The sequence below is a fragment of the Lathyrus oleraceus genome, chromosome 2 (assembly GCF_024323335.1).
Source record: "Lathyrus oleraceus cultivar Zhongwan6 chromosome 2, CAAS_Psat_ZW6_1.0, whole genome shotgun sequence".
NCBI classification, from domain to species: Eukaryota; Viridiplantae; Streptophyta; class Magnoliopsida; order Fabales; family Fabaceae; genus Lathyrus; species Lathyrus oleraceus.
Window position 1 is genome coordinate 7,974,686 of NC_066580.1, and position 72,089 is coordinate 8,046,774.

General features: G+C 36.9%; 1 protein-coding gene across 2 annotated transcripts; it reads right to left on the minus strand.

The window, feature by feature from the left end:
• Positions 1 to 12,977: 12,977 nt before the first annotated feature.
• On the minus strand, positions 12,978 to 56,339 carry LOC127117577 (uncharacterized). Of its 2 annotated transcripts, XM_051047640.1 has the most exons (3): positions 56,217 to 56,339; positions 55,949 to 56,038; positions 12,978 to 13,327 (listed from the first exon to the last, which is right to left on the minus strand). In XM_051047640.1, exons 1-3 carry the CDS (start codon positions 56,259 to 56,261, stop codon positions 13,121 to 13,123), a joined length of 342 nt encoding a protein of 113 aa, XP_050903597.1. In that variant the 5' UTR covers positions 56,262 to 56,339; the 3' UTR covers positions 12,978 to 13,120. The 2 variants fall into 2 exon arrangements, with proteins under 2 accessions (XP_050903597.1, XP_050903596.1); XM_051047639.1 differs by lacking the exons at positions 55,949 to 56,038; positions 56,217 to 56,339 and adding an exon at positions 13,520 to 13,678 and having other exon boundaries at positions 12,978 to 13,417.
• Between the last annotated feature and the right edge of the window lie 15,750 nt (positions 56,340 to 72,089).

The following is a 72,089-nucleotide window of genomic DNA, read 5'->3' on the forward strand; positions in this document are numbered from 1 at the left end:
ATGGACTCTAGAATCAAGCAATATCAATACACAAATAGCAAGATGAAGAGCAAGGCATCAAATAAAGATAGCCATATCCAAGTTTAGAAACTCCATGATTTTCTTCATAATTTCCCATGTATCAGATGACATATTCCTTGAATGACTTAGAATAAGGCATTAGACACCGGTTCAAAGTAACAACTTCAATAAGATCATGTAGCAGATGAACTCAAATGGATCTTTAATATTTGCATCAGATGAAAGTCCACTTCACAAGCACTTGGTTTCATTAAAATTGGCATTGGCCAAGTCCTTTTGCATAGGGAGTGTTGCCTAATTCTAAGTCCAATGTCTCAGATCCAATCCAACAGTCCACACAAATGTCTTTTAGGGTTTTTGTTGTTATTATGTACATTAAGGTCAAAAGACCACAAACGCAAACAAGTATATACAATCACAAAATAATCATAAGATATGGCTCAAGTGAGCAAAGTGAAAATGACATTAAAGTAAACAAGTTAAATGGTATGAATAATGGCAAATGAATAAAGACTCAAAATTAAAGTGCATAAAAGTAAATGACTTGAAATTAAATGTTAGTTGTTGGTTGATTAGAAGTTAGTATTGCTTTTGCTTTTGTTTTGTTTAAGTTATTCTTAGGAGAACACTCAACCCACTATTCACAAGCATGGATCCTTGAATCAAAACATCTTCCAAAGGAAGGAAAAAGGCCAAGTTTCCACACGATACCATGAAAGAGGGGAGACTTACAATCTCACTTACTAGAATGTTATACTTTTTGTGTCACAATTTAGCACTATGTTAAGCAATCTTAATTGGACTTATGTAGAAGTCACAACTATTTGAGGTCGGGCAATAGAAATTTTAGTGTTAATGCATGAACCATACTCCTGAAATATACCACACTTAAAAGAAAATGCAAAAGAGGTGGACCTAATCTCATCCACACTTAGGTTGACTTTGCAACCAACTAGTCTTAGGATATAGAGATATCGTAGGTCCATGAAATGAATGAGAAGAGAATGGGATCAAGATGGAGAGGGAGGGGGAATGGAATCAACATAAATTGGTCAAAGGAGGACTTTTATCAAATTAATATCATTCATTCATTTTGGGAGATGAAATGTACATTTCTTCAATCCCCTAAATCCAATGATTTTAACTCAACAAAGTCAAATCAACCTTGACCAAGGCCCAACAACACAAGTCAAACTCAATAAGTCAATAACAAAAGCTCAACACAATTTATTTTGCAATTAAACAATTAAAATCAACTAAAATATGCATTAAACTAAATTATGGTTGGTCAAAATCCTAAAAACCTCATCAAAACACCAAATAAATGGCCATTATATTTATCATAGGCCAAACAAGGTCAAAGGACCTTGGAGAAAAAATTTCATTAATTATGGAAACTTAAAACTATTTTTAAATAATTAAAAATATGCATAAAAATAATTAAATCATGAAAAATATTAATAATGATCCAAAAAATAATTTTAATTCAGAAAATGAAAGAGAAATTTATTTAAATTTTTTTGGTGAAAGTCTCATATTTTTTGGATCAATATTAAAATTAATATGAATTAATGAAAATAAGCTAAATAAAATGAAAATAAAAAAATAGAAAAAAAAACGTGGACCACTTGATCTCCCTCATTAATTGAGGTGGCAGATCAAGTGGTCCTTAGCGTGCGTTCCACAATGGACACTATTCAATGTGCTGCAGGGATGGTATTTAAAACCAACACATGAGATTAAAACGTTTTGCAAGGATCCTATGGTCTGAGACATGCCAGCGCACCGCCGGAGCTACAACTCCGGTCTTCTTCTCCAGTGGACCTCACCGGACTGGTCCACCTTTAACCATCACCAAAATAAAAAAAGGAGGACATGAATTTAAAGAAAAAATTCTCAAGAGCTCGAATCTGACATCAATTTCTCCTAACTCCAAGTATTTTGAAAGATACAAGTAGTTGAAATTTGAGGATCATGATCTGAGTTGCTTCGATTTGACCTCAAAGTAACTCAATTTTGTTGCCTACATTGGTAGGACTTCAGACAATCAAAACTCAAGAAGAATTATGGAGAATTGAGTGAGAATCAAAGAGATGAAAAATTCTAAAAATCACCTTCAATGCATGTCCGGATGAACACGATCTTGCTTCCAATTGCACTTGGCCTTGCTCTTGACACTTGATGGAATGGAATTGAATCAATAAAAGGCACAAGACTCTTGGTGATTTGAATCTTAAAATAGTGGAGATTCAAACTCGATTTCCAATGGAAATCCTCAAGGTTATCCTTTGAATGAGAGGGTTTGGAGCTGGGGATTCAAAGCTGATGCACAAGGTCTCTAATTCTGAGCATGAATGACTCTATTTATAGGCCAAATGATTGTTATTTGCACACTTGAATCAAAGTTTCAAAAATAGAAATATCCATTGCATGGATGCATGGGCGTGTGATAGGCCCGTGTAATCATCCCTTCAGGTCCAAAAATGAGTAGACATTGCTGAAGTAACATTGGTAAGCCATGCAATTGTGTATGAGGAATGCAAGTTCAACTGTGCCAAATGGTGATCCAAGTTCAAGCCATGTGCAAGTCACTCATACTTAGTCCAAATGGGATGAATTTTGACTTTTTGGAAATGTTAGATAAATAGGAACAACTTTCATGTTGAACACTTTTTCATTTGAAGCTTGTATCATGATAAATTTTGAGGTGGAAGTTTGGAAAATCAAACATATCAAAAAAAAATCTACGTGTCAAGCCATATGTTCACTTCTTCCATCTTGGCTAACTTTTTCTATGAGCTTCAAATGAGAAACGTTCCTTCATCAAAGTTGTATCTCTATCAACGTACTTCAAAATGGTCACAAATTTGACCTTATTTGGATTTAGCATGGAGGAGTTATGCATTTTTGAAGTTGAGATCACTTGTTCAATGGCATTGGTCCAAAATGACCTATAATGTCTCCCCATATCACATGCATTTAAAAGTTGAATTTGCTCTTCTTCCAAACATCAAAGTTGAATTAAATATATTTAATTTGATCATGCAACTTGAATGGCTTTCATTTCATAACAATTGAGCAAGTTATGGTCTTGGGAAGTTGACCTCCAAATTAGGGTTTAGAAAAAATGACTTATAATCTTTCACCATAAAAAATGACTTTATAATTGAGCAAGTTATGGTCTTGGAAAGTTGTTTGTAATGTCATTTAGAGTAACATTTCTCTTGGAATAATTTTCATATGATGAAAATTGTAGGAGATAGGGTCTAGGGAACCCCAGTTTTGATCAGTTGACTTCCTCTGGTCAACCACCATGAACCAACTTGCTAGCTTGCTATTCTATGGGCTTTTGGGACTCATGGAGGTTCATATATGCATAAGATAATGAAATGTGAAGTATCCATTGAAATATTTGATCAATTGGTGAAGAAGCTTGCTGAAGAAGTCACATAAGATACCCAGATGAATCAAGGTTTCCAAGGCAAACCAATTCCAAACTCTTAATGAACTCTTGATCAAAATAACATGTGAAGATCATGGGGGTCCATATATGATATCTAGAGCCATAGTAGACCAATTCTTGATTGAGCTCCTTGCAATGAGGATCTTAAACCCTAGATATGAGCTTGATAGATCAAAGGTGAGCATGTGCACTACCTACAAAAGAGTTATACAATACAAAGACATATTTTGGTATTTTGGTTAGTAAATGAAAGAATACAAAATATGATACAATCAAATGGTGCTTGGTGATCTCTCTCAATGCAAACTTGTCACACCCCGGTTTTGACCCTGAATCACCAATTAACACATTCGCCATAGTCGTTGCATCATTGTATATCATAACATGCGTTCCATACCGCATAATGCCTAGAATGTCAGTCGAAATAAAATTTCAAATTTACAGACAAACCGGTTGAATCAATTATCAAATGTGTGTCAAAACAGCGGGCAAAAAAGTTTTAAAATCAAATTTGAAGACATCAGCTTTATTAATCTACGTTTCACGTAGTTTAACCTGGTGTGCTCGATTTATTTTTTGGCTAATTTTTCGGTCACATTTTGGTCCATCTGGGCATTTAACCAGTCATTTTTTCATTTCAAAATTGGCTCAAACGCTGTATATTTCTAAGAGGTTTATTTCGCGTTGATCATTTTGGTGCATCCATTTAATTTTTTTATAGTATTTTCGTACCCGATTTTTATTCATTTTGAGTCATTTTATTTTTTCATTTTTGTCAAAATGTTAAGAATAATTAAATAGGTTTAGTCATAGTCACATTTTAATTTTATTCAATTTATTTTGATTTTGTTTGTTTTAATTATTTTTAATTATTTTATCTCTAAAATCACTCCAAGGGCAATTTTGGCATGTTTGAAAAGCAAAATCCTACAAAATCATGTATATAAGGGACAAGTGGATAACATTGAAGAGGGGGGTGACGGACCAAGAGGGAGTCGCCCCAATAATTCTTTTTTCTTCACTCTGTTTTCAAAACCAAGAAAAAGAGAGATCCAAACCAATGAAAATGAATGGAAGATGGTGACTTTTCTCTCAAAAAATACAATCCAAAAAATGTTTTCATGGAGTTTTGTTTCTCACACTTATCATTACCCTTCAACTTCCCTTCTCACAAAAATATACAAGCAGTAACACCATGATTTCATTCTTCAAACCACTCGTTATATCCCACCTTGAAATTTCACATAACCAAAATACACTTAGCTCATTTCGTTTCCTCATTTTCTTCGAACTAAACCAACATCACTTTTCTTTTAACCTCTCAATTAAACCTATGAACCTTTAAAATCGCCACCCTCGCCTTCAAACCTTCGAGATACCATCCAACTTTAACCTCATCAGAATCTGCTACTGCTATGCAAGAAGATGAACCTTAAAACCTTCTTCATCTTTTATATTCAAAACAAATAGAAATTATGTGAATAACATATTGCAGAACGTAACCAACAAGCCATAATCTAAGAGGCATTTCTAGCGCTTCATTACCGCTTAGAAACAAAGTGGTTGTAGCAAAAACCATATTCCATTAAGCATAATAATTCATTCATACATCATTTCTCCATTTTTTAAAAACTCAACTCAACCATTCACCATCGAATCACAACTCCATACCAAATCCGGCCAGCCACAACCGCCATTGTACAAACCACTCGTAACCACACCTTTTTCCATTCAAGTTCATAAACTAAACCAAAACATAACCACACGACCTCTATTTTTTTTCCGTCCACCCTGTAACTTTCTACACTCTCCATGAACACAATCGAAACCGCACTTATCACCCTCATGGTAACAACAACATCATACTTATCAGCATCATCAGATTCAATTTCCAACCCGTCACACAATAAATCTAAAACGAAAAGAAGAAAGAAATTTGTTAAAACTTTCACCGAACATATTCCATGCAAGGTGAAACTTCATGTTTTCGAAGGATTTGGTAACATAGACAACTCTCACAACAATAATATTACAATATCAAAGCAAAACAGGGAAATATAAGGAAACACATCAGAAGCCAAACTCAACGGAAACCGCCTCCAGACAAGCACCGTAAAGCCTTTAGCAAACCGTTTATCTCTTTTCAAATCTCTTCCGGCCTCCACCAGATCGCCACCACAGAACCCGCAAAGATTGATGAACCACCACAACTGCATCTGGCGAGACACTCTACCGCCACTACCGTTGACACGCCGATCGAGTATCTTTTAATATGTTTGTTTCATTGATTTTTGGTTGGTTTGTTTGTGAAGTGAGAGTAGAGTATTGAGAGAGAGTATGGTACGAGAGTTTGAGTTGCAACAAGGATACTAGATCGAAAAAGAAAGAGACATTGAAATAGGTGAGATTCTTGAATCTCACGAAGAAGCAGAAGAAAGCATTTTGTTTTTTTTCTTCTGTTTTTTCTGTTTGTGCATCATACCTTGTGGCAGAGAATATGCTATTTGTTTTATTCTTTTGTGTTTTTTTTCCTTTTATGCATACTGTATGTCGTTGTTAGCTTGTTTTGAAAGAATAAAAAACAACATGTGACAGTGGAGGGAGGCGCTGCCTCTTTTATTCTTAAAAGCTTGTTTTCTTTTATTTATTTATTTCTATATTGTATTGACATTTTGGTTTTTATATTAATTAAGGTTTGTAATGGGCTTTAGGTCAATACGTTTTACACCTCATGTTTAAATTGGTTTAATTAACTAATAAATTGATAAGGTTTTATTGATTAATTAGTGATTTGCTAGTTATTAAGTGTAGCTATTTGATCATTTATTTGGTTTTTTTATGCTTTGTTGATTTAATTGAGTTATTTCTATCAATTTTCATTTGACAATGTAATTATTTTGGTTGTCGCATCAATTCTATTGCATTGCGATTTCGGAGTTAAAACTCAATTTGCCTTTCGAGAACCGTTCAGATGCATATATTTGTTTGTACGGCTCTTTATAGAGTGATTCATGCATAAATCCACCCTAAATTAGCTTAGAGCTAAATTCTGTTTGCTCTTGATTTCGATTGGCTTTCAGTCTCGTGGCTTACTCTTGGGCCTTCTTACAATGAGTTCTTGATCAATATCAAGTTAGTTTTCAAAATCTCACCAACTCAAATTATTTTCAAACCATTTTTCGCAATAAAATATGAAGAAAAATATTATCCTGGATGGAATATCCAGTTGTAATCCCGAATATTAGGCCCAAGTTGTAAGAGCTTGCAAGCCACAAATATTCGTCTCCTTCAAAATATTTGTAAATATTCAAACGTATTTTTCTCAATAAAATCTGAAGAAAAAGATTACCCTGGATGGAACATCTAGTCGTAATCCCGAATATTAGGCCCAAGTTGTAAGAGCTTGTAAGCCCTATGTATTCGTCTTCTCTTCAAAACACTTGTAATTATTCAAACTTCTTTTCTCAATAAAATTGGAAGAAAAAGATTACCTGGATGGAATATCCAATCGCAATCCCGAATATTAGGCCCAAGTTATAATAACTTGTAAGCCCTATGTATTCGTCTTCTCTTCAAAATATTTGTAAATATTCAAACGTCTTTTCTCAATAAAATTGAAAGAAAAAGATTACTTGGGTGAAAGGTCCAGACGTAGTCCCGAGTATTAGACTCAAGTTGTAAGAGCTTGCAAGTCATAAATATTCGTCTTTCAAGCCAAAAAAATACATTCAACCAATCAAACTCTTTTTCGCCGCCGTGCGATTGATCTTTAAAAACCTTTTCATAAACGAAAGACACCTTGTCTTAAGGTGATGTAAAACAATGTTTCAGCCATAATTGTTGAGTTGAGATAAGTGACGTTTTTCCGAATGTTGATTTGTAAATCCATTTGATGCGTGGTATACGTCCGCTCCTCATCTGTTTTGGGTAAAACAATATTTTCGTCGATTAATACAATATAGCTTTCGCTAAAATCGACCAACAAACAGATATTTTTCTACCCAGCACTACGTAAGCCTTGAGTTCTATATTGCACCCGGAGATACGTAGGAGCAGGATTTGTAAATCTTGCCAGGCCCATTAATAAAAAACTTAGGTTTAGTCCCCTTCGTTTCAAAATCCAAAAACATCTTCTCTTTTCTTTTGATCCTATTATTCTTTCCCTCATAATAACTTGAGAAGCCTAACATTTTAAACTAATACTAACGCGCACAATTAACCTAATGGTTCCCGTTGAGTACAACGGACATGAGGGGTGCTAATACCTTCCCCTTGCGTAACTGACTCCCGAACCCTGATTTGGTTGCGACGACCATAATCATTGTCGTTCTTTCTTGGGTTTTATCGATATTTCCCCTTTCCTTTTTAGGAATAAATAAAGTTCGGTGGCGACTCTGTTCAGTCCATCATGCGAGCGTGCGATTGCGCTTCGCTAAGTCGCATTCCCATTTTTCGAGGTACGAAAAAACCCAATGAATAAAGGGTAAGAAGGATGCCAAGGTATAATCCCAATGCTAATGCATGTGATGAGAATAACATGAGGGGTCTTAGGGTCAAAATTGGGGTCTTACATTGATGATCGTCAATCTCAGGTTGAACTCTCCCATTGACTGGGATATTGAATGTCTGAGCAGCATCCTGATATACTGGACCTCTTTTTGGAGGTGGTTGAGCTACAACAAGTGTACTAGCTCCTCCTAGCGGATTCACTGGTATTGTCACAATAGCAAGGTTGGTGGCGGCGATTCTCAGATTAGCCTGACGCATTTCCTATTGTCCCCTAGCCAAAGCTTGTAGGGCTTCAACAAGTAGACCCATCTGAGCCTTCATAATGGTCATATCCTCCCTCATAACAGCTTGGTTCTGTTCCAATTGATCCATGAGCAATCTTTGGCTTCTTCGAGTGTTGTGGGAATGTCGGAAAGTCAGCTTGACTGTGGATGATTCTGGACAGAAGGGCCAAATGGTAAGTTTTTTGGCTTTTGTCTGATGGTATGCTGAATGATGCATGAATATTATATTTGGACATTTTTTTTATGATGCATGAATGAATGATTGAGTGGATGAATGATACACAAGCATGGTTCTCACAAGTCGAACACATAAGTCGGCATAATCTCACAGGCTCGAGATACAGATGGAGGATAACATTGATTTCTCTCCATAATGGGGATCTCACTGGTTGTAGTCTAGGGTTATGGATAGGAACCTCAGAGTCATCGATTCATTTGGTTGTTTGGCGCTTACAGCAAAAGCTTGTCGGTCGTCAACTCCCTCAAATGAGCCTCTTATGGGTGAGATCTTTGTACCGACCCGCGCGAGAAAAGCTTCTCGGGGACCCGCACTACGCGACCATCGACATCGGGTTCTAGACAAGGGTCTCAAAGTCATGGATCTCCTTGACTGTTTGCCGCTTACGGCAAAAGCTTGTCGGTCGACAACTCCATTAAGAAAATCTACTTTGAGTGAGATCTTCGTACTGACCCACACGAGAAAAGCTTCTCGGGGACGCATACTACGTGACCATCAATATTAATTGGTCAAAGGTTCAATGTTCTACAAAGGTCCTTAGAGTCATTGATCCTAATGAAGACATTGATCACTTACGCCAAAAGCTTGATGGTCGTCAGCGTCTCCAAAAGAATCTACTCTAAGTGAGGTTCTCGTTTCAACCCTTACGAGAAAAGCTTCTCGGTGGCCCATACTACTCAACCTCTCCTATCTCAAGTTTCCACTCTAGACTCGGGTAGATAGTCTTTCCCACAAGGCTTCTTGCAATCGAAGTGCCATCCATTAAGTATCATGGAACCACTTAATAGATATCCAAAGAAATTTAAAGCAAAAGGCAATAAATAAGGCAAACCTAGATTAGGCTTGACTTGCTTAAGGAGATCTCCCCAGCAGAGTCACCAGTCCCAGTCAGTCCCTTACTTACATAGGCCTTCAAGCATTTGAAATTAGGGTTTCCATATCATATATTTCAATCAAAGCCTTTTGAATGAATTATGACGCTTCTCAACCAAGTCTGCAACATACATAATCCCCAAATAGGGTTTAGAAGCCAAGATGAGACCTAGGGAACAAACATGCAGACTTACTACCCAATTATCTGCAAATTAGGGTTTGAATCCCTCTGAAGAGTGCCATGATTGAATTCAAGTCTCAAAGATCAGATCATTAGGGTTTTGCATCCCCTACAACCAGATGAATATCCAAGCCGAGCCTCTAGGGTTATCCACTCCAAAACCCTAGCTTTGCAAACCAAGAACTTTGAATCCATAAGGATCAATCAAAAGATATGAATGAATGATTGATGCATATGTATGAAACACGAGGGTATGTGAATGATTCTCAAGTTAAGGGTGAATGAAAGGATGAAAAAGGGAGGGAAAATTTTAGGGTACAACAGGAAACATCAACCCAAAAGAATTATGGGGAGAAGCAGTGTCGAATGCAACATATATTTTGAACAAATGTCTGAAGAAAAGGTTAGAAGGAATCACGCTAGAAGAATGTTAGTCTGGTATCAAGCCTAGCTTGACTCATCTGAAGGTATTTGAATATATATCACATAGACACGTCCCTGATCAGTTGAGAAGAAAACTTGATGACAAGTCAAGTCAAATGATTCTAATAGGATACAATTTGACTAGAGGATAAAAGTTGTTTGACCTAGTGAATAAGCAAGTAGTGATGAGCATGGACGTGATCATAAATGAGCTTAAGGAATGAGATTGGAATGAAAATATAAATAAGGACTCAATGAGAATCTTATGTGAAGAACTAGCAAATGAAGTCGAAAGAGAAGTTCGACAAGAAGAATTTAGAGGTCACGCAAGCACAAGCAAACCTCAAAGAACAATACACATGCCTCCAAGATTGCAAGAATGTGTTATTACATTAGATGATGTGGTATATGATGAAGGTGAGCTGGTATACTAAGCTTTCTATGCAGATGTTGAACTAGTCAATGCAGCTGAAGCATTGAAGGGTTCATAGTGGATGAAATCAATGAATGAGGAATTGAAGTCCATCAAAGTCAACAATACTTGGTCATTTGTCGAATTACCTCAAGGCAAGAAGGCAATTGATATGAAGTGGGTATACAAGGTGAAGCTAAATCCAAAAGGATAAGTTACTCGACACAAGGAAAAACTTGTGGCAAAATGATTTCTCTAGAAAGAGAGAATCGACTTCGACGAGGTTTTTGCATCTGTTGATAGGGTTGAAACGACCAGGTTGGTTGTTAGTCTAGTAAACAGGAACAATTGGCATATGTATTAGATGGATGTGAAATGTGCATTCCTGAATGGCCCCTTAGATGAAGAAGTTTATGTCGCATAAATAATTGGGTTTGTGAAACAAGGAGAAAAAAGATAATAAGGGAGAAGGAATTTGTGAAGTGCACAACTAAGCATGGAGTATATGTAAGAAGAATCAAGAGTGAATTTCTTATACTATATCTTTATGTCGATGACTTGTTAATAACAGGTAGCTGCAAGAAAGAGATCGAAGACTTCAAAGGTGATCTAAGCAAGGAATTCAAAATGTCTAATTTGGGAAAAATTTCATATTTCCTTGGCATCGAATTCTACAAGAGAAGTAGAGGTTTAATGATGCATCAAAGAAGATATGCAAGTATATACTCAAGATATTTGAGATGGAAGACTATAATTCGACTTTGACACTTGTTGAACCAAGACTGCAACTATCGAAAGACTCAGAGGAAGATGATGTTGACCTGACACAGTATATAATACTTATTGGGTTATTAAGATACCTTTACCATACAAGGCATGATCTATCATACAATGTAGGTATGGTGAGTAGATTCATGCAGAAGTCAAAAGTATCACATCTAGCAGCGACGAAGAGGATACTAAGGTATTTGAAAGGAACTCTCGACTTTCGTATTTTGTTTCCTACATATGATGAAGTAAAAAAATGCAAGGTAGTGGATTACACTAACTCAAGTTAGGGTAGTGATGCTGAGGATAGAAAATTCACAGTTGGTCATGTGTTTATGCTAGGTGGTGCACTAGTTACTTAAAACTCAATAAGATAACCAATAGTGGTATTATCATCATGTGAAGTAGAATACACGTATGCTTCTCTCTGTGTATGTCAAGCAATATGGATGGTGAATTTGGTCAAAGAAATTATAGCGAAGAATTATGGAGCAATTACCATGAAGATCGACAACATGTCTGCTAACAATCTGGCAAAGAATCCGATAACACATGGAAGTAGTAAGCACATCAAAATGAGGTTCCATTATCTTCGAGAGCAAGTAGAAAATGGAAAGTTAAGCTTGGAACACTGCAGAACTGAGAACTAGATTGCAGACATCATGACGAAATGAGTGCATGTCGAAGTGTTTACAAAATTAAGATCTATGATGAATGTAGATAGCTTAGACACAATAAATTAGATAGAGTTCCTATTGATTTGGATTTGTCTTGTTCTTTAAAGTTGATTTGGAATTCTCTTGGTCCAAGTAATATCAATTTTTTTCTTGGAGACTTCTTCTAAACAAGCTTTAAACTAGAGTAGAACTAGCAAATCATGGAGTTTTAAGCAGAGTTCACAACTTGGTTTGTCCTCTTTGTCTTAGCCCGGAAGAGACGCATATTCATATTTTCCTTCGTTTTCTCGTGGCTTATCAAGTATGAGCAAACATTTTGGACTGGCTAAGTGTTGATGGGCTTTCTTCAGCAATGGGATTCGTCGAGTATTTGACAACTTTCGCCAGAGCAATGAAAGGTAAATTTTGAATAAATTGCGTCTACTTTTCTGGTTTGCTGTCATTGTGGTTGGTTAGGAACAAGATTCTCTTTAAGGGTGGTCTTAAAGGAGTCATGGAAATGTTGACTTTGGCGAAATCTTTCTCGTGAGACTCGTTCAGAGCTTATTCAAAAAGTCAATTGTTAGTCGACAAAAGTAATTGATTTCAAAATCCTATGTTCTATTTTGATTTTGGTTGAGTTTATTTCATGCTTTTGTAATTTTTCAGTTGGCTCCTTTATATTACGGATTGATTACCCTTTTACTCTCTTTAATACTACATCTTTTCATATAAACAAATGTTATCATTTATATTTTTGGACACAACAGTTTGGATAAATAATTCTAATTGTTTATAGTATTTTGTTGATAATTTATCTAGTTTTATAAGTTTATTTAAGGAGACAAAAGTATTAGTTTATATAAAATATTTTTGTTATTTTATATATATTAACGAAAAAAATTAAATAAACAAGATATGTTTGTAAAAAATTCTATTTAAAAGATGGTCTTAAAAAAAGTGACAAAAAAGACTTAAAAACAAAAGAAAGTTGTAAAGTTAATATTTGTGAAAATTAAACCCTCTTTAAGATTATTAACTAAATTAAAAAGAACATCACTGTCTTTGAATTAACTTTGGGAAAATGAAGATTTGCAAAGACACATAGCAGTAGTAAAAAAAAGTAATATACAAAGACACAAATAAATATACAGCACAGAAGGGATACTTTCATTATTTGATGACATAGTTGATAATAATATATAATAATATAGTCATAACAATGCCTTCATAATAATTTATATTTATGAATCTACTAGTTTATTATTTATTTATTTCAAATAGGTATAATTTCAAAGTTGAACTTGCTTCTCATGTTTCTGATGATAAAATATGATATTAGGATGAACATCAAAGTCCCTAACAAAAGAATCATCTTGTTTTACTTCACTTGGAATTTGCTTCTCATGTTTCTGATGATAAAATATGATATTAGGATGAACATCAAAGTCCTTAATAAAAGAATGATCTTCTTTTTCTTGAACTGGAACTTTAATTAGGTTTTTAATTGCTTCTGGCATAACTTGCTCATTCATCTTATTCTTCCAATATTCTCCCAAATCCTTTCTTCCATAACTCATATTAGCAACCTATAAAATCAATTTTAATAAAATATCACAAACATTTATCACATTTATAATATAGCAAAAGGAATTAAACTTTTATAGAAATCCTTGAGCAACAAAGCTTACCATGAGAAGAGAGAAAACAATAAAGAAAGCTTGAATGGACTTCATTTTTTTTCTTGAATATTATATTTATTTTGGAATGATAGATATATGTGACACAGTATGGTGTCTATATATATAATCTGAATTAGGTGCATTGGTACTTGTGATTTAAATAAATTCAAAGACAATTTTCTTTAGTATTAATTTGTTTAGAGTTTTTTTATCAATATTATAAATGATAATTCTTTTTAAAAATGTATTAAATAATTGATGTATATGATATATAATAATGATCATATATATATATATATATATATATATATATATTTTAATTTTATAATAATTAAGAATGTACCAAATAAAATCATATTATCAAATGAATTTAATTTGTTTTTTAAATTTTATAACAACTAAGGATGTATAAAATAAAATCATATTTATTTAATGAATTTAATTTATTTATTTTTAATTTTATAACAACTAAGGATGTACCAAATAAAGTCATATTTATCTAATGAATTTATTTTTATTTTTAAATTTTATAACAAATAAGGATGTACCAAATGAAATCATATTTATCTAATGAATTTAATTTATTTATTTTATTTCATAACAACTAAGGATGTACCAAATAAAATCATATTTATCTAATGAATTTAATTTTTTATTTTATTTTATAACAACTAAGGATGTAACAAATAAAATCATATTTATCTAATGAATTTATTTATTTTTTAATTTTATAACAACTAAGGATGTACCAAATAAAATTATATTTAATTAATTGGAGAGTTATTATGAAATTTATTTTCACCACGTGGTCAAAACAACACCGACCAAATATGTATTTATTGTATTTCAATGTTTCATCTATTTTAATGAAAATCAAACTCAAAAAATAAATCTATTTTGAATTTATATATTGTGTCCTATATTATTATACATTACTTAGAGGCTTGTGTATATATTCAATTGTTATGCTTTATGATTTATGTGTAAGAACCACTTTTCTCTTTTAAAATTTGTTTGTGTATGAACACCATTTTCCACTTTTTTCTTATTAAAAATTGATCATGATAAGAGTACAAGTTAAAAATATTAAAAATACAAAAAATAGAGAATTTTGTGTTGGAAAAATAAAATTTTAAACATTTAAGAAGTCAATACACAATTTTACTAAATCAAATTTTTAAAAGAACAAGCTAGTGAGTCTTTTTTTTCAAAAATATCTTAAAAATTTAAAAAGAAAAATGATATTTTGACCAACAACATATTTATTAAAGTCTAGTTTGTTGTCAAATAATAACGGTAGAAAAATATCATTCATTGAATTTATTAGAATAATTTATATTTATTTATCAAATATATTAGATATACACCTAAGTCGTAACAATAGAGATTCACAATCCTATGAATTTCAAAATTCACATCATCTAAATGTTTGTAAAAAAAAAGTAAATTGAGTAAAAAAACTTAACAACTCGTTAAAATTTCATTTAATAAAAAATATTAAACTTTCACTTTTTCTATATTTCAAAATAATTGTCACTTAAAAATATTTATGTTATATTATTATTTTTTTCACTTAGAAGCTTTTATTTATTTGATTTTAATTTGTTTAACTATTTAACTACTACCATTAATAAATATCTTTTAGTAAATAATATTAAGTTCATCAATAAAATCAATTCAAATAATAATTTTTTTTTAATAAAAATCTTGTACAATTTAAATGTAATAAAAGATCTTAAAGACCCTTAATGTTAATGACACTTGTGTGATAACTCCTTACTAAATAAGGTTTCTACCCTTCCAACTCTGACTATGTTTAAAAATTTCCTTTCCATTTTTAAAAGAAATTTAGAGGCTGTTTTAAAAACTCCACAAAATAATCATTGAAAAATCTGTGATGGTTTTAAAACTCTGCAAAATAATCCTTTGAAAAATTTGTGGTGGTTTTAAAATCCCCATTAAATATTTGAAAATGAAAAAAATAAAAAAATAAAAAATTTCTGATCACTTAACGCCTCCATTTCTACCACAACCCTACTAAGAACACGCTATCATATGTTGTCCACTATTATTCTCTTTTATTCAAGTTAATGAATGATGGTGCAGTTTATAAGACAATGCACCCAGCTTTTTTTCATTACTAAAAATACTCTGGATTATTTGCCGGATTAAATCTGCGGATTTTTTTCTTGCGATTTTATTAAATAAAATATAATTTTCTGTATATTGAAGTTTGGTAGCAAATTTGGCAGATATAAGTTTGGATTTTCGGTTAATTATGCATTTGATTATTGTTTTTTTACGGAATTATGGTTGACATAAAATTTTGCAATATACTTGTGAGTTTTATTGTTAAATTCACATTTTCAAAATATATTAATTATTCTTTTATTTTTTTAAATATATTTTTAAATATGAAAGTAAATTAATTATTTTAATTTTAAAATAAAACAATTATTTTCTAAAAATAATAATAGACATTGTTTAAAGTTAACCAAAATTATTTTTTATTCATTTTTAGACTTATTTTCTTTAATATAAAATCAGGTAGTTGGTATCCAACCCACAATGTATTATTTACCATTAGGACAATAACTTTAGTTATTACATGAATGAGTATATTTTATTAATTTCTCTTTTAAAATTATTTTCACACAATTTTATTTTGATTAATTTAAAAACTAAAAGTAACAGAAAATCCTAACTTTGAAACACAATGCTCCTTCAATCGACTTTTTCACTTTCTCCGTCTCTCAATTGGAATGGACTTAGTGTTTTCAGTGTTTGGTGAAGTTACTCAAGGTAATATTGTTGGAAATCTGTTAGGGACCAAATTGTACTACTTTTTATACCTTTTTATTGGTCCCTTTTACCAAGTTTTGATGTAATTACACACTTTTATCTTCATTAATTTGTATAAATGCAATTAGGTTTAATTTATTTTGTTTTGAATAGTTATTTCACATTTTTGTTAGTTGTGTAGAATTATGGATAAGCAAGACCTTGGTTTCAACATGGCATTTTGGAGGAAGCTTGCCAAACAAGGAAGCTGGGAAAGCTACAGTTCGCGCCGCGAACTCCCTTCGCGCCGCGAAGGCTGCGAATCCAGCAAGCTGACCAAGGGTCAAATGTGCTGCTGTGCAGAAAAAGTAATTGCCATTTTGATGTCTGCCTGGAAAGTGCTTTTCTGCTGCTGATGACAATGTCCAAATAGGGAAATGTCAACCTTTTTGGTTGAGACAAAATAGTTTAACCTAGGGGATTGATGAAGAATTCCATTCATTCACACATTGGGCTGTAGAACTTTTGTAATAGAGAAAACCAGAGTTTTTCTTCTAAATCCTTCTGCTTTATACAAATGGTGATGAGGAGCTAAACTCCCTTTTGTCAAGATTGGAGGTAGTAGCTACTCTCATCTATTTATGTATTCACTTTGATATATATATGAGATAGAGATTGTTGATGTATTGATAACTGTTTTTGCTTTAAGTTGAAAATCAGATTTGAGTAGTTGTCGAGAGAGATTACTCGAGTTTAGACATAAAACAGATTTTCAAGTAGTGAATAAGTTGTAGAGATAGATTTATTCATTACTATTCTTTGATATTGAACATTCGAGGTTACTATATTGATAGTTAGGTGGAGAGATCGTCTAAGGATCAATATAGTAACTATCACGATATCATTTAGACATAAATGACTTTGAGAGGATATTTGAACATCATCAATAATCTTGAATCTAATTATTTATCATAGGGAATCATAGATATTTGAAATAGTGAACTCCAATCTTGCCAAGCTTTTATATTTGTCTAAAACCACTTAATAGTTTATGTTAACATCTATTAACACAATATTTTTCCAAACAAAACAACCCTGTTACTTTCTAAACTTATAACATTTGAATTATAGAACGGCGGTAATATTACCCAATCTCTGTGGATACGATACAAAAATATTTGCCAAAGATATACTCTTTCAACAAAATCCAACAAAATCCATGGAGAATTTTAATCAATCTTGATAAACATGATTGTTATCATTCACACAATAATAATGAAGAGAAGAACAGTGGAGAAAGAAAGAAAGTAAAGAACGATGAAGGAGAAGAAGAATTAAAATCTTATTCATTTTGCAACTGCAAAATACTGTGAATGCAATGTTATGAATACTCTATTCACTTCATTACAAGAATAAGGGTTACTCCCTCTATTTATAGATTTAGGTTAACTTGGACCTCAAGCCAAAGCCCAAAACTATAAAAGTCCAAAATAGCTAACACTACTAAAATAGGCCTAAGTCAAAATTCTGTGTGAAGCAACATGTTTCGACACTTCGACACACTAACACAACTCAACACACTAGGTGGTTCGACACTTCCTTGTTCCTATCGAGCAACCTACTTCGACACAAGGAATTACAATTCAACACACCACCTAATTCATTGTGTCTAAGCTATCTACATTCATCATAACTCTTAATCTTCTGAACACTTTGATCTGCACTCCCTTTGTCATGATGTTTGCAATCTGATTCTCAGTTCTGCAGTGTTCCACATTCATCTTTCCATCTGCTACCTGCTCTTGAAGATAATAGAATCTGATCTCGATGTGTTTCCTTCGACCATGTGCTATCAGATTCTTCAACAGATTGATAGCTGGCATGTTGTCGATCTTCATGGTAATTTCTCCATGACTCTGCTTTGTTATCTCTTCGACCATATTCACCATCTACATTGCTTGACATGCACAAAGGGAAGCAACTATGTATTTTGCTTCGCAGGACCATAATGTCACTACTGCCTCCTTTCTCGAATTTCAAGCAATCGGTGCACCACCTAGCATAAACATATAACTAGTTGTGGATTTTCGATCCTTAGTATCACTACACCAACTTGAGTCAGTGTATCTGATCGGTCACCATTTTCACTATGTTTCTGTTGCTTATCCGACAAGAAACCAAGGATATTGAGACATTGTGTATGCATTATGGTACCTCTAAAGTTAATTTTCATTCTCGTAAGTTATTTAAGGAATTTTATTAATTGTCAGTTTTATTTTGTGTTTTCGTGATTTTATTGTTTGGTTGTCGTGTTTATGCCGTCCAGGTCCACAGAGAAGATCCAATGGGTTCAAATGTGAGAAAGTGGAAAGTTCTGGCATGCGAAAAAAGAAGATTTCCTAGTTCAGGAGGCCTGACACGGCCACCCGTGTCCCCTGCCACGGGTTGTGTCAGGAGGAAGTCCAAGAAAGAACAAGTAATGCCCAAAATAGTGGCCTGACACGGCCACCCGTGTCAGCCTGGCACTGCCCGTGTCAGCCTGGCACTGCCCGTGTCAGCCTGACACTGCCCGTGTCAGCCTAAAACGCTAATTTTCCAATTTTTGGGATTTTTCACCGGGCTTAAGCTGCAGGGATGTTTTGGAGATTTCCACCTTTTACCAAGGGATTTTGACTATATTATGAGAGTTTTTACAATAGAAAAAGGGGATCTTGAAACTAGGCGAACACAGAATTGTCAGGCAATCAAGGATTACAGAGATCAAGGAATTCAGAGAGCGGAAGGTTTTCATGAGCGGAAGCGATTGATGATCCAAGTCATCCAATTACTTGTAATGTGTATTTTTTATCTTGAATTTATTTTGAATAATATGAGTAGATAAACCCTCAAATTCTAGGGGGTGTCCCTGATTTAGAATTGTAGTGACTTTGAGTTTATGATTGCATTTATAATGTTATTCTTACGGTAATCTTTTGATGTGTTTAATGCTTTCTCTTTCGGACCAATCAAGATTGTTTTATGGTTATCAATTAGGATGGACCGCCATTGGTAAGGTTTTCATAAGGTCACTCTGTCGTAGATATCACCTAGGACTAGGGATACCCTGTGTGAATCAGAGCATTCTTGATATAATAAAGCTTAACTTCACCCCAATTGCCTATGGACATAGAAATTAGGGTAGAATGATGAAAGGTTTTCTCACCAAGGACTTGGGAGAAAATACCCTTGAGAACTGGTAGTAATTGATATTTGTTGATGCAATAGTGACTCAGAGTTGTTACAGGGATAAATCATACACCTTCCCTGACATTGTTCCTAATACCTTGCAAACCCTTATTTTTATTATTATTTTCCTTTGACTTTATTTTTATAATTTTGAATTTAAAAACCCCAATTATAATTTTTGTTTAATTGAACGATGAATTGAACTCAATATTAACTTGCAGTCCTTGAGATCGACATTCGGGGAATTTTCCCTTTATTACTATAACAAGCAAAATAGTATACTGGCTATTTTTCCGATCAAGTTTTTGGCACCGTTGTCGGGGACTGCCAAAATACCGAGTTTAATTTTAAGTTCAATTAAAATTTTGTTGCTCTGCAATAAAATTATTTTTCTGTCATTTATATATTTTCATTCACTAATCTGTGTATGCAAGGAGAGCCCTCGACATAATTTCTTTTTGACGCAGAAATCGAGAGAACCCTTCACCGGAGACGCAAAAACACTATATTGGATTCCAAAGAAGAAGTTCCCTTTGATCACTCACATTCAGAAAAAGAAACTATGGCTGAAATCCCTCCATAACAAGGGAAAATGAACAGTCGAGCCATGCGACGTTAAACGGAGCGTTTCGTGGGAGGCAACCCACGCATTTTTATTTCTAATTATTGGTTGTGTTTGTTTGTTATTTTAGGTTTACACAGTGCCTTGTATAAAAGGGAGAAAGTAATCACATGGAAAAAGTTGAAAAAATGAGCAGAACAACAACCTGACACGGTCCCTGTCAGGCTTGCGGATTTGAAATTTGTTTGGAAAATTTGAATTTCATGTGGGCATGTCGCACTTCCCGTCCCAGCCCCCTCAGTGGGGCACTGTGAGTCACCCTCCTTCTATCTTGTTCGAAAACATTGAGGTCAATGTTTAGTTCTTGGTATTTTCTCAATTTTCTCAATTTTACTTTTATTTTTGTTGATTATTTCCCAATTTTTAATTTTTACCGGTTCACATTTGGTTTATTTTTACTATCAGGTATCATGTGCTGCATGTATTTCAGGGTCTTGGTGTACTGTTGGATTAGGTGATGACCATGAGTGGTAGTGGATAAAAGGATCACTCCATTTACGGTTGCTTGTTGTGAAGTATCTTCCCAGAAAGTCGATATTACTGAAGAAAAGATCGGACGCAACTTCTAAAGCTCAACTAACCTAGATTCCCTATGCATTCTGAGTTGAGTAAGAAGCCACACCATACTAGAAGTATTGTGGATGTTGTCAAGCTTTACCTAACATGGTGAGTGCATAAAAAGCCAAACACATTTGTCATCATGAGCGATATTCAGGTATATCTTTATCACTCTGACTTTGCGTAGGTTCTCTGGGAATTTCACTGCATATATACATATATTGAGGCACGTTGTTTGATTATAGCCCTAAGCCTTTCTAGTCATCCCGTTAATGTTATCCCTTGTTAACCCCATTTGAGCTTGTACCCTTTGTTTGTCTAACCACATAAATGTAATCCACGGCCCAAAACACTTCCCTACCTTGTTCGGAGTCAGTGTGATGTCATTAAGCTGTGTTAAATTCAAGTTTGGGGTAAATCTCATAAGTATCAAAAACCAATATGAGTACGAAAAGAAGAAGAAGAAGAAGAAGAAGAAAAACAACCATAAAAAAATTGAGAAAATGAAATGTAGTCGATGGTTCGAAAGAATCACTCACTGAAGGAAGAGCACTCAGTTGAAAAAAAAAAGAGAGAATATCAAAGAAAAACTGAGTAATTGAAAAAGAAAAGAATAAAACATAGTGAAAAGATTATTAACATTGGCTCTGAACCCAAATCTACTTGTTTTCCTTTTTGTTTGTATTTACCACACCATAACCCAAGCCCCGTTACAACCCGAAAGACCTCAAAAAGTGTGTGTTGTGTGTAGTTGATACGAAAGGAGAAACTATTCAAACTTATGAGTTGATATTGCATATTCTGAATTGAGAGTGAAAACACTTTAACCCCGAGAGACTTGGTGAGAGTGTGATGTAAGCTGACAATTGAAGTGGTACCTCGATGAGGAAGTGTGACAAAAAACTCATTAGGAAAAGTAGGAACTATACAAGGGAGAGTGAAAGCGTTGGCGAAAGATCTCAACAGTATCATGGTAAGAATATAAATTTTGGGAAGTGACACTTTGTCGTATAGGACATTACTTAAAGACAAGCAATAAGCTAAGTTTGGGGTTGTGATCGGTCCCCATTTTCACTATGTTTTCGTTTCTTGTCTGATAAGAAACCAAGGATATTGAGACACTGTGTATGCAATATGGTACCTTTAAAGTTAAGTTTCATTCTCGTAAGTTATTTAAACAATTTTATTCATTGTCAGTTTTATTTTGTGTTTTCGTGATTTTATGCTTTGGTTTTCGTGTTTATGCCCTCCAGGTCCACGAAGAAGATCCAATGGGTTCAATGTGAGAAAGTGAAAAGTTCCGGCATGCGAAAAAAGAAGATTTCCTAGTTCAGGAGGCCTGACACGGCCACCCGTGTCACCTGACATGGGTCGTGTCAGGAGGAAGTCCAAGAAAGAACAAGTAACGCCCAAAACAGTGGCCTGACACGGCCACCCGTGTCAGCTGACACTGCCCCGTGTTAGCCTGACACTGCCCCGTGTCAGCCCAAAACACTAATTTTCCAATTTTCGGGCTTTTTCACTGGGCTTAAGCTGCAGGGATGTTTTGGAGATTTCCACCTTCTACCAAGGGATTTTGACTATATTATGATATTTTCTATAATAGAAAAGGGGGGATCTTGGAACGAGGCGAACACAGAATTGTCAGGCAATCAAGGATTACAAAGATCAGGGAATTCAGAGAGCAAAAGGTTTTCATGAGCGGAAGCGATTGAAGATCCAAGTCATCCAGTTATTTGTAATGTGTATTTTTTATCTTGAATTTGTTTTGAACAATATGAGTAGATAAACCCCTCAATGCTAGGGGGTGTCCCTGATTTAGAATTGTAATGACTTTGAGTTTATGATTGCATTTATAATATTATTCTTACGGTAACCTTTTGATGTGTTTAATGCTTTCTCTTTCGGACCAATCGAGATTGTTTTATGGTTATCAATTAGGCTGGACCGCCATTGGTATGGTTTTCATAAGGTTACTCTGCAGTAGATATCACCTAGGACTAAGGATACCATGTGTGAATCAGAGCATTCTTGATATAATAAAGCTTAACTTCACCCCAATTGCTTATGGAAATAGAAATTAGAGTAGAATGATTAAAGGTTTTCTCACCAAGGACTTGGGAGAAAATACCCTTAAGAACTGGTAGTAATTGACATTTGTTGGTACAATAGATACTCAGAGTTGTTACAGGGATAAATCATTCACCTTCCTTGGCATTGTTCCTAATACCTTACAAACCCTTATTTTTATTTTTATTTTCCTTCCCCTTTATTACTATAGTAGGCAAAATAGTACACTTGTTATTTTTCCGATCAGTATCCCACTAGTTTGCATTCTTTTCCTTCATTAACTACATGAAACAAAATGCCATAGTCGAGAGTTGCTTTCAGATTCCTTAGTATCCTCTTCGCCGCTGCTAGATGTGATACCTTTGGCTTCTGCATGAATCTACTCACCATACCTACATTGTATGCTAAGTCATGCCTTGTATGACAAAGGTATCGAAGTTACCCAATAAGTTTTCTATATTGGGTTGGATCGATATCATCTGGATCTGGATCTTTCGACAGTTCTAATATGGGCTCAGCTGAAGTCGAAGTTGGGTTGCAATCTTGCATCTCAAATCTCTTGAGTATTTCGCCTGCATACCTTCTTTGGTGCATTATCAAACCTCTACCACTCTTGTAGAATTCGATGCCAAGGAAATATGAAATTTCACCCAAATCTAACATTTTGAATTCCTTGTTGAGATCACCTTTGAAATCTTCGATCTCCTTCTTGCAACTACCTGTTATCAATAAGTCATCGACATAGAGACATAGTATAAGCAATTCACTCTTGCTTCTTCTTACATATACTCCATGTTCAGATTTTCACTTCACAAATTCCTTCTCCCTTAAAAAACCATTTATCTTCTTGTTCTAAGCTCTTGGAGCTTGTTTAAGTTCGTACAAGGCTTTATGCAACTTGTACACCTTTCTTTCTTCGCCTTTTCATAAACCCAGCTGGTTGTGCAACATAAACTTCTTCTTCTAAGGAGCCATTCAGGAATGCATATTTCACATCCTTCTGGCACATCTTCCAGTTGTTTATATTTGCTAGACCAACAACCAACCTGATTGTTTTGGTCCTAGCAACAGGTGCAAAAACTTCATCGAAATCGATTCCTTCTTTCTGAATAAATCTTTTCGCGACAAGTCTCACCTTGTGTCGAGTCACTTCTCCTTTAGGATTCAAATTCACCTTCTATACCCACTTCAAGTCGATTTCCTTCTTGTCTTAGGGCAATTCAAGAAGTGACCAAGTGTTGTTGACTTCAATTGACTTCAGTTCTTCGTCCATTGCTTTCACCCACTTCGAATCTTTCAATGCCTATATTGCATTGACTGGTTCAACATCCGCGTAAAAAGCATAGTGTACCAGCTCACCTTCTTCATTAACCACATCATCTTATGTAATCACACATTCTTGCAACCTTACATGCATGTGTCTTGTTATCTGAGGTCTGCTTGTGCTTGCTTGACCTCTGACTTCTTCCTGTCAAACTTCTCTTTCGACTTCAATTATTGGTTCTTCATATAAGGTTCTCACTAAATCTTTCTTGACATTCTCAGTCCAATCCCAATCCTTAAGCTCATTTATGATCATGTCCCTACTGATCGCCACTTGCTTATTCACTGGGTCGAACAACTTGTATCCTCCAGTCGAAAGATATCCTATCAGGATCATCTGATTCGACTTGTCATCAAGTTTTCTTCTCAATTGATCTGGAACATATCTATGTGCTATATATCCAAACACCTTCAAATGACTCAAGCTACACTTGACACCATACCAAGATTCTTTTGGCGTGATTCCTTCTAACTTCTTCGCCAGACATCTATTCAGGATATACTTCGCAGTCGACACAACTTCTCCCCATAATTCTTTGGGTAAATGCTTCCCTTTCAACATACTTCTAACAATATTCATGATGGTTCTACTCTTCCTTTCTGCGACTCCATTCTGCAGTCGAGTGTAGGGCGGCACCACCTCATGCACAATCCCTTCTTTCACACATAATGCATCGAAGTCTTTCGACACATATTCTCCACCATCATCAGTCCTCAAAATCTTGATCTTTCGACCATAGATTTAAACTTAGCAAATACCTTGATCACTTCACTTTTCTTCTTGATCAGGTAAGACCATAATTTTCGACTAAAATCATCTATGAATGTAACAAAGTATTTTTTACCTCCAATCGAATCCACATGGAAAGGACCACATACATCAGAGTATATGGCTTCAAGAATTGCCTTCGACCTGCTTCCTGCATCCTTATTGAAGTTGTTCTTATGCTGCTTCGCCTGCACACATTCTTCACACACTTCATTTGGAATGTCGATTTCTGATAATCCTGAAACCATATTTCTTCTCTTCAAATCTCTGATGTCTTTGAAATTGATATGGTCAAGTCTATAATGCCACATCCTTTCATCTCTGCTAGTTGTTGTTGTAAGGCACTTATGCTCCATCACATTAAGCTCAACCTTGAAGGTTCTATTCTGAGACATTGGAGCCTTCAATATCAACCTTCCATTTTAGTCGAGAACTTTCATCATCTTGTCTTCGATCGACACCTTGTAGTTCTTTTCGACTAACTGCCATATGCTGAGCAAATTGCTCTTCAAGCCTGGTATGTACAACACATTTGAAATTACTAACCTTTTGCCATCTTTCCTCATAATCAAAACATCACCAACACCTTCATCTGCTAGAGTGTTGTCATTTGCAATTTTCACCATATTCTTCATTGAGGGCTTTATGTTGATAAACAAATCATTCCTTCCAGACATGTGTGATGAGCATCCTGAGTCCAAGTACCATTGGTCCTTGAATCTCTCTTCATCTCTTGTTGTAACCATCAGCAACGTCTCTTCTTCTTCATGTTTCGCCAGTTTTGCATAAGTTTCTTAATTCTTCTGCTTTTCTGGACAATCATTAGAATATTGACCATACTTTTGACAATTGTAACACTAAATTTGACTCTTGTCTGGCTTTTGACCACCACCTCTTCCTCTACCTTTAACACCACCTCTTTGGTTGCCTTGGTTCCAGGGGTTTCTCTTATTCGACCAGTTTCCTTCTTGCTGATTTCGACCATTCGAACTGTTGTAGCCTCCTCTGCTTTTGTTTCCATTCCAACTTCCTTTGCCTTTCCTTTCATTTGATGATTGCACCTGCAAAACCATATCACTCTTCGACTTTCCTGCAGCTCTTTCAGCCATTATTTGTTCATAAGATTCAAGCGTCCCTTGAAGCTCTTCCTTTGTCAGTTTTGACAAATCTTTCGACTCTTCTATTACTACTACCACATGGTCGAACTTTGGAGCAAATGACCTCAAGATCATTCCAACAACAGATCTTGATGTTAACAATTCTCCACATACCTTCATTTGATTCACCCGTTTCGTAACCTTGGTGAAGAAATCCGTTATGCTTTCATTGTCTTCTATTTGAAGAAATTCATACGTTCTTTTGTGAGTTTGTAATCTCACCCCTTTCACCTTTTTCGCACCTCCAAATGATTCCTCCAGAATTTATCATGCTTCTTTTGTTGACTCTGCATCACTAATCTTTTCAAAGTTATCTGCACCAACACATTAATGGATTGTAAACAGAGATTTATAACCTTTCTTCCTCAATTCTTTATGTCCAGTCTTTTCTTGATTTGTCGCGTCTTCTGCAAGCATTGCTACTCCTTCCTTCACAAGATCCCAAAGATCTTGATAACAGAACATAACTTTTATCTGCTTGCACCAATTCTCATAATTGTTGTTCTTGAGAATCAGAAGATTTGCTAGAAAATTCCTGTTTGGATGATGCGTTGTCATGATGATTTTTTTCCCACGAATCGATTAAACCAGACTCTAATACCATTTGTTGGGGGAGTTTTTTCACTAGGGAGCATTGAACATTGTGAGGCTTCTTCTTTTAGAGCAACACCTATGTGAGGAACATACCACATATTCATCCAAAACCTTAAGGTGATAGGTGGGTGAGTCCTCTCACTTATAAATGCTCAATTCTCCATATTTCCATACTACTCACACTTGATACATTCTCAACACTCCCCTTCAAGTGTGAGTCCATAATGCTCACGCTTAAGTGAACTTTGTTCTTACTTCCACAAACTGTTGTACCGCACGGAACATTTCTTATTCACCATACTGGCGCTGTTGACTTTCAATACAAGTAAGCCAATCCCTTTCTCGAACCAGGCTCGGATACCAGATGGAAATCCACCAAAACCTATGCTGAATTTCAATCAATCTTGATGAACAAGATTGTTATCACCCACATAATAACAATGAAGTGAAGAACAATGGAGAAAGAAAGAAAGTAAAGAACAATGAAAGAGAAGAAGAATTAAAATTTTGTAGAGTTTTTCTCTGTCCACAAACTATGGAAAACTTCTTATTCACTTTGCAAATGCAAAATACTATGAATACTCTATTCACTTCATTACAAGAATAATGGTTACTCTCTCTATTTATAGATTTATGTTAACTTGGACCTCAAGTCAAAGCCCAAAACTATAAAAGCCCAAAATAGCTAACACTACTAAAATAGGCCTAAGTCGAAATCCTGTATGTAGCAACATGTTTCGATACTTCGACACACTAACACAATTCAACACACTAGATGGTTCGATACTTCTTTATTCCTGTCGAGCAACCTGCTTCGACACAAGGAATTACAATTCAACAAATATAAATCATTTTTTAGTGTTGGTTTCTTTACATGCAAGCTAGATTTGGATTTTACCTTTATTTCAAACAAATGTGTTATCTAGGAAGCAAAACAGTAACACATACACACATTGACACGTCACACTTGTAATAATCCAATTAAATTGAACATAATGACTTGTCATGTCAGAAATTCACACATGTCAGACATCTTTGTTCGGTAGTGTCGATGCTACAACACTTGCTATGATATATGTATTTTGTGTTAATGGAACTTAAAAGTAGCTTTGGAAGTCTCGTCTCTAAGGATCTTCAGTTTTGTTTGATTCATCTCATGACAGACAAGCTTTTGATAGATAAAGAATTTGGACCATCTCTAGGATTCACATACATATGGTTTGTCGTTAGTCTTTTCTTACTTCCTTATGCATAGTTGAATTGTATACCTTACTATATGCAGCATAATCCATATCATAGTGCTCTAAATGGTGTTATGATTGTAGTTATCTATATGTTAGAATGATTTGTTATCTCCTTTTACATATAATGTCTAAACTTATTTATAGAAATTCCATATTTTGCTCATAAGTTACATAAATTTTATAGAATTTTCAGAATCCTAGAAGTGTTGCGTATGCCAAAAATTCAGGACCTGCACCTCTAAATCTCGACAGTTGATATACCTCATGATACACCAACGATATTTGTAATGGAAGATTTTGTTGAAATAAGACTGAATCGCATGGTGTGATTTCATTTAAGACATTATTGCATATAACTTTGTGATGTTGATTTATTCACATTCCAAAAAATTAGCTTTGGAATTGCACCATTATTTTATGTAAGATTACCTACCAGATCAATAGAATATAATAGAACAGTGAGATTTTCTACTAGTGAAATGAGGTTACTAGTGATACAGTAAATGGTCTTGAGGGTAGTATAAGTTTAATGAGTTTGTAAGTTGAACTATTCTGAAGAATATATAAGTTAAAGACATATATTTAAATCTCAACAATTAAAGTAAAACTTCAACATGTCATACCAAGAGAATTTTTTCAATAAATCCCAATTATAATTTATCATAAGCTTTTGCCATATCAAGATTCATTTCCACCACCCCTTTGTTATTATTTATATTCTTGTTTAGAGAGTGAAATAGTTCAAAAGCTAGAATAACATTGTTAGTTATGAGGCTTCCTGGAACGAAGGTACTTTCTGTTTAGGCTGTTGTTTGACCACCATTTGGAAACATATGATGATTGTTTATGATGTTATTGTTGAATTAGTCCTCTTGTGTTGTATGGAGAATATTGTTTTGCATATTGGTGATGATTGCATGGTGATCATTTTTGGTGAGATTGCATATTATGGTGAATCATGCCTCATAATGTACGGACTTTGGTCCAATTTTGTGTGTTGTGATCCGGTGGTATGGATCCAGGAGTGAGTAGCTAATTCCAAGGAGGGATTAGTGAAACATTGTTTATCGTGATAGCAACAAATTTTGGTGTGCTCTGATCCGATGGTGCAGATTCAGGAGCGACTAGCTAATTTCACTAGGGGATTAGTGAAGTGTTACTTATGGTGATAGAAAAAAAATTGTGTGCTCTAGTCCGATGGTGTGGATTCTGAAGCGAGTAGCCCGTTTCTTATAAGAATTGATGAAGTGTTACTTATGGTGATGGTAACGGTTAGTGTGCCCTGGTCCTATGGTGTGCATTTATGAGCGAGTAGCTAGTTCCATAAAGGAATCAGTAAAGAATTACCTATGATGATGATAATGATTTGATGTGCTATGGTCCTATGGTAGGGGTTCAGAAGCGAGATGGACCTATGTTGTCCATAATAGTACCACATGCATTGTTGGGTCGTGGTGTTGAGTATATTTGCATTCATTATTTTCATATGTATTGAATTATTATGTTGTTATCTGCTAATGAGAATGTTTTGGTGATGTATGTGACTGAATTGTCTTGGATAATTGTTGTTTTTTATTTAGGCTACCCTTGCATACTTTTGCATCATTTTATATTATAAGCGTATTCTCACCCCTTTTGTTCTTTGTCTGATTTTGTGCTCCTTTGTGGGTATTGTTGGTGTAAGCCCTAGAGGCCAATACTTTTGGTACTTGTATCGAATTACTTATTAATAATAAAAGGCTTTTTCTTTATTATGTTTGTTTAATAAAGTCCCTAGAATAGCTAGTCCGTTTAATGTATCAAGTGTGACTTAATCATGAGATCCCATTAAACATAAGGACACTATTCTTAAAGTATCCGTAGTCGAGCTTTGTTATGAAGTGGGATAACATTAAAGCATTAAGACTATTATGTATATAGACTGATGATCACATCTCATGGATCATGGATAAAGAGTTATCAAGTCTTACACATAGGTATGAATATTAAGAGTAACATTTATACTGGATTGGCCCGCTATGAGAATACTATATAAAATGTTATGCAAAGTGTCATAAGTTATTATCATGATGATAATGGTGTATACCACCCTTCGACCTGAAACCACTATGGACCATAGATGTAGAGTCGAGTGCCTTATTGCTGATCAAACATTGTCCGTAACTGGACGACCATAAAGACAGTTGATGGGTACTCCACGAAGCATGTTGAGGGACATGAGTGACCTAGATGGAATTTGCCCATCCTGCGTAACAGGATAAATGCCTACAGGCCAAATATTGAACTGGACAAGGATGACACGGTTTATGCCTTGTGTTCAATATAGACATAGGTAGGGGCAAAAAGGTAATTATACACATAAGTATTATCACAAAAGGATTTGTCAGATCACATGATATTTTTGTGGCTTGGGTAGCAGTGATGTGTTGGTAGATACCTCTCACTATTTATTATGTTAAATACGTGATTTAATATAATTGCTAATGTCGCGAAAACCTACAGGGTCAAACACAAAAGGACGGATTCATGAGAGATAGAGTAATTAAGGAACACCGTAAGGTACGATGCACTTAAGTGAATTGTAGAACATCATAAGGTACAATGTACTTAAGTAGAATACGAAATATGGTAAGGTACCACACGCTTAAGTGATTTTGGCATATCATAAGATATGGGCCACATACCCTTAAGTGGGCTTTTTAGCTTGCATCCCGCACAAGTGGTTCTATAAATAGAACCCTTGTGCAGAAGCATTTATACAGTTGTAATTTTGTCTCTCTCTCTCTCTCTCTCTCTCTCTCTCTCTCTCTCTCTCTCTTTCTCTCTCTCTCTCTCTCTCACACACACACACACACACTTAAAGCCTTCATTCGTAGCAGCTAGCACTGAGATTGAAGGAATCCGTTCGTGTGGACCGAGTAGAGGTGTTGTCACCATTCAACGTTCGTGATCGCTCCGTAGACCTGCATCAATGGTTTCAATCTCCACAAGAGGTAATGATTCTATCACTGATCATCCCCATTCGTAAGGATCACTAAAGGATATTTTTTTAAATTCCACTGCGTTTTGGATCGTTCTTCTCCTTCAGTGGTATCAGAGCCACTTACGAAACCATGCATCTGATAGCTATTTATTTTATGTATTTTCTATATTAATACAATTAAAATACAAAATGAATCAAAGAATAAATGAGTAATTAAATTTGGCATCTTGTGTGTACGATTTGGATGATTGATGTTGACTATGCTTCGGAATCTAACGTTGGTATGGTGAAGCAGCGATACATCGATCGTCCATAGGTTACGCAATTGAGATCGATCAAGTTATATATATGATATAAGCAATCATGATGCAAAATACGGTATATATGATATATTGTTTCTGTTTCGTTCATTCAAACACTTAATGGTTATTTTCCTTTGAGCGATCAATGGTCATTTGCTTCTTGATCCGACATTAGTATGGTGAAGCAATGACGTGTTGATCAATCATACTGAATTAAAAATTGAGGTGTGTTTGACGGTCTAAAATTGGTGAATTAGGGTTCATGACGGCATAAGGGTTGTGTTGTCAAAGAGTTATGCGATTAGGGTTGTGATTGCGCAAGAGTTGTGCTTTAAAGTATCAAGTGTTGACGCGAAAATCGACGTCGATTTCAAATGAGTTGCTCATTAAAATTTTGCATCGGGGCGCTGCCTCTGATAACCCCGCAAGGGGGCGCTGCCCCCTTGAACCCCGTCCGCTGATCGGTTAGTGGAACCCCCGGCTAACTCTGCGTAGATTGATCGGTCGCCGAAATTTAATTTGGTTTTAATTAATTAAAATAATTTAAATTAATAATAATAATGTGTTTATTATTATTGTCTTGTGGTGATCGGTTATGGCCTTAGTTTTTTTGTTTGGGGATTTTAAAATACGACCTGTGTGCCGTGCCTCTCTTTTAATCTCTTAATGTAACTTCTTTTCTCATCTCACTACCTCGTATGTAAAACGAGTTTCTTTTTTGTAATGTAATGTTATGAAGAAAGAGAAGAATAAAGTATCAAAGGAGGACAACTTTGAAGATCTTGCTTGGAGAAGCTTAGATCATTATTTGGTTAGCTTAAATTCTCTCATTGGCTTGGGAGAACAATTGCGCTAGGGGTCATAATTGTTTCATTATGTATGATGATGCATGTGAATGTATATTGATGCATGTGAGAGACAATTTATATGATAAATAAGCTGGTGAGATCAGACTAATTGCAAATTCCCTCAATTAAATATTAAGTTTATGATTTCCAAGTTTTAGCACTCATCAAGACTAGTACGCGGGGTACATATTCTATATTAGTAAGGTGCGATGGGATAATTGTAATATTTAATTGCTAAAACAATGGGTCAAACTTAAATAAACAAATTATAATAAGATTATATATGTTTAGAAGCAAGAGTTGGAAATGATCCATGTGATGGATTGGAATAAGGAGTTATTCACCCAACTAAAATATTCGAGAGTTGTATTAGATACAATTGGAAGGAGTTCCTACCTAAATAACCTAGTTTTGTGTAATCCGCCTACGCGGACTGAAATTCTGGTATCAGATATGAGATGTCAAAGGTAATGTCACGACACTAATATATGAGTAACACAAACAGGATAAAGATACAGAGTGGTAAAGCAAAAGCCACAAGTAATTGTTAACCCAGTTCGGTGCAACTCACCTACGTCTGGGGGCTACCAAGCCAGGAAGGAAATCCACTAAATAGAATCAGTTCAAAGACTCTCTGTACACTTCATCAAGTTACAGTCTTTCTCACCTAATCTCTACCCGTGCAATTTCTACCTAAGCACTCTTAGATATGAGAACCCACTCACTTCTCTACAATCACACATGTGATTTTAAACAACAATCCCTTGAGAAAAGAAAACACTTTTCAATAACACACACTTAATTTTACTTCACAGTTTCAATCAAGTAGACACACACTTGATCTTGCTTAACAACTTTGATCAAGTAGACACACACTTGATCTTACTTCACAACTTTGATCAAGTAGACACACACTTGATCTTGCTTCACACACTCTTGCTTAACAGCTTTAGAGTGACAAATTACAACCACAAATCAGACCAATTCAATCATCAAAAGATGACTTGAATGGCTTACAAGTCTCACGACTAAACAAGACACAAACCCTAGCTCTCTCTCTATATTTCGCTCAGTATTGGTTGTGTTTCAAATCAGGTTTTCCATGTCCTATTCATAGAAGCATTCAGCTGGGCTTGGACATCTTGAAAACCCTAAAACTATTTTCCAGTTAAATCTTTTCATAACAGCTGGTTAGATCTCTTTGGGAAATAAGTAAATCAGGTTGTAATCAATGATTCAATGCGCCTGCAAATCAGATCTTCAATCATACATAGATTGCCATTAAATGCGCAATCACATAACACCAGACATTCATACTGAATGTTCTATGTACAGGATGTCATGACATCGGGTCTGACATCCTGGAACAATCCTGCATAATTCCATAATTCCTTTTATAATTTTTAGCAGGTACAAAACATTAGATGTCATGACATCGTGTATGACATTCTGAAATAATCCTGCATGATCATGTTTTCCATTTAAGCTCCAGCAGGTACACATCATCAGATGCCATGACATTATGACATTCTGAAACAATCCTGCATGATTGTGTTCTTGAACTCCAGCAGGTACACAGGATACCTTAAGTTAAGACATCACACATAACATCTTGTGAACACTCTTTGTTTTACCAAAATTGCTGCCAACACTTAGAACCAACACGGACTTAAAACAAAGTGAAATGTGGATCTCGACCCACTAGAAAATCTTCCAACGGGATTTTCCAAATCAAATGGTGAGGGTCATTTGTTTTGTGTGAAATAGTGGGAGCATATTTAATTAAAGGCCTAATTAAATGTGTTATTGATACTTATATTTTCATTATTTTCATGTAGATTACCATGACAACAAACAACTCTAAGAACATTTTGCGATCAATCCTTGACAAGAAATATTGTCTAGGACAAATTTTGTGGATTGGCACCGAAATCTGAGGATTGTCCTCAAACATCATAGAAAGTTGTATGTCTTGGAGAAACCTGTTCCTGAAGAGTAACCTCCTAGTTCTGCACCTAAGGAGGAAAGAGATAAATATAAGAAGCATGTCGATGATGCCAATGAAACTACTTGCCTCATGCTAGCTACCATGAACTCAGAGTTGTAAAAGCAACATGAGAACATGGCAGCGTTCGATATGATCGAACACCTGAAGATGCTCTATCAAGAGCAAGCAAGGTATGAAAGGTTTGAAGTTTCAAAAGCCCTTTTTCAAGGCAAGTTAGCTGAGGGAGCCCCTGTACGTCCCCGCGTGCTCAAGATGATTGGGTATGTGGAAAAACTTGAGAGGTTGGGTTTTCCCCTCGGAAAGTAACTTGTGACTGATTTGATCTTGCAATTGTTGCTAAATAGATTCAGTCAATTTGTCCTTAATTTCAATATGAATGATATGGAAAAATCACTTCCTGAACTGCTAGCCATGTTAAGAACTGTTGAGCAGAATCTGACGTCAAAAGGGAAGTCCATTCTGATGATCGGAAATGGAAAGAGACAGAACAAAAGACCCACCAAGCAGGGTGATAAAGGGAAAGGCAAGGAAGTTGCCAAACCCAAACCCACTGCTTCCACTTTGAAGCCTAGTGGATGCATAGCAAAGGAAGGCACCTTCTTCCATTGCGGTAAGACCGGACACTGGAAGAGAAACATCCCAAAGTATCTGGAAGATAAGAAGAATGGAGTAGAGACTTTAACTTCAGATATTTTTGTTATTGAAATTAATTTATCTACTTCAGCATCATGGGTATTAGATACTGGATGCGGTTCTCGCATTTGTACCAATACGCAAGGGCTAAAAAGGAGTATACATTTGGAAAAAGGTGAAGTTGACTTACGAGTTGGCAATGGAGCAAAGGTTGCTGCTTTAGTCGTAGGAACTTATGTATTGACTTTACCTAGTGGTTTAATAATTCAGTTAGAGAACTGTTATTATGTACCTGCAATTAGAAGGAATATTATTTATGTTTCTTGTTTAGATAAGTTTGGTTTTTCATTTATAATAAAGAATAACTGTTGCTCCATTTATTTGAATGATATATTCTATGCTACTGCACAAATGAACAATGAACTATATGTCCTTGATCTTGAAATGCCTATTTATAACATTAATACTAAAAGGATGAAACCTAATGAGTTAAATCCAACTTACCTTTGACATTGTCAATTAGGCCACATAAATGAGAAACGCATTTCCAAACTCCATAAAGATGGACTCTTGGACTCTTTTGATTATAAATCATATGAGACATGCAGATCTTGTTTACTTGGAAAGATGAAAAAGTCTTCATTCACATGAAAAGGTGAAAGAGCTAATGATCTTTTGGCCCTCATACATACTGATGTATGTGGACCATTGAACATACCAGCCAGAGGAGGTTTTCAGTACTTCATCACATTTATTGATGATTTCAGTAGATATGGTTATGTGTATTTAATGAAACACAAATCAGAGTCCTTTGAAAAGTTCAAGGAATTCAAGAATGAAGTACAAAACCAACTAGGTAAGAATATTAAAACTCTTCGATCAGATCGAGGTGGTGAGTATTTAAACCTAGAGTTTGATGACCATCTGAAAGAGTGTGGGATCATATCCCAACTTACTCTTCCTGGAACACCCCAATGGAATGGTGTATCCGAGAGAAGAAATTGAACCTTGTTAGACATGGTCTGATCCATGATGAGTCATGCCGATCTTCCAAACTCCTTTTGGGGACATGCACTATTGACAGTAGCTTACACACTTAACCGTGTTCCATCCAAAAAGGTTGAGAAGACACCATATGAGATATGGAGTGGTAAGAAACCACATATGTCTTACATGAAGGATTGGGGTTGCGAAGTTTATGTGAAACGATAAATTTCAACTAAGCTTGAGCCCAAATCTGACAAGTGCTTATTTGTGGGGTATCCTAAAGAAACAATAGGGTATTACTTCTACAATCCTTCTGAGGGCAAAGTGTTTGTTGCTCGAACTGGAGGTTTTCTAGAAAAGGATTTTATTTCCAAAGGAATCATCGGGAGGAAAGTAGAGCTTGAAGAAATTCAAGAATCACAAAGCATTGATACTCCTATGGAGGACTTAAAGCAGGAAACACAAGTAGTTGTGGAAGAGCAACCTGCTCAAGTAGAACAACACCAACGTAGGTCAAGCAGGATACATCACCTACCTGAGAGATATGGATATCTCATAACTGATCAAGGTGATGTATTACTCATCGATCAAGATGAGCTTGTGACCTACCAAGAGGCCATAACTGGTCCCGAGTCTGAGAAGTGCCTAGAAGCCATGAAATCTGAAATGGATTCCATGTACACAAACCAAGTTTGGACCTTGGTAGAGCCTCCTTTAGGAGTTAACCCTATAGGATGCAAGTGGGTCTTTAATAATAATACTGACATGGATGGTAAGGTACATACCTATAAGGCAAGACTGGTTGCAAAAGGATATAAACACATTCATGGGGTTAACTATGATGAAACCTTTTCACCAGTTGCAATGCTTAAATCTGTTCGGATTTTACTTGATATCGCTGCATATCATGATTATGAAATATGGAAGATGGATGTCAAAACTGTTTTCCTTAATGGGAATCTTCTTAAGGACGTGTACATGACATAGCCTGAAGGATTTGACATACCAGAAGAAGCCCAAAAGATATGTAAGTTACAAAGATCAATCTATGGATTGAAGCAAGCTTCCAGAAGCTGGAATCTTCGTTTTGATGAAACAGTAAAACAATATGGATTCATCAAGAACGAAGATGAGCCTTGTGTCTACAAGAAGGTAGTGGAAGCGTGATCATTTTCCTGGTATTATATGTAAATGACATATTACCCATTGGAAACGATGTCCCTACCCTGCAACAAGTAAAGTCTTGGTTAGGGAAATGCTTTTCTATGAAGGGCCTAGGTGAAGCAGCATATATATTAGGAATCAAGATCTATAGAGATAGATCACAAAAACTGCTTGGCCTAAGTCAGAGTACATACATAGACAAAGTGCTGAGACGCTTTAATATGCATGATTCCAAGAAAGGATTCATACCTATGCAACATGGCTTGTGTCCATCAAAAACACAATCCCCTTCAACTAAGAAAGAAAGGTATAGCATGAATAAGATTCCTTATGCATTTGCAATAGGATCTATCATGTATGTCATGTTATGTACTCGACAGATGTCTCGTATGCTTTAAGTGCAACTAGTAGGTACCAATCTGATCCCGGTGATGCTCATTGGGTAACTGTCAAGACTATCCTTAAGTATTTGAGAAAGACTAAGGAGTCATTCTTGATAGATGGAGGTCAGGAAGAGCTTGCTATAATTGGATACCGATGCTAACTTCCAGACAGATAAGGATGACTTTAGATCGCAATCTGGTTATGTGTTTTGCTTAAATGGTGGCGTTGTAAGTTGGAAAAGATCAAAGCAAGATACAGTTATTGATTCTACAACCGAGGCCGAGTATATTGATGCCTCAAGTGCAGAAAAGGAAGTTGTTTGGATCAAAAAGTTCATTAGTGAACTTGGCATAGTTCCTAGCATTGTGGATCCCATTAGTCTCTATTGTGATAACAATGGTGCTATCGCACAAGCTAAGGAGCCTAGATCTCACCAACGACCCAAACACATACTTAGGTGTTATCACCTCATTCGAGAGATAATAGATAGAGGAGATGTGAAAATATGCAGAGTACCTACACTTGACAATATCGCTGACCCACTGACAAAGCCTCTTGCGCAGCAAAAGCATGATGGCCATACTAGATCTATGGGCATTAGGGGTATGCCTGATTGGCTCTAGTGCTAGTGGGAGATTGTTGGTGTAATACCTAGAGGCCAATACTTTTGGTACTTGTATCGAATTATTTATTAATAATAAAAGGCTTTTTCTTTATTATGTTTGTTTAATAAAGTCCCTAGAATAGCTAGTCCGTTTAATGTATCAAGTGTGACTTAATCATGAGATCCCATGAAAGATAAGGACACTATTCTTAAAGTATACGTAGTCGAGATTTATTGTGAAGTGGGATAACATTAAAGCATTAAGAATATTATGTATATAGACTGATGATCACATCTAATGGATCATGGATAAGGAGTTATCAAGTCTTAAACATAGGTATGAATATTAAGAGTAATATTTATACTTGATTGACCCATTATGAGAATACTATATAAAATGTTATGCAAAGTTTCATAAGTTATTCTCATGGTGATAATGGCGTATACCACCCTTCGATCTGAAACCACTATGGACCCTAGATGTAGAGTCGGGTGCCTTATTGTTGACCAAACATTATCCGTAACTGGATGACCATAAAGACAGCTGATGGGTACTCCACGAAACATGCTGAGGGACATGAGTGACCTAGATGAAATGTTTCCATCCTGCGAAACAGGATAAATTTCTACGGGCCCAATATTGAATTGGACAATGATTACACAGTCTATGCCTTATGTTCAATATAGATATGGGGGAAAAAGGGTAATTGTACACATAAGTATTATCACAAAAGGATTTGTCAGATCACATGATATTTTCGTGTCTTGCGTAGCAGTGATGTGTTGCTAGATACATCTCACTGTTTATTATGTTAAATATGTGATTTAATATAATTGCTAATGTAGCAAAAACCTACCGGGTCACACACAAAAGGACGAATTGATGAGAGATAGAGTAACTAAGGAACATTGTAAGGTACAATGCACTTAAGTGAATTGTAGAATATCGTAAGGTACAATGTACTTAAGTAGAATACGAAATATGGTAAGGTACCACACGCTTAACTGATTTTGGCATATCATAAGGTATGAGCCACATACACTTACGTGGGTTTTTTAGCTTACAACTCACACAAGTGGTTCTATAAATAGAACCCTTGTGCAGAAGCATTTGTGCAGTTGTAATTTCATTTCTCTCTCTCTCTCTCTCTATCTCACTCAAAGCCTTCATTTGTAGCAACTAGCACTTAGATTGAAGGAATCCGTTCATGTGGACTGAGTAGAGGCATTGTCACTATTCAATGTTTGTGATCGCTCCGTAGATATGCATCAAAGGTTTCAATCCCCACAAGAGGTAACGATTCTATCACTGATCATGCCCATTCGTAAGGATTACTAAAGGAGAGTTTTTTTTAAATTCCGTTGTGTTTTGGTTCGCTCTTCTCCTTTAGATACATATGAGCAGGTAAATGAGTAGCTGCTTAGAAGTTAAAGGATGGCGTTGAGGTTGTTCTTCTTTCTTTTCTGTTTTATGCGATGTTTTAGATTCTGTTGTTCTAATTTATAACATTAGGCGGGTGGATGTTTGTTTTTGCTATTTGCTATTGGTTTTTGATGTTGTTTATGTTGAAGGCATTTTCTATAACTATGTTGATGTTATTAGACATACTTGGTCATTGAATTATTTTAAATTGACTATTTCACTGCGAAGAGCCTATGAAAAGGCTGTTGAATTGTAATTCCTTGTGTCGAAGTAGGTTGCTCGACAGAATAAGGAAGTGTCGAACCATCTAGAGTGTTAAGTTGTGTTAGTGTGTCGAAGTGTCGAAGCATGTTGCTTCACACAGGATTTCGACTCAGACCTATTTTAGTAGTGTTAGCTATTTTGGGCTTTTATAGTTTTGGGTTTTGACTTGAGATCCAAGTTAACCTAAATCTATAAATAGTGGGAGTAACCCTTATTTTTGTAATGAAGTGAATAGAGCATTCATAACATTGTATTCACAGTATTTTGCAGTTGCAAAGTGAATAAGAAGTTTTCCACAGTTTGTGGGCAGAGAGAAACTATGCAGAATTATATTACTCTTCTCCTTCATCGTTATTTACACTCTTTATTTCTCCATTGTTCTTCTCTTTTCATTGCTACTGTGTTGGTGATAACAATCTTGTTCATCAAGATTGATTGAAATTCTCCATAGGTTTTGAGGGATTTCCAACATCTGGTATCAAGAGCTCCAGTTGATCGATTCGTGGGAAGAAAAACACCATGGAAACGAATCATCCAAATGGGCATTTTCTAGTAAATCTTCCGATTCTCAAGAACAACAATTATGAGAATTAATGCAAGCAGATAAAGGTTGTGTTGTGTTATCAAGATCTTTGGGATCTTGTGAAGGAAGGAGTAGCAACGCTTGCAGAAGTCGCGACAGATCAAGAAAATACTACACATAAAGAATTGAAGAAGAAAGATTACAAAGCTCTCTTTATAATCCATCAATATGTTGATGCATACAACTTTGAAAAGCTTAGTGATGCAAAGTCAGTGAAAGAAGCATGGGAAATTCTGGAGAAATTGTTTGGAGGCACGGAGAAGGTGAAAGAGGTGAGGTTACAAACTCACAAAGAACGTATGAATTTCTTCAGATGGAAGACAATGAAAGCATAATTGATTTCTTCACCAAGGTTACAAAACTGGTGAATCAAATAAAGGTATGTGGAGAAGTGTTGACATCAAGATTTGTTGTTGGAAATATCTTGAGGTCGTTGGCTCCAAAGTTCAGCCATGTGGTAGTAGCCATAGAAGAGTTGAAAGATTTGTCAAAACTGACAAAGGAAGAGCTTCAAGGGACACTTGAATCTCATGAACAAAGAATGGCTGAGAGAGTTGTAGGAAAGTCGAAGAACGATATGGCTTTGCAGGCTAAATCAACAAAAGAAAGAAAAGGCAAAGGAAGCTAGAATGGAAACAAAGACAGATGAGGTTACAACAATTCGGCTGGTTGAAATCCGCAAGTAGGAAACTGGTCGAATCAGAGAAAACCCTGGAACCAAGGCAACCAAAGAGGTGGTGTTGCAGGTAGAGGAAAAGGTGGTGGTTAAAACCTAGACAAGAGACACACTTAGTGTTACCATTGTCTGAAGTATGGTCACTATTCTAGTAATTGTCCAGAAAAGCATAAGAATTAAGAAACTTATGCAAAGATGGAGAAACATGAAGAAGAAGAGACGTTATTGATGGTTACAACAAGAGATGGAGAGAGATTCAAGGACCAGTGGTACTTGGACTCAGGATGCTCATCACACATGTCAGGAAGAAAAAATTGGTTTGTCAACATAAAACCCTAAATGAAGAACATGGTGAAATTTGCAAATGACAACTGTAACACCCCGATAAAATAAGATAATTATTTAATTTAAGTTAATATTATATTTATTAATTTAATTAAATAATTGGAATTATTGGAATTATTATTATTGGGTTATTATTTTATTGGAATAAAAGTTGGAAATTAGAAAAGGTCTCATTTTAGTAAAAAGGTTCATTTTTCACGTGAAAAGGAAAAAGGGACAGAAAAGTGGAAAAGGGCAAAGAGAGCCAGAGAACAAGGGTTGAAGAGAGGAAAAGCTTGAAGCTTAAAGATTCGCCGGATTAACTCAAGTAAGGGGGGTTTATCATCGTTTAATGGGTATTATGGGATAATATGTACTGGGTAGTGATAAACCATTGATTTACCTCTAATTGGAATGATGTATGATGAAATTTGTGAAATATTGGATGAACGAAAATTGGATTATAAATGAAGGAAATTCGTAGGAATTAGATGTAATAATGTTAGATTTTGTGAAATCGAATAGTGTATGAATTGTGTTAGAGGATATGAACGAATAATGTGTAAAATTGGACTGTGGAAGGTTGAATTGGATAGATCTCGTAGCAGAGAAAACCATAGCAGATCTGGAAAACTGGTTTCTGGTCATACGCGTATGGCACTAGGCAATACGCGTATGAGATGGTCTGGTACGCGTATGGCACTAGGCAATACGCGTATGGATGAAGAAGATGATGTTTTGAACGTAGTTTGGTCTCTGTTGGTACGCGTATGGGGAAGTGATACGCGTAGCATACGCGTATGAGATGGTGTTACGCGTATGGGATTGGCTGAGAAATGGGCCATACGCGTATGGGACTAGGCAGTACGCGTATGGGCAGGATTGTGATTTTTCTGTGCTGTTGTTGTGCAGTTTTTGGTTGTTCAGCTGAGTAATGTGATCTAGCTGATGTACGATATATTAGGGATCATTTCCCGTTGTTTTGAGTAGTATAGGTATTAGTAGAGTGTGCTAATACTGTGGTTGTTCTTTGGCATGATCTGATATGCTTATGTGATAAATACTGATGATGCGTGATGGTATGCATGATCTTGTGAATGTATCAGTTATGTGTGCATTTGTGAATAGACTGTTTTATGGCTTAGAGTGTGAGCATATGTCTATTCTTGAATTGTGGTTGATGATGTAGCATTGCTAGGTGATTAGCATGCATATTGTGGCCTTTATGGTGGTAGCTAATTCCCATGGTGAGGGATTAGTGAGTTAGTCATTTTGGACTGTTGTTGATGTTTGCATGCTAGGTGAGTTAGCGTGCATAGCATGGCCCTTGGGGTGGTAGCTAATTCCCATGGTGAGGAATTAGTGAGTGAGTCACTAGGTCTCAAATGAGTGGGACTAGTGGGCTTGGTAGCCGTGCCTGGATTTGGACGGTGAGGTGAACTATATGTTCACAAATAGTCGGTACCGCATGCATGGAGTCTCATTGCATAATATGTGTATGGCGTATAATATGAATGGATGTATTCCAATATTATACGTGTGTTGTATTGATATTGAGTATGAGCATGAGTTGTATTGTATTGAGTATGATATTTGAATTGATGTACCGTTACCGGATGTGTGATGTGATTAGGGTGATTAATGTGTTAAGTTACTTAACATGACATGATATTTTATAATGCTTATTATATCGATTGAGGAACTCACCCTTACAACTATTTTTCAGGTAACGAGCAGTGATTGAGTGGAAACTAGTCCTTGGAGTCTAGTGTAGTTCCTTAGTGGGTCATGCTCTGGTAGATGTAACATCGGGATGGGATGTTTTACTATGTTTTCATTTGGTTGTTGAACAACTTTACATGTAATGTATTACATGGTTTGAATGTTGTTGTTAACTTCTATCCGCTGCGAATTATGCAAATGTTTATTTTGATAAATAAATGAGTATGACCAGGTATTTTGGAACATGGTGGGAAGTTGTTTGTGTGACACCCTTAACTGCATAATTACTCTGATTTATATGTTGCTATTTTAATTAAATATTTGGGGTATTTTAGAAGGGTGTTACATTAGTGGTATCAGAGCATAGTCGGTCGTGTCGAGTCGTAATTATTCTGTTCCCCTGTACGGGATAGGTGTTGTGTAACCCTATCAGTACTTATTGTTTAGCTTGTTGGGCTTTCAGAATAGAGATGGCTGGAAGAGGTAGAGATGATGCTGCGATTGCTGAGGCTCTGGGTATGCTAGCTGGAGTACTTGGAGGGAATCCGAATGTTGCGGGAATGGGAGCTGCTCGTCAACTGAGTGAGTTCCAGAAGAACAATCCTCCAATGTTCAAGGGAGCATACGATCCAGATGGCGCTCAGAAGTGGTTGAAGGAGATCGAGAGAATCTTCCGAGTGACTGAGTGTGCCGATAACCAGAAGGTCAGGTTCGGTACGCATATGCTGTCAGAAGAAGCAGATGATTGGTGGGTTGCTACCCGCACTGAATTGGAATCTGCTGGGAATGCTGAGATTACTTGGGCAGTGTTCAGAGAGAGATTCCTGAGGAAGTATTTTCCAGAGGATGTCAGAGGAAAGAAAGAGATAGAGTTCTTGGAATTGAAGCAGGGCAATCGGTCTGTTACTGAGTATGCTGCTAAGTTCACATAGCTGTCGAAGTATTACACTCCCTATGATGAGGCTACTGGGGAATTCTCGAAATGTGTGAAGTTTGAGAACGGGTTACGTCCCGAGATCAAGCAGGCTATTGGATATCAGCGGATTAGAGTGTTTTCTGATTTGGTTGACTGTTGCAGGATTTTTGAACAGGATACCAAAGCTAGAGCGGAGAGCTATCAGCAAAGGGTTGATAGGAAAGGCAAGAATCAGAATGATCGTGGGAAACCGTATGCAGTTGGCAAAGGTTTCCAGAGACAGAGTGGGATGAAGAGGCCTAGTGGGGGAGACTCCAGTGCCCCTGCTAAGTGTTACAGATGTGGTCAGGCTGGACATTGTATCCATGAGTGTACCAGTAATGAGAAGAAGTGTTTCAAGTGTGGAAAAGGTGGTCACTTGGCTGCAGATTGCCGGTTGAAGACTATGACTTGTTTCAACTGTGGAGAGGTGGGTCATATCAGTCCACAGTGTCCTAAGCCGAAGAGAGAGAACCAGTCGGGAGGCAAGGTCTTTGCTTTATCGGGTTCTGAGACTTTTGTAGATGATCGTTTGATCCGAGGTACGTGTTATATTAATGGCTTTCCTCTTGTAGCTATTATTGACACCGGTGCTACTCATTCCTTTATATCTTTGGATTGTGCTGTGAAACTTAAGTTAGAGATATCTGAGATGCATGGGGGTATGGTGATTGATACTCCTGCGAAGGGTTCAGTGACTACTACTTCAGTTTGTTTAAATTGTCCTTTGAGTATTTTTGGTAGAGACTTTGGAATAGACCTAGTGTGTCTTCCACTAGTACAGATTGATGTTATTCTGGGTATGAACTGGTTGGTGTTTAACCGAGTCTATATCCGTTGTTTTGATAAGACTGTGATTTTTCCTGAGATTGAGGAAGGGAAGAGTTTGTTTCTATCTGCAAGGCAGGTGAATGAAGCAGTAGTAGATGGAGCAGAGTTGTTTATGCTGTTAGCGACTTTGGAGGCTAAAGATAAACTGATGATTTGCGATCTAGCTGTGGTGTGTGATTTTCCTGATGTGTTTCCGGAAGAAGTGAATGAATTGCCGCCAGAGCGTGAAGTTGAGTTCTCGATTGATTTGGTACCTGGTACTAGGCCGGTATCGATGGCTCCGTACCGTATGTCTGCTGTTGAGTTAACTGAATTGAAGAGTCAGTTGGAAGATCTGTTGGATAAGAAATTTATTCGTCCGAGTGTGTCACCGTGGGGTGCACCAGTGTTATTGGTTAAGAAGAAAGAAGGTACTATGAGGTTGTGTGTAGACTACAGGCAACTGAATAAAGTGACGATCAAGAATCGGTATCCTTTGCCGAGGATTGATGATTTGATGGATCAGTTGGTTGGTGCGAGTGTGTTCAGCAAAATAGATTTGAGATCAGGGTATCATCAGATACGTGTGAAGACTGAGGATATTCAGAAGACTGCTTTCAGAACAAGGTATGGACATTATGAGTATTCTGTAATGCCTCTTGGTGTGACTAATGCGCCTGGAGTGTTTATGGAGTATATGAATAGGATTTTCCATCCGTACCTAGATAAGTTTGTTGTGGTGTTTATTGATGACATTTTGGTGTATTCGAAATCTGAAGAAGAGCATGCTGAGCATTTGAGAGTGGTGTTAGGAGTTCTACGAGAAAAGAAGTTATTTGCTAAACTATCCAAGTGTGAATTCTGGTTAGAAGAGGTTAGTTTTCTTGGTCATGTGATTTCAAGAGGTGGTGTTGCTGTTGATCCTTCTAAGATAGAAGCGGTATCTAAGTGGGAAGCTCCGAAGTCAGTTTCTGAGATAAGGAGTTTTCTTGGACTTGCAGGTTATTATAGGAAGTTCATTGAGGGATTTTCTAAGTTGGCGTTACCGTTGACGATGTTGACTAGAAAGGGGCAAGCGTTTGTTTGAGACTCAAAATGTGAAGAAGGTTTCCAAGAGTTAAAGAGAAGGTTGACTACTGCTCCTATTCTGATATTACCGAGTCCGTCAGAACTATTTGAGGTTTACTGTGATGCTTCATTGTTGGGTTTGGGTGGTGTGTTGATGCAGAATAAGCAGGTTATAGCTTATGCTTCGAGACAATTGAGGGTTCATGAGAGGAACTATCCGACACACGATTTAGAGTTGGCAGCTGTGGTATTTGTTCTGAAGTTATGGAGGCATTACTTGTATGGGTCAAGATTTAAGGTTTTCAGTGACCATAAGAGTTTAAGGTATTTGTTTGATCAGAAAGAGCTGAATATGAGACAGAGGAGATGGTTAGAGTTTCTGAAGGATTATGACTTTGGTTTGAATTACCATCCGGGTAAAGCAAACGTAGTAGCTGATGCATTGAGTCGGAAATCATTGCATATGTCTATGTTAATGGTTAGAGAATTGGATTTAATTGAGCAGTTTAGAGACTTGAGTTTGGTGTGTGAGAGTACTCACAATAGTGTTAAGTTGGGAATGTTGAAGTTAACGAGTAGTATTCTGGATGAGATCAGAGAGGTTCAGAAATCCGATGTGCTGTTGGTTGATAAGTCGACTCTAGTGAATCAAGGTCAAGGTGGTGAATTCAGAGTTGATGAGAATGGTGTTTTGAAATTTGGTAATCGGGTGTGTATTCCGGATGTTACCGAACTTAAGAAGAGTATTCTTGAAGAAGGACATCGTAGTGGCTTGAGTATTCATCCTGGAGCTACGAAGATGTATCATGATTTGAAAAAGTTATTTTGGTGGCCGGGAATGAAAAGAGAAATTGCGAGTTTTGTTTATTCTTGTTTGACTTGTCAGAAGTCAAAGATTGAGCATCAGAAGCCGTCTGGACTAATGCAACCGTTGGCTATTCCAGAGTGGAAGTGGGATAGTATCAGTATGGATTTTGTTTCTAGTTTACCGAGGACAAGTAAGAATTTTGAAGCTATTTGGGTGATTGTTGACAGATTGACGAAATCGGCTCATTTCATTCCGATCAGAATGGATTATCCGTTAGAGAGATTAGCTGAGCTGTATATTGAGAAAATTGTAAGTTTGCATGGTATTCCGTCGAGTATTGTTTCGGATAGAGATCCTAGATTTACATCGAAGTTCTGGGAAGGTTTGCAGAAGGCTTTGGGAACTAAGCTGAGATTGAGTTCTGCATATCATCCGCAGACTGACGGTCAGACTGAGAGGACGATTCAGTCACTAGAGGATCTTTTGAGGGCTTGTGTTTTGGAAAAGGGAGGTGCTTGGGATTGTTATTTACCTTTGATTGAGTTTACCTACAACAATAGTTTTCATTCGAGCATTGGCATGGCACCGTTTGAAGCTTTGTATGGTAGGAGATGTCGGACACCTTTATGTTGGTATGAGTCCGGTGAGAGTGCTGTGGTTGGACCGGAGATTGTTCAACAAACTACGGAAAAGATTAAGATGATTCAGGAGAAGATGAGGATTGCTCAGAGTCGTCAGAAGAGTTATCACGACAAGAGAAGGAAGTCACTTGAGTTCCAAGAGGGAGATCATGTGTTTCTTCGTGTTACTCCGATAACTGGGGTTGGTCGAGCTTTGAAGTCGAAGAAGTTGACACCTCGATTTATTGGTCCTTATCAGATTTTGGAGAGGATAGGGGAGGTAGCCTATCGTATCGCTTTACCGCCGTCACTTGCGAATTTGCATGAGGTTTTTCATGTGTCTTAGTTGAGGAGGTACATTCATGATCCGTCGCATGTGGTCCAAGTAGATGATGTCCAGGTGAGAGATAACCTGACTGTCGAAACATCACCTATGAGGATTGAGGATCGAGAGTTGAAGCAATTGCGGGGTAAAGAGATTACTTTGGTGAAGGTAGCTTGGGGAGGACCAGCAGGTGGCAATGTGACTTGGGAACTTGAGAGTCAGATGAAAGAGTCCTATCCAGAGTTATTCGCTTGAGGTATGTTTTCGAGGACGAAAACTCTTTTAGTGGGGGAGAGTTGTAACACCCCGATAAAATAAGATAATTATTTAATTTAAGTTAATATTATATTTATTAATTTAATAAAATAATTGGAATTATTGGAATTATTATTATTGGGTTATTATTTTATTGGAATAAAAGTTGGAAATTAGAAAAGGTCTCATTTTAGTAAAAAGGTTCATTTTTCACGTGAAAAGGAAAAAGGGATAGAAAAGTGGAAAAGGACAAAGAGAGCCAGAGAACAAGGGTTGAAGAGAGGAAAAGCTTGAAGCTTAAAGATTCGCCGGATTAACTCAAGTAAGGGGGGTTTATCATCGTTTAATGGGTATTATGGGATAATATGTACTGGGTAGTGATAAACCATTGATTTACCTCTAATTGGAATGATGTATGATGAAATTTGTGAAATATTGGATGAACGAAAATTGGATTATAAATGAAGGAAATTCGTAGGAATTAGATGTAATAATGTTAGATTTTGTGAAATCGAATAGGGTATGAATTGTGTTAGAGGATATGAACGAATAATGTGTAAAATTGGACTGTGGAAGGTTGAATTGGATAGATCTCGTAGCAGAGAAAAGCATAGCAGATCTGGAAAACTGGTTTCTGGTCATACGCGTATGGAACTAGGCAATACGCGTATGAGATGGTCTGGTACGCGTATGGCACTAGGCAATACGCGTATGGATGAAGAAGATGATGTTTTGAACGTAGTTTGGTCTCTGTTGGTACGCGTATGGGGAAGTGATACGCGTAGCATACGCGTATGAGATGGTGTTACGCGTATGGGATTGGCTGAGAAATGGGTCATACGCGTATGGGACTAGGCAGTACGCGTATGGGCAGGATTGTGATTTTTCTGTGCTGTTGTTGTGCAGTTTTTGGTTGTTCAGCTGAGTAATGTGATCTAGCTGATGTACGATATATTAGGGATCATTTCCCGTTGTTTTGAGTAGTATAGGTATTAGTAGAGTGTGTTAATACTGTGGTTGTTCTTTGGCATGATCTGATATGCTTATGTGATAAATACTGATGATGCGTGTTGGTATGCATGATCTTGTGAATGTATCAGTTATGTGTGCATTTGTGAATAGACTGTTTTATGGCTTAGAGTGTGAGCATATGTCTATTCTTGAATTGTGGTTGATGATGTAGCATTGTTAGGTGATTAGCATGCATATTGTGGCCTTTATGGTGGTAGCTAATTCCCATGGTGAGGGATTAGTGAGTTAGTCATTTTGGACTGTTGTTGATGTTTGCATGCTAGGTGAGTTAGCGTGCATAACATGGCCCTTGGGGTGGTAGCTAATTCCCATGGTGAGGAATTAGTGAGTGAGTCACTAGGTCTCAAATGAGTGGGACTAGTGGGCTTGGTAGCCGTGCCTGGATTTGGACGGTGAGGTGAACTATATGTTCACAAATAGTCGGTACCGCATGCATGGAGTCTCATTGCATAATATGTGTATGGCGTATAATATGAATGGATGTATTCCAATATTATACGTGTGTTGTATTGATATTGAGTATGAGCATGAGTTGTATTGTATTGAGTATGATATTTGAATTGATGTACCGTTACCGGATGTGTGATGTGATTAGGGTGATTAATGTGTTAAGTTACTTAACATGACATGATATTTTATAATGCTTATTATATCGATTGAGGAACTCACCCTTACAACTATTTTTCAGGTAACGAGTAGTGGTTGAGTGGAAACTAGTCCTTGGAGTCTAGTGTAGTTCCTGAGTGGGTCATGCTCTGGTAGATGTAACATCGGGATGGGATGTTTTACTATGTTTTCATTTGGTTGTTGAACAACTTTACATGTAATGTATTACATGGTTTGAATGTTGTTGTTAACTTCTATCCGCTGCGAATTATGCAAATGTTTATTTTGATAAATAAATGAGTATGACCAGGTATTTTGGAACATGGTGGGAAGTTGTTTGTGTGACACCCTTAACTGCATAATTACTCTGATTTATATGTTGCTATTTTAATTAAATATTTGGGGTATTTTAGAAGGGTGTTACAACAACACTCTAGCAGCTAAAGGTGTTGGTGATGTTCTGATTATGAGGAAAGATGGCAGGAGGTCAGTAATTTCAAATGTGTTGTACATACCAGGCATGAAGAGTAATTTGCTCATCATAGGGCAGTTAGTCGAAAAGAACTACAAGGTGTTGATCGAAGACATGATGATGAGAGTTCTCGACTCAAATGGAAGGTTGATCTTGAAGGCTCCAATGTCTCAGAATAGAACCTTCAAGATTAAACTAAATGTGATGAAGCATAAGTGTCTTGCAACAGCAACCAACAGAGATGAATGGATATGGAATTATAGACTTGGTCATCTCAATTTCAAAGACATCAGTGATTTGAAGAGAAGAAAATATGGTTTCAGGATTACCAGAAATCGACATTCCAAATGAAGTGTGTGAAGAATGCGTGCAGGAGAAGCAACATAAGAACAACTTTACTAAGGATGCAGGAAGCGATCGAAGGAAATTCTTGAAGTCATATACTCTGATGTATTGGTCCTCTCCAGGTGGATTCGATTGGAGATAACAAATACTTAGTTACATTCATAGATAATTTCAGTCAAAAACTGTGGTCTTACGTGATCAAGAAGAAAAGTGAAGTGATCGAGGTATTTTCCAAGTTTAAATCTATGGTCGAAATATAGAGCGGTCGAAAGATTAAGATTTTGAGGACTGATGGTGGTGAAGAATATGTGTCGAAAGATTTCGATGCATTATGTGTGAAAGAAGGGATCGTGCATGAGGTGGTGCCACCGCACACTCCCCAGCAGAATGTAGTCGTAGAAAGGAAGAATAGAACCATTATGAATATGGTTAGAAGTATGTTGAAAGGAAAACATTTACCCAAATAATTATGGGGAGAAGCTGTGTTCACTGCGACATATATCATGAACAGATGACCGACGAAGAAGCTAGAAGGAATCACGTCAAAAGAATGTTGGTCTGGTGTCAAGCCTAGCTTGAGTCATCTGAGGGTGTTTGGATCTATAGCACATAGACATGTGCCAGATCAGTTGAGAAGAAAACTTGATGACAAGTCGAGTCAGATGATCTTGATAGGATATCATTCGACTGAAGGATAAAAGTTGTTCGACCTAGTGAATAAGCAAGTGGTGATCAGCATGGACATGATCATAGATGAGCTTAGATAATGGGATTAGAATGAGAATGTCAAGAAAGATTCAGTGAGAATCTTTTATGATGAACCAGCTAGTGAAGTCGAAAGAGAAGTTTGATAGGAAGAAGTCAGAGGTGAAGCAGGCCCAAGTAGACCTCAAAGAACAAGACACATGCCTGCAAGGTTGCAAAAATTTGTGATTACATCAGATGATGTGGACAATGAAGAAGGTGAGTTGGTACATTATGCTTTCTACACAGATGTCAAACCTGCCAATGCAACTGAGGCATTGAAAGATTCGAAGTGGATGAAAGCAATGGACGAAGATCTGAAGTCAATCCAAGTCAACAATACTTGGTCACTTGTCGAATTGCCCTAAAACAAGAAGGAAATCAATGTGAAGTGGGTATACAAGGTGAAGTTGAATCCCAGAGGAGAAGTGACTCGACACAAGGCGAGACTTGTGGCGAAAGGATTTCTTCAGAAAGAAGGAATCAACTTCGATGAGGTTTTTGCACCTGTTGTTAGGATCAAAACAATGAGGTTGGTTGTTAGTCTAGAAAACATGAACAACTTGCAGATGTGTCAGATGGATGTGAAATATGCATTCCTTAGTGGCCTCTTAGAAGAAGAAGTTTATGTTACACAACCAGCTGGGTTTGTGAAACATGGCGAAGAAAGAAAGGTGTACATGCTGCATAAAGCCCTGTATGGACTTAAACAAGCTCCAAGAGCTTGGAACAAGAAGATAGATGACTTTCTAAGGGAGAAGGAATTTGTGAAGTGAACAAGTGAAGATGAAGTATATGTAAGAAGAAGCCAGAGTGAATTGCTTATACTATGCCTCTATGTCGATGACCTATTGATAACAGGTAGTTGCAAGAAGAAGATCGAAGACTTCAAAGGTGATCTCAACAAGGAATTCGAAATGTCAGATTTGGGTGACATTTCATATTTCCTTGGCATCGAACTCTACAATAGTAGTAGAGTTTTAATGATGCATAAAAGAAGGTATGTAGGAAGATTCTCAAGAGATTTGAGATGCAAGATTGCAATCCAACTTCGACTCCAACCGAGCCCATATTACAACTGTCAAAAGATTCAGATGAAGATGATGTCGATCTAACCCAATATAGAAGACTTATTGGGTCACTTCGATACCTTTGTCACACAAGGCATGACTTAGCATACAATGTAGGTATGGTGAGTAGATTCATGCAGAAGCCAAAGGTATCACATCTAGCAGCGGCGAAGAGGATACTAAGGTATCTGAAAGGGACTCTCGACTATGGCAGTTTGTTTCCTGCAGCTGATGAAGGAAAAAATGCAAATTAGTGGGATACACCGACTCAAATTGGTGTAGTGATCTTGAGGATTGAAAATCCACAGCTGGCTATGTGTTTATGCTAGGTGGTGCACCAGTTGCTTGGAGTTCGAAAAAAGAGCCAGTAGTGGCATTATCATCATGCGAAGCAGAATAGATAACTACTTCTCTTTGTGCACGTCAATCAACATGGATGGTGAATCTGGTCGAAGAGATAACAACGAAGAGTCATGGAGCAATTACCATGAGAATCGACAACATGTCAGCTATCAATCTGGCAAATAATCTGATAGCACATGGGTGAAGCAAGCACATCGAAATGAGGTTCCATTATCTTCGAGAGCAGGTAGCAGATGGGAAGATGAATGTGGAGCACTGCAGAACTGAGAATTAGATTGAAGACATCATGAGAAAGGGAGTCCATGTCGAAGTGTTCAGAAGATTAAGGGCTATGATGAATGTAGATAACTTATACACAATGAATTAAGCGGTGTGTTGAATTATAATTTCTTGTGTCATAGCAGGTTTCTCGACAGAACAAGGAAATGTCAAACCACCTAGAGTGTTAAGTTGTGTTAGTGTGTCGAAGTGTCGAAGCATGTTGCTTCACACAGGATTTCGACTTAGGTCTATTTTAGTAGTTTTAGCTATTTTGAGCTTTTATAGTTTTGGGCTTTGGCTTGAGGTCCAAGTTAACCTAAATCTATAAATAGAGGGAGTAACCCTTATTTTTGTAATGAAGTGAATAGAGAATTTATAACATTGTATTCACGGTATTTTGCAGTTGCAAAGTGAATAAGAAGTTTTCTACAGTTTGTGGGCAGAGAGAAACTCTGCAAAATTATATTACTTTTCTCCTTCATCTTTCTTTACACTCTTTATTTCTCCATTGTTCTTATCTTTTCTTTGTTATTGTGTGGGTGATAACAATCTTGTTCATCAAGATTGATTGAAATTCTCCATAAGTTTTGGGGGATTTCCAACAAAGGCGAGCATGTGATGACAAATATTTAATTTAATGCATGTTTTGAATAACATGTGTTACGGAGAAGGTTTGTGTTGTGTTTTAAGTGACACCCTGTGTATGTAGTTGTTGTATATTCGCTTTATTTCGCGTTCAGGTTTAGGGTGTTACACTTAGGATCATTGACCCAAGAGACTTCTTTGCCTTGAATTTTAGAAATAGTATTTTGGTTCTTCCTTTGGCTAGATTTTATATTGATAATTTTGGTGTTTTTGTCTCCTTCCTTTGGCCATTCACTTTTTGCTATTTGACTCCACCAAGTTTCTTCCGATCTTAGCATCTTATCAACTCCCCCTTTCACTTTTAAAATTTCTGTTTTAGAATTCTCATAAGGGGCTCTATCCTGGATTTGTTTTGGAGATTTTCTAGATCTTTTCTCCTTTGGTTTGGAATTGCTCCAAAAGTCTTTTTTCCCCATTTTGAGAGGTTGTGAAGAGTTTGTTGTTGCTTCTGCTCATAGTTAGCCTGAGTCAATCTTGAATGTTGGTTTACCACTTCACTACTTTTTTCATTAGTTGTACAGTCCGTTTCAAATCTAATAAATTTAGCGTGCTGATTATGCTTGTAAAGAGAGTCAAAATTGAACCTTTAAAAAAATAAGATTGTGATACAAAGCATATCTTATGAGGTATGTATTAGTATAATGATGATAAGTATTAAACCAGTTATTAGACACAGGATATCTATCGAATCTAGCTTGAATAAAATTATTCTCTTGATTGTTAGACTAGGTAAAAGGTTGGGCTGTGTAACCTATATCTTTGAGGTTACAACTAGCAATAGTATCATTAAATTTATTGGTAATACCTAGTTCAATAGGGTTGTCCCCTTGTTTTTCATCGACATTAGTAAAAATATTAAAGTCCTCACACAATCCAATCATTTATGTTTTCCAAGCTATACAATTCAGAGAGCATAGATCATGTAAGGTATTTTTTGTTGTGATTAGGGTAGCCATAAATACTAGTTATTCTACAAATGTTAAATTGATTACTGAGAGCAAAGTAGACATCAATATACTTCTCATTATCATTCAGAAGTCATATGAACAAACTTAATTTTTATATGGAATTGACACATATTTGGGCAAAAATTGAAGAGTTTTTTTATTGAAAGAGGGATAGATGAACTTAGATTCCGAGAGGAAGACTGTATTAGGGTGTTGAGAGTTAATCGAGTGCTTTAGGGTTCTAACTATTTGGGTCTTTCCTAATCCCCAACAATTCATGTAACACCTAAGGTTGAAGAGGGTGGGGAGTGGTTGTAACACCAGAGACCGAAGAGTGCAAGGAGTGCTCGCCCGAATTCACATCGGATTGAGAGAATCCTGAGGTTGTGCAAGTATGAGATTGTGTGGTTGAAAGAAGGATTAGAAGGATTTATTGGTACTACCTATACCAACAAGACACATCTTCTTTTTGATAGCCTAATAAATAAGAACTCTACAATTAAACGTGTTTGACTTTGAGTAGTATTTGGATGGACGACCTTCTGGGAAGTTTCTAAAGTGTATATGAGGACAAAACATGCTTAAAATGATATCAGAGCAGACCTCTCATACTACGATGTGGTTCGGGAACCAATCAAGCGGAGGCTGGTGGATATGCACCTAAGATCGAAGAGTGTGGAGAGTGATTGTAACACCCGAGACCGAAGAGTGCGGGGAGTGGTCGCCTGAATTCACATCGGAATGAGAGGATTCTGAGGTTGTGCAAATATGCATGGTTGAAGGAAGCCTTATAAGGATTGGTTGATACTACATATACCAACAAGACAGATCTTTTCGATAACATAACAAATAAGAATTTCATAGTTAAGCGTGTTTGAGTTGAAGTAGTATTTGGATGGACGACCTTTTGGGAGGTTTCTCGAAAAACGTGTGAGTGAGGATAAAATAAATTGAAAAAATATGTGTTGGTATGTAGGATCAGTCGATAATCTTAAAAACGGTTTAGGATTATTAGAGTTTGTATCATTTTTGTTCATTGTTGTTAATTGTAAAACTATAGTATCCTCACACCTTTGATATCAGGATATCCTTCCTTTGATTCTGCATCTATTGTGTACCTACTTCTGTTATTTTAATGAGACCCTCAGGATTAGGGCTTGGTATACCAGTTGCAGGAGAAGTCATATGGTTGTTTATGTCACCGATTTCTGTTGTATCTTTAATTTTCTTGCCAAACTCCGTTGCTCTGAGCCAGTTGCCATATGGCTTTGTTTCACTGAGGTTATGTTCAATGTTAATTTCTTGCAGGCAAAAATCCTCATTATGCCATACTGTTCCACACACAAAGCAAAACATTGGAAGTTTTTCATAGAGAAATTCTATCTAGACATTTTAAATACTTATTTTTAACAACAAAAAATTGTAATATAACAAAGTTAACAAAATATATTTTTTTTAACCCGTACAAACTAGTCAAATACTCGTTATCACTTATATTAAGCACTTAAATAAACATCAAACAACGAAAGGGATAGTTTATTATCTGATGACATAGTTCATAATATATTCATAACAATGCCTTCTTGACGATTACTATTATTTCTAATAGGTCTAATTTCAACCCATTTTTGGTAGCAATGAAACCACTATCTTAACTTCAAGGTTGAACATGTTTGTCATGTTTCTGATGATACAATATGATATTAGGATGAACATCAAAGTCTCTAACGAAAGAATCATCTTGTTTTACTTCACTTGAAACTTGCTTGTCATGTTTCTGATGATAAAATATGATATTAGGATGAACATCAAAGTCCTTAACAAAAGAATGATCTTCTTTTTCTTGAGCTGGAACTTTAATTAGGTTTTTAATTGCTTCTGGCATAACTTGCTCATTCATCTTATTCTTCCAATACTCTCCCAAATCCTTTCTTCCATAGCTCATGGTAGCAACCTATTAATTTCAACATGATTAAATCACAGTAACAAAAATTAACCTACGTTTGGTTTCAATTTAAAAAAAAAATGATTCTGATTTGAAATATGCTAGAGTTTAGTTAGGGTTTCTGACAAAATCAATTGAAATTTTAATTGCTGCAGAACTAAACATGGAAAAATGAATTGAAACTTACCATGAGAAGAGAGAAGAGAATGAAAAAAAGTTGCATGGACTTCATTTTTCTTCTTGATTATTATATTTATTTTTGAATGATATAAGTCACATTGTGTAACTATATATATACACAAACATAATAAGAGTCAAGTGCATTGATACTTGTGATGTCAAAGTTGGTCCAATGCACTATCAATTTAATTAATTCAAACAGACTTTTCATTATATATTTTTAATTTGATTATAGAACCAAGTCAAGTGAAGTCATAGTATTTTGTTAATTGGAGAATTATTATGAAATTTATGGCCACTATATGAATATGGGCAAAATAAAATGTCACCGACCAAATAAGTTATTTATTTTGGTATTTCATTGTTCCATGCTTTTTAATGAATTCAAACTTAAAATACATCAATTTTAATAATATATAAAGTAAATTTAATATAAAAATCATTTTGTTTATTGTGTTCTATAGAATTAAACACATTCCACTTTTAATTTCAAATTTTAAGCCTGATTATGTTTGTTATATTTTTTTTAATAATAAATTTAAAAAATTAAAATAATTACTTTTAAAAAATTTCTCGTAAATATTTTTTTTAAAATAATATGAATATTAAAAAAAACTAAGAACTGTTTCAATTGAGATATTTTTTTTATATTATAATTTTTTTATAAAGAAAAAGTGATATTTGTATTCTAGAAAACAATCACAAAATCTCTTTATTTTTAAAAAATATAAAATTAATTTAAATGGGTCTCAATGATTTTGATAGGGTGGAAAGAGTCTACATAGCATGTCGAGTCAATAGTGCACGTATATTTGGTTAGGGAGAGTCCTTTGTGAATGACAAGAAGTTTTGCAAAAAAGATATCTATGATATTTGGAATGAATCCAGAAAAGTTGCATTGTCATATTCGTGATGAAATACGAAAAATCTATAAAGCAATTATAGGTTAACATTAACAATAGTGAAGGAAATGTTAAGAGAATTCGATTAATATATTTATTAATATATTTCATAGATACTTTTTCTTATAAATGAGGTGAGAAATAGAATATAAATGTGAGTCAAAGACTTTGTACAAATTCAAAAAGTTAATTTAATGGTTAAGACTAGTTTGAGTTTTTCATCTTCTAGGTCAAAACATTTTAGCCTTTATTAAATCATCAAGTCAAACAATTTTATATTATTGGTCCCAAGACCATTAGGATAAGTCCTAATTCTTAAGTATGGAGTTGGTATATATACAAATCTTTTCAATAAATTAATAAAGTGAAAAGAATTATTTAGTATTTTGTTAATACTTTGTATAGTTTTATAAGTTTATATTCAATGAGAATAAATAACTAATTTATATAAAAGTTATTATGGTGGGAAAAATCACATGGTCGCCATCATATTTGATTTATTTTTTAAGAATAGATGAAATAATGATAAAACCTTAAAGAAAACGATAAGACGGTTATTGCAACCGAATGTGGATTCAGAAGTCGGTTAAGCAAGGGGAAAATGTTAGACACTCCTCACATCCGTTGTACTAAGCGGAAACCTCCTATAGCCTAGGGTTTAGTGTGTTTGTTTGCTAAAGTTTGAATATGAATCGTTTCTACTTGCTTTTAATTATTTACAAAGAGAGGAGCATGTACAAAAGGATAAAATGGGAAAATAGTTAGTTTTAGGTTAGGGGACTCGCTAGGGTTTCACAACTTTATGCCTATGTATTCTTATCGAGTGATGAGAAAATCAAAGTCTATGTAGTTCGACTTGTTTGGTTGCTTAATTTTTATGGAATGATATAAGGTTTCGTCGAGCGTAAACATATGCATGTAATTTACTCGCATAGTGGAGGTAGCTCTTGAAGCTTGTGCAATGTGCCCAACATTGGTGATTCAACTTTGACTTCATGATGAAGTGAAACCCTAATTTGAGATCCTCACTTGATCATGGTGTCCTCAAACCCTAATTCATAGCCACCATTCCTTGGGTGTTCCCCTAACCTCACTTCATTGGCTCATCATCATGCCATAGTGTGTGTGTGTGTATCACTTGTCTGGCCAAGATCCAGCCAAGGCCCACTTGCTCATGTGTTTTCTTTGGTTTGATTGGAATTCATCTCATGGCTTTACATGTTCACCTTTTGTTTGTCTATGATCATTGGTTCAAGCTCATTTCCATGGCATGAGTTCCAATTGATTCAATTCATCCTTAGCATTTCATATGACCATTTTTTCATGCTTAGTCTAAGTTCATGTCTTGCTTAGGCCCACTTTATGTGACCATTGCAAGAGCTTAGTCTTTGCTTTGCTATTTCATCTGGTTATTGCATTTCAAGTTTATCTCTTGTCGTTGTCATTCCATTGGTACTTGGTCCATGAACCTATGGTTAAGTCCTATTTTCTTGGTATATCTTGGTCCTTGCTAAGGCCTTTGTTTCATACTTGTCATTGCTTCATTTAAGTCACAACCTTCGTTATCATTCGTGTTAATCCAATCAATGTCATTTCAATCCATACTATCCATTTCAATCCATTACAACACATGTTCAAGTTATCATTCAAGTTCATATCAAAGTCATCCATTTTTAAGTCATATTCATTACAAGTCATTTCCCATCATTTCCATTCATTTCAATACAACAAGATCCAAATTCCATTCGATCCATTTACAAGTCATGGTCAAATTCAAAATTCCATACAAATGACATCTTTGTGACCAAGATTTTATTCAAATAGCCATTACATTCCGTTACATTGTTCATTACATGAAGAAAAATGCAAAATTTGATATGTTGACCAAATGTTGACTTTGGTCAAGAATTGGCTTTTTTGTCAACTTTGACCAAAGTCACCCACCCATTTCTAAAACCTAAATCCCAATTTCCAAATTCCATTCATCTTTCAATATTCAACAATCAACCATACTTTTCCAATTGCATAAACATAAACCATTTCAATTCCAATTTAATATTCCATACATTCAATATCAATTCGAATTACATTCAATTTCTAAGCATTTTTTCAATCATTCAACTTAACTCCAAAACTACAAAAGATTACAATCATCATTCCAAATTCACAGTACAATCCTACATGAGTTCAATGCCATGAACAAATCTATTTGAAGCCAAACTCCAAAATAGCTCCAAAGCATTCTAAAACCAAAATTCCAAACAATGACAACTTGCATACCTCCTGCACAAAATCACAAAGAATCATTGAAAACCAAGTCATACAATTCAAAACTGTTTCACTTCCATAACAGTAATCATTTGCATAACAACTCTTTTCAATAACTCATCATTAGCAATGCATATCATTAAAGCAATTCAATTATTCATTAACATACATTTACATACATACGACCACCAAAATTCATGACACAATAACCATTCATGTTAACCTAAGCATGAAACCAACTTCTTTCAGTCCATTAACAACCTAGCCTCTAATTGCTCCACCATAACCAAGTTCAGTTCTCATAATCCAATAAAAATCATTTGGTTCTGACCAACAACAATGGCCATTACGGTTTAACCAACAAAACAGTCCATCACCATTTGCATTAACAAAAAAAACTTATAATAGGAAATAACTATCAACAGAAGTTAACAAAGAACTAACAGTTAACATCAACATGTCAGCCATGCCATAACTCACACTAGCCACTAACTTGCCTTAACAGAAGATTAATTCAACAAATTGTCACATATTTCATTCATGAAGCAACACAAAATCGATATAAGCATTGCAAACCATTGGATCAAAACAGTAAAAGCTAACCACATTCAATCGAGTTTGACCATTACAATAAACTTCCCTTCATTTCACCAACCACAAAATGGAGCTCAAAATAGAGTTACACACCAAATCACTTCTAACAGAATTCTAACCTCCCAATAAAATCTCCCTAACTGAATGACAACAAACCCCATGAACCGCCCAACTGTTATAACAGAACTGAACTTCCTAATTAACTCTCACATCAATCTTAATAACCATTTTCAAACTAACTTCATAACCACCCTATAATTAACTCTATAACCAACTTCTTCAACCTTCTATAACTTCATAACCAACTTCTTCAACCTCCTCTAACTCCATAACCAACTTCTTCACTCTCTAATTTCCAGAACTTCCAAACTTCAATCTCCCTCAAAACCTTCATCATAACCGAATCGACCCTCACCTCTCTCAACCATACTCCCCTAAACAGAACCATCCATCATAATAAAAAAGCCCTCCTCTCTAACCCCTTAACAGAACCGTTTTTGAACTGACAACCGAATGCACTTCTGCAACCATTGACAAACTCCATCAAATCCTCATAATAGAACAATGGAATAACCCTCACAACTCTCTCCAACTCCAAAAACCTTCACAAAAACCACAAAAAAAAGGATTCTAACGGAACTACACAGAAGAAGCAGAAGGAAAGAGTGGAAGAAATTACAGGAACAGAAACGAAGAAGGAGCATACTGGTTAACGATGTCGAACATGAATCTCGAGTCTTCATCCTTAAATCAACAATGACGCAAACACATCGCAATCCAGAACCGAATGACAACAACGCAACGCATGCGCACGAATCCGAAGGCTCTTCATCTTCATCTCCATGCAACGTGCAAATCCGGTATGTTCTTCATTCTTCAACTGCTTCTATTTCACGCGCAAGAACTAAAGGAGAATAGCGATCCAAAACGTAGAGGAAATTAAAAAAAAAATCTTTTTTAGTGATCCTTACGAATGGGCATGATCACTGATAGAATCGTTACCTTTTGTGGCGATTGAAACCTTTGATGCAGATCTAAGGAGTGATCACGAACGTTGGATACTGACAACGCCTCTACTTAGTCCATACTGACGGATTCCTTCAGTCTCAGTCCTAGCTGCTACGAATGAAGACTTTGAGAGAGAGAGAGAGAGAGAGAGAGAGAGAGAGAGAGAAATGGAAGTTCATATAATTAAATGCTTTTGCACAAGGGTTCTATTTATAGAACCACTTGTGTGGGTTGCAAGCTAAAAAGCCCACTTAAGTGTATGTGGCCCATATCTTATGATATACCGAAATTCACTTAAGTGCATGGTACCTTACCATATTTCATATTCTACTTAAGTGCACCATATCTTATGATGTTCTACAATTCACTTAAGTGTGTCGTATCTTACGGTGTTTCTTATTTACTATATCTCTCATCAATCCGTCATTTTATGTGTGACCCTGCAGGTTTTCGCGACATTGGCAATTATATTAAATCACGTATTTAACATAATAAACAGTGAGCGGTATCTAGCAACACATCACTGCTATCCAAGGCACGAAAATGTCATGTGATCTAACAAATCCTTTTGTGATAATACTTATGTGTACAATTACCTTTTTGCCCTTATGTCTATATTGAACACAAGGCATATACCGTGTCATCCTTATCCAGTTCAATATTAGGCCCTTAGACATTCATCCTGTTACGCATGATGGGCAAATTCCATCTAGGTCACTCATGTCCCTCATGATGCTTCATTGAGTACATACAAACAATGTTTGATCAGCAATAAAGCACTTGACTCTACATCTAGGTGTAACACCTCAAAATTTGCCCTCTTCTCTTGGGACTAGCATTAACATATTGCATACATTTTTTAGGTCATTAGGCATTTCATATTGCATATCATGTGGTTACATTGTGCAAGCTATCCTCCCAAGTCTTGATCAGAAGATGAGGAAGTCAAAGTGCAAGCCTAGGGTTTATTGACTGATCATTAGCCATCTGAGGATGGGGCTGTGAATTAGGGTTTTATGATTCTCAAAGGATATTGGTCTTCATCTTGATTGCAATGATACATCATCATCATCATGGTTGGATGTCATCAGAAGATTGAAGAAGATTCCTTGAGATTAGGGTTTTGACCACTGGTCAACCCTAATCAGTAGCATTGGGCCAATCAGGGCATGATCAGGAGATGGGGTTTATGATGGTTGTGGGGTTCATTCTATGGTTATATTGTGATTATTGAGACTAGGGTTTCACCCTTGAGCCATTTCAGTTGGAGATTGGGGCTCAGATTGATCTATGCATTGCCAGATTCATCTATCAGATGAAAAGTCAACTGTGGTCAACTGTACATGATCTGATGGATTTGGGGGTGGAAATGAGTTGAAGACACTTCATTCATGTTGGAACAAGTGTTGAATGACATTGCGAAGCTTAAAAATGAAGAAAATCAAGTCAGGACAAAAACTGCTAAAAATAGAAAGTGACTTGTAATTGAAGTTTCCAAAAATGGAAAGTTTTGGACCTCAAAGCCACGTGTCCAAGGAAGCTTCAAATGCAAATTTGTTCAACATGAAAGTTGTAGATCTTGTTCTCACCTTTCCAAAAAGTCCAAGAACTTGAAAATCCAATGTATGGTTGGAAAGTTATGGCTCAGTGAAATTCAAAAATGACCCGTAATCAGGAGGCCATAATTTCCACATACTTTGTCCAAATTGCAAGTTCTTTATATGCACAAACTCCATTTGATATGTACTACAAGGGTGCATCATTGGATTTGTCCAAAAGTGGCCAAGGCAAAAAGTCACTTTTCAACTGGACAGCTGAATTGGACCAGGGGCAAAATTGTCCAACTCTCAAAATAATTGGAATTTGGAGATGGGACTTTTTTCTACACCTCATAAATGGAATTTGGAGTGTGTTGGAATCATCATTTCTTGCATAGGCCTTGTAAATTGAGATTTGGCTTGAAAAGTGGAATGGTTAAAAATGGACAAATGCATCCACATGGTGATTTTGAGATTTACACAACCAATGAGCATGAGGAAAGTTTCTACAGCTCACATATGATAATTGGAAGGTGTATGTGCTGTCAAAACAGGTGGCATTGGCTGTTATGTGGAAATACCATTTTTACCCCTCACTTGAAATTACCATTTTTCACTTACAATGTTGATTTGGTTAATCACACACTTAAGCATGGTTTAAGGATCATATATAAACTTAATCATCTTCATAATCATAACAGGAATTCACACACTCCAAGATTGGATCTCAAAAACCTCACATTCTCTCAATTTTCATCAAGAACACCAAACCCTCAAATCCTTCAATCTTCCTCAATCTTGAACCAAATCTCGAAATTCTTTTTGCTTTGAACTTGTATCATCATGTGCTAGGACTGTTTTCGTGTTTCATCATCCAAAGCTCATCAAATCGTGACTGTTCAACATGGCCTCATTCATGGTGAATTCGAATTGTGGACATTAGGAGCAAAGGCAAGTGGAGTTGAGCGCATCAATCACCTTCTCGATCTCTCTCCTGCATCTGTTTGTGAAGAACGAGCACCAAGAGCATCAACATAACACTGCCATTCCAGGTTTTTTGTGTTTTTTCGAATCTCAAGATATGGTTAATGTTCATATGCGTTTTATAGAGCATGAAACGTAGGTTCTAATGCTGCTTGTGGTTTAGAAAATGATTAACTGTAGCTTGAGAAATCTAAGTTTGAAGTTTCAATGTCAAACCCTAGGTTGCTCGATTCAGGAATTTTAGGAACCTTTAGCCAAAATCAAGTTGATATTCGTGTTGTGCTCGATTAGACGGTTAGAACGGTTATAAGCTTGCTAATTTTCATGGTGATTTCGTGTTCTTCGTTTTTTCGAATTTCTGGAAATGTTGTGTGATGAAGACGATGAACTGAAGCTGTTTGATCCATTTGGCTGTTTGAATTTTCGAATTTCATGTTTCCCGCTGGCGCCACCAATAATTACAGTTATGCCATTATCATTTTAATTAATTTGAATTAATTATTAAAAAATTGATAACACCTTAAATAATTCACCAAAAATAGTAGAAAAATCATAAAAATATGGAGATTTTTTCTATGACTTTGTTGACTTGTGTAGGATTTTTTTGACCTATTGGTCAAAGTTGTGCTTGGTAGAAAAATCATTTGCCCTAGGGTTTTCTCACATGAGTTACCTTTTGATACATTTTGCCAATTGATACATGAAATGCTCATATCATAAAATAAATTCTTGCCAATTTTTGTGATGATTCTTGACTGGATGAGGTTTGTTTCCATGTAAATTTCATGCATTTTTGATACCTGGTCATGTAGTTGTGAATTTTAGAACTTAGGTGTGACAATTTGTGTCACACCTCTTGATGTCAACTTGTTGAATTTATTTGATTGACTTGTGCTTGCTGGATTAATGTGAAACTTTGCATGATGTTTGATTAACATGTTGAGATGTTGTATGAATTTTTGTGGAATTTTACACTGCATTTTCTAATTGATCATGATTTTTCATTTCTGGTGATTGAATTTGCAAGTCCATGTGACCTAGGTTGGTAGAATGATTGAGAAATGCTCATGTTGTATTGTATGGCCATGAAATTTGATATGCATGAACTAGACACATGTTAGGACCTCCCTGTTTTGGTCTCATCCATTTCTTTTTTGTTTTCAATGAGATATGAATTTTTGATGTGGATGTATGCATTGATGTTGTGGTTTGAAGCATGAAATTGTGACTGTTTTTGTTGATTTTCATTGACATGGTTCCATTTGCCCAATTGAGCTCAAATTTGACATGGTAGACTTTGATTGCCCCCTGTTTAGGTGTAATTAATTTGAGAATTTTTGGATGTGTTTTGGTGTGGATTTGAGTGCAATGGTTCTGTTTGCATGTTTGATGCTTCATTTGGACCAATATGGATTGTTTTGTGCATAACATGAGCATGATGAATGATATAAACATGAGGCCAATGATGTTTGCTCTTGTTTGACTTTAATTTGAGATTGGTTGGTGAATACCTTGCTGTTTAGGAATTTTTTCTTGCTTTGGACCCTAGGCTTAGCCTAGTGGTCTTGTTGCTAATATTTGCTTGATTTTTCAGGATCAAAAGCATAATGCACATGGAGAATGAATCAAGTTAAATTTAATTGATGTTGTTGATGTTTGTACACTAACATAACATTGTTTTGTAGGTGGTGAAGCTTAGGCTTGGGCTTTGAGCTTGCTTTATTGTGCATTGCTTTGTATAGTTTGATTGATTGAACACTTGCTGTTTGGTTTTGTCTGTCTGAGTACTAACTGTGTTGGATTGTTTCCAGGTACTTTAGTTGCTCAGTTCCTTGTGAACTTTTGCTTTGCGTTGCTTAAGCAACTCGCATTGAGGTAAGTCCTCTTGACTTCATGTAGTCTGGAGACCCGGCTGTTACCGGGCCGGGCAAATAAATGTCTGAAGTCCTCCTTAAGAGGCAATGATTGTGGTTGTTTATTTTTAAGCCCAAGCAGGTGAAAGTCCTTTAAATAAGGCAATTGGTGGAAGGTAGGGGTATGCAGTCTACCCCCCACTATTCAGTTGAGTCTTCTCCTTGCTCCCATTACATGGTTGAAGCATTGAGATCCTAACCCAAGATCCTGTGCAGTGCACATTGAGTCAGAGTCTCTGAGTATAGAAGGGTTCCCCTATTCTGGACCCATGCTCATTTGTCAGATGCTCTCCCTGGTTAGGGATATGAGCTGTGAGGTCTGATCCTCACTTCACCTCTTCATCTGCTTCACCTTAGCCTCGTAATGGCAAGGTTAAGAGCAAGTCAAAACCATGTACAGACGACTCGCTTCGGCAGTCAAACCTATTGTGTGAGCCCCTTGTTTTGGCTATAGTGCGTGCTATGTGGATATCTGATTGACATGCTTGTTTGAGATACCTGTTCTCATTTGATGATATATGATTGTATGCTTGTGTGCTAGCTTCTTTCCTGGTTAGGTTAGTTTGCTTATGCAAGTAGGATAGAAAACCGAACTTAGGGTTAACTTTGCATGACAACATTAGGCTCGAGTCTCAGCTCCCTAGTGTCGTGTTTTCCCCGGTTTCTGGTTAGCAATTTAGTCCCTTTCAGGGGAACTACATCGCCCTGATCCTCGTTCCAGACGAGGTATGTAGGCAGGTGGTCGTGCGAGACCACTCCGGGCAACCTTTTTCTTTTTTGCGTGCGTTTACTTGTTATCTGATTATGTATGCTTGGGTTCGGATGCCGACGTAAGCCCAGTGATTGGCTGTCGGGCTCCACGTTTGCCCTTTTGAGTGTGTTTTGGTTCGGATGCCGACGTAATTCCATCCAGTGGTTGTCGGGCTCCATGTTTGCCATCTGTTTGTTTGACTGTTTTGTATTGTTTGGCGTGCGTAAGCCGAACTACAGTGGCTCTGATTCTTGTAGCAGACAAGATATGTAGGCATAAGGTGCGATACCTTATCGAGCTCCCTTCTCCTAACCCCACCTGCGTTCCCCGTGTGTGTGTGTGATGTTTTAGCAACCTTTTCTTTATTCTAGGACGTGGATCCCGTCGAGTACGACGGACGTGAGGGGTGCTAATACCTTCCCCTTGCGTAATCGACTCCCTTACCCTTTCTCTTTGGTCGCGAGACCATGTTCTTTCCAGGTTTCTCTGAGCGTTTCCTTTCCCTATCTTGGGATAAATAACGCGCAGTGGCGGCTCTGTGTGTTTTTATTTTTAGGCTCGCCGGTTGATTTTTCGCAGGATGCGACAGCTGGCGACTCTGCTGGGGAGTAATGTAGACCTATGCTGGTCCATCGTCCCTAGGCGAGTCTTTCCTAGCGTTCTAGGATAGTTTAGGTTGCTTGTGATGTTATTTATTGCATTTATTATTCTAACCATTGTATATATTTGCATTAATGTCTGCATGCATCATACTATCATGTTGTTGCCGTCCTCTTTGCAGGTGGTTCCTCTGTGTGGGGTGGGTGTTCTGAGTGGGGGCTAAAACCCAGGCCCGAGTATACACCTAGGATTAGCGTGGTCTCGCGTCGCTCACATGTCGGTTGGGCATGATGTTGCGACGTGACATACCACAAGCCGGACGAGGTTCATCTGAGAAATGCTCTTCCAGTGGGATTTTCCACTTTGGTTGGGTTATCTCTTTTGGACTGTTGACTCTGGTGACCGATCATTTCCCGGATCTTTGGTTTAGACGATCTCAGGAGAGCTACAATGGCACACCCGAAAGGGCAAACCCATTGAGTATCTCTGCCCGATTGTCGAGACTATTATCCGCCTTAGGATAACCTGATTAGAATTTACCTGTGAGGGGAGGGTGATTCTTACAGATGCATGTTATGTTGGTGACTCAGATGGTGACTGTTTGTTCCGTGGATCAGAGTACTATTTATGAGTCAGATTTATGGCCATTTATTGCCGAGACGCCGGAGTGCTGTCCGTGATTTATCAGTGGGGATCCGTTTATTTCAGGATTCCCCGGGCCGAGATATTTATCAGTGGGGATCCGTTTATTTCAGGATTCCCCGGGCCGATTCAGATGGTGATGGTGTGTCTGCTCAGAGACCAGTGATGATGATGATGTATCTGTCTTCCGTTTATTTCGGAACCCGTTGGTCAGAATTGTGTTTGTTTGTTCCTCAGATGGTTATGATCAGTTCAGAGACCAGATTCAGTGCAACAGAAGATCAGATGACTGAGAGGATGGCACAGTGCATTGCATTCATACATCATCCTCATTTTGCATCCATCTGCACCAGACTTACGTATAGCCATATGGGGAGTATGATGGATTGAGAATCTGGTTGAGAGACATCTGGATGTCAGAATGTTATTGGTGAAATATTATCTGTCTCGATGAAACCAGAATCAAAAGACAGAATCTTCCTCATATGGACAGACATTGCATTCATGCATAATGACTTGTTTTTTGTTTTGCAGGTGTCAGTTTCTAACCTGTTTGGTTGACACAGGAATGATGAATTCGTCCAACGCTGATATTCTCGAGTTGAAAGAGAAGATGGGAGAGCTGATTAATGTCATGCAAGAGTTCGCCCTGGGGCAGAAAGTAATTGTCGAAAGGGTGGGAAGGATTGAAGATTGGCTGAAGATGGGGAACATGCAAGGAAACGCTTCGTCATCTGGACCGAAGAAATCCTTTGGTAACGACCAGCGCAAGGATGAGGGTGGATCGAGTGCTGTATACGCCCAGAGAGGACACGGTAGGGGTCGTTACTACCAGCACACTGCTGCAGTAACCATCCCTGCTGGTAATCGGGCAGTCCGACAGCAACCTCAGACTAATCCCCAGAAGATACAGGGAGCTGGGAGTCAAGTGAAAGGAAAGGGGGTTGATCGCCATTTTGACAAGCCACCCATGCCATATGCTGCTCTGTTTAAAAAGTTGATGGATCTGGGGATGGTTCAGCCAAGGACGTTAGCTCCATTGAGAGCAGATCAGTGGCCACCAAACTATAATGAGAACGCCAGGTGTGAATTTCATTCTGGTACGCAGGGGCATGACATTGAGGGTTGTAGAGCCTTTAAGCATACTGTTCAAGACCTGCTGGAGTCCAAGGCCCTCCATTTTTCACTATTGACCGATGTTAATGCTAATCCCATACCGGCGCATGGTCAGGCGATGGGGAATGCAATTACTGAAGATTTAGATCACGCCTATACAGTGGGTAAAGAAGCTGACAGTGACTGCAAGTTTGATGGCTGGATAACACCGTGCGTACCAGGAAGCTGGAAGGCTTAAAAAGGGATCAACACTGTTACTCGTCCGGAAGAGTAATGATTTCTGTTTTGATTTTATCTACATGAAAGCCATACGTGTTGCCCGACACGCAATGGTCCATTGTAAGGGCCACCTCATGTTTAAATTTGCATTTCTGCATCATTAATAAATGGATGTTTTTCAGTCAAAAAGCGGTGTTCCCTGTTTTTCATTTATTTTTGCAGTTTAAAAACAAATAAAAATGGCAATGTTTGTTTTCATTTTTCTTTTTTGATTTGTCTCGTCCCGAATTCAAAAATAATTCTCCGGATCTCGTTGATAACAATTTGGTTACACCTCGTATGACTTCGACAATCCGAGCGATCAGGCTGAAGAAGAAGGCGAAGAAGACTGTGATCTGCTGGAATTAACCAGGTTGTTTAAACAAGAGGAGAAGGTGATTCAGCCGCCCGAGGAGCGGGTTGAGATTGTTATTCCACGCACCGCCGAGGTCAGGAAGGAGATGAAAATCCGGGCCGTTTCAGAGGCAAGTTGAAAGCAGGATGGTAGGCTTGTTGGAAGAGCATGTGGATGTCTCTACCTGGTCATGTCAGGATGTGCCAGGGTTGGATACTGATAGTGTTGTGCACAAGCTACCATGGAGAGAAGACTGTCCTCTAGAGAAGCAGAACGTCAGTGCCTGTATCATAGAGCCATGGTGACTTTGTTTCATGACATGATTCATCATGAAACCGAATGCAATGCTATAACATGATAGCAAAGTCCCAAACAGGAGAGGGGCATCTGGCAGACCGGGGCAAGTCGTCTGACCGGTTGAGATAATTCAAACTGAGGTTGAATTCAGATAAGTGCACTATCAGAGTGCGGTCCGGTAAGATGTTGGGGTTCATTGTAAAGGAGGAATCGAGGTTCATCCTGCTAAAAAAAAAATGCCTGAACCGAGAAAAAGTAAAGAAAAGAGAGGTTCGTGGTTTCTTAGGAAGATTGAACTACCTGTCATGGTTCATATTTCATCTAACAGCCACGAGTGAACCTATGTTCAAGTTGTTGGAAAAAAATCAAACGGTCAGGTGGAATGATGATTGCCAAGCGGCATTTGAAAAAATAAAAGAGTATTTGCAGGAGCCTCCGATTCTGATGCCTCCTGTGGAGGGAAGACCGTTAATTCTGTACCTGACAGTCCTCGAGGGGTCTATGGGGTGTGTATTGGGGCAGCATGACGAGTCTGGTCGAAAAGAGCATGCCATATACTACCTTAGCAAAAAGTTTACCGACTGTGAAACAAGATATTCACTGCTCGAGAAAACTTGTTGTGCTTTGGTCTGGGCTGCTCGCCGACTAAGGCAGTACATGTTGGTTCATACCACTTTATTGATTTCCAAGATGGATCCAATCAAGTACATTTTTGAGAAGCCAGCATTGACCGGACGGGTTGCGAGGTGGCAAATGATTTTGGCAGAATATGATATTCAGTACACCTCTCAGAAGGCGATCAAGGGGAGTGTATTGTCTGATTACCTTGCTCAGCAACCCATTGATGATTATCAACCGATGAAGTTTGAATTCCCTGATGAGGACATCATGTTTCTCAAATCGAAAGATTGCGAGGAACCGATCCCGGAGGAGGGGCCTGACCCTGAATCCGAGTGGATTCTGATGTTTGATGGGGCCGTTAACGTGAATGGAAGCGGTGTTGGTGCTGTTTTGGTTACGCCGAAAGGATCTCATATTCCTTTTGCTGCCCGGCTAACATTTGAGTGCACCAACAACGTAGCTGAATATGAAGCTTGCATATTGGGTATTGAAGAGGCGATTGATTTGAGGATCAAGAACCTTGTCATTTATGGAGATTCAGCTCTGGTGATAAATCAGGTTAACGGAAAATGGTATACGCATCAATCTCATTTGGTTCCGTATCGAGATTATACGAGGAGATTGTTGACGTTTTTCACCAAGGTGAAGATGCATCATGTGCCCAGAGAGGAGAATCCTTTGGCAGATGCTTTGGCTACTCTGGCTGCCTTGATTAAGGTGCAGAGGTGGAATCAGTTCCCCAGTGTTGAAGTAGGTCATCTGGATAGACCGGCTTATGTGTTTGCTGTTGATACAGCGCCCGATGATGAAAAGCCGTGGTATTACGATATCAAGCGCTATCTAGAGACGCAAGAGTATCCTGAGGGAGCATCGAAGAAAGATAGAAAGACTCTGCGGAGATTAGCCATGGTATTCTACCTGAATAAGGATGGGGTTTTGTATAAGAGAAATTTTGATTGGGTCTTGCTCAGATGTGTTGATGATGCAGAAGCAAGCCAATTAATGAAAGAGGTTCATGAGGGGTCGTTCGGTACCCATGCCAGTGGGAATGCAATGGTGAAGAAGCTGCTGAGAGCAGGTTATTACTGGATGACAATGGAGGCCCAATGTTTTAATTTCGTGCGGAAGTGTCATAAATGCCAGATTTATGCTGATAAGGTGCACGTGCCTCCAAATCCGTTGAGCTTGATGTCGTCTCCGTGGCCGTTTGCCATGTGGGGCATTGATATGATTGGAAAGATAGAGCCCACAGCTTCGAACGGGCACAGATTCATATTAGTGGCTATTGATTACTTCACCAAGTGGGTGGAAGCAGCCTCTTATACGAATGTGACGAAGCAGGTCGTTGCCAGGTTTCTCAAGAGAGACATCATTTGCCGATATGGGGTTCCCGAGAGAATCATTACTGATAATGGTTCTAATTTGAATAATAAGATGATGGCAGAACTGTGCCGGGAATTCAAGATCGAGCATCACAATTCTTCTCCCTATCGTCCAAAGATGAACGGGGCAGTTGAGGCAGCCAACAAGAATATAAAGAAGATTGTGCAGAAAATGGTGGTAACCTACAAGGATTGGCATGAGATGTTGCCGTTTGCATTGCATGGGTATCGAACGTCGGTACGCACGTCTACTGGGGCAACTCCTTTCTCATTGGTGTATGGGATGGAGGCTGTATTACCTGTTGAGGTTCAGATTCCCTCTTTGAGAGTCCTGATGGACGTGAAGTTGCAAGAGGCTGAATGGGTAAGGACCCGGTATGAAGAGTTGAGCCTGATTGAGGAAAAGAGGCTAGCAGCCAACTGTCATGGGCAGTTGTACCAGCAAAGGATGAAGCGTGCTTTTGACAGAAAGGTACGACCTCGGGTATATCACGTGGGTGATATGGTGCTGAAAAGGATCCTTCCTCCTCAAAACGATCGAAGGGGCAAATGGACGCCGAATTATGAAGGTCCATTCGTGGTCAAGAAGGTTTTCTCTGGTGGAGCCTTGTTGTTGACGACCATGGATGGCGAGGATTTTCCATCCCCTGT

Bases quoted from the DNA above. Each gene is read 5' to 3' on its own strand.
- LOC127117577 (XM_051047640.1), bottom strand. From the start codon at position 56,261: ATGAAGTCCATGCAACTTTTTTTCATTCTCTTCTCTCTTCTCATG. The intron at 56,039-56,216 runs GTAAGTTTCAAT...TGAAATTAATAG, and splicing joins TTCTCTTCTCTCTTCTCATG to GTTGCTACCATGAGCTATGG. The intron at 13,328-55,948 runs CTAATTAAAGTT...GCAATTAAAAAC, and splicing joins TGCCAGAAGCAATTAAAAAC to CTAATTAAAGTTCCAGTTCA.